The sequence below is a fragment of the Mus musculus genome, chromosome 2, assembly GCF_000001635.26.
Source record: "Mus musculus strain C57BL/6J chromosome 2, GRCm38.p6 C57BL/6J".
Lineage (NCBI taxonomy): Eukaryota > Metazoa > Chordata > Mammalia > Rodentia > Muridae > Mus > Mus musculus.
Window position 1 is genome coordinate 86,966,729 of NC_000068.7, and position 72,089 is coordinate 87,038,817.

Here is a 72,089-nt window from a genome sequence, read left to right on the forward strand (position 1 = left end):
ACTGTACCAGATAAACTCAATTATTCTATACGTATTGCATCTGCAAAGGACTTCATGTGTCTATTGATATTTGCCCAGTAAATATTATGTATTATTGACAGACAAGGTAGTTTGTATAAACCAGCAACCAACTGTTTGACAAATTGGTGACCTTGATTATTTCAGATGACTGAGAAGTTAAGATTGGCTTTCCATATGCATCTCAGCTCAGTACACATATTATTGCCAGATCACCTTGGACATATTTTACTTAGACATTTTTATTAACATTTATGACAGTGATAATTTAATATAGTCCAGGTCATGAGAGCAAGGCCAATATCATGTCAATGTGGTCAGAGCTTATGCAGTTTCAGTGTACATAATAATACCATTTGCTAAGCCCCATGTCTACCACTTTCTTTTTCCTTGAATTATTTTACTATGAATATTACCTTTATATTTAATTCATCAGAGGACAAGCTTTATTTTTTACTTTTTACTTACTTTTTGATTTAATTGCATTAGTGTATATTATATAAACAATGCTTTGCATTATGTGATGGTTTGTATATAATGTGATGATCTCAGCTTTTTCTTCTTATATATTTTGTGCTTATCCCTACTCTCCCTGTTGTTGGTTATGGTATTCTTATCCCAGAGTCTTCTTGTGCTTGTTTTTCTCTCAATTTTGCATATGTGTGTAAAAATGATATTTTACTTTCTGTTTTTTTTTTCTAAGACAGGGTTTCTCTGTGTAGCCCTGGCTGTCCTGGAACTCACTCTGTAGACCAGGCTGGCCTCGAACTCAGAAATCTGCCTGCCTCTGCCCCCTGAGTGCTGGGATATTTTACTTTCTGAATTTGGCTTATTTCATTTGACTTGATGGTCTTCATTAACATTCACTTCATATCAGTAACAAACAAGATATCTGGGTCTGTCTAATATCTGTAGAATACCATTTTGTGCATCAATTCTAGACTTTCTCTTCCAGCTTATCTGTTGTTGAGAGCCAGCATGATGCAAGGCTTACTATAATGTAAGTGTTAGAGCGTAAGTGTTTAGCTATTTCTTATGGACAGTGCCTGTGATTCTCACAAGTGTATATTTGGGATGGTATAGCTGAATAATATTGTAATTCTTTGTTTATTATTTATACATCATTATTACTTTTTAAATTATTCTCTTACATTTTTATTATATACCCACAATATACTTTGATTGTATTATTCTTTATTATGCTCTCTGTTCTCACTAAGAAGCTTTTGTTCTTAGCATATCTATCTCCTTTTTGCATATCTATCTGATTTATTTTGTTGTGATCCAGCATATTCAATTAGAATTACATTCATGAGAATGGCTGGGGCTTATTTATTTGAAAAAAGGGCAATTTCTTGAGAAATATGATTTCCCTAGCTCAATCAAATATAAATTTTCTATAGATCCTCAGTGAAGGATGGTGTCTCAAGGACACTTCCTAACCTCCATGATGAGATTTTGATGGGCCTACTCTTGTGAAGATAGTCACTGTTGGAGTGAGTTTATGAGTGCAATAGCCACGTCCTGTTAAAATTTTTGGAGGAGTCCTTCCCATTCTCTGGCCATTATATGCTCCATTCTCATTCAAAACATTCCCTGAATCTTAGAGGAGATATTATAGAAATCCCATTTATCTCAAAGGCCTGAAAACTTGCTTATTCTCAACATTTTACTTGCCAAGACTCTCAAATTTAATAAGTTACTGCTTTAAGGAAAGACTTTTGTAAAGAAGATTGAGAGTAAGACAGATCTATTTTTATAAAAATAAACATTTATAGCTACATCATTTGTTCTTGGAACTGTATTTATTGTATTCTAAAGATCCTGCCAAGCTATATTTTTATTTTCATTTATTCTGGGAATTTTTGTACTATTGCCTATTTATTCCATTGTCCAGTCATAAAGTGTTTTGCTGAATCACCATACTTTTACATATTTTCTTTAGTTTCTTTGGCTGATTTAGGCTTCTCTTCTGTATCATCTGTTAAGAAACAATCAGTTCTTATATATTTTTATATCTGTTAAAAGTTTTTCCATAGTAATAAATATGATAACATTTAGATAATTGTTCATATACAATAAAATTTAGATAAAGTATTTACTAACTAATAGAATGAATATACTCTAGATAGTGTTACTTTCTTTTTTTAATAAATGATATCCCACTTCCTGGTTTCCCCTCTACAAGCCCCCTATCCCACAACCTTCTTCCCCTGCCTCTCCTTTGTATGAGGGTGCTCTCCCACCCTTCCTCCCTTTTCTGCTCCACCCCTCCAGCATCCCCTACACTGGGGCATCAAACCTCCACAGGACCAAGGGTCTATCCTTGGTCAGAAAAGGCTATCCTTAACTACTTATGTATCTGGAGCCATGGATCCATCCCTGTACATTCCTTGGTTGGTGGGCTAGTCTGTGGGAGCACTGGGTGGTCTGTCCAGCAGATGTTCTTCCTATGCCCTCTCAGCTCCTTCAGTCCTCCTACCAGATCCCCCACCAGGGTTCCTGAGCTCAGTCTGGTGGTTGGTTCCAAGATCCACATCTGCCTTGGTCAGTTGCTGGTTGAGCCTCCCAAGGAGCAGCCACACCAGATTCTTGTCAGCAAGTGCGTCTTGGCAATGGCAACAGTGTTGGATTTGGTGTAGGCAAACAGGATAGATCCTCAGGTGGGGCGGTCCTACAGGATAGATCTAGCCCGCGACCAGAAGTGGGGGCAAGGGGAGCTCCAGCTGGTCTCTGAAGACAGGTCTTGGATTGATAGGCAGCAGTAGGCAAATGGATGTATCATGATTGGAGGATATTATCATAGTAAGGTAACCCAATCACAAAAGAAGTCACTAGATATGCACTCTCTGATAAGTGGATATTAGCCCAGAAATTTAGAATACCCAAGATACAATTTGCAAAACACAAGAAAATTAAGAAGAGGGAAGACCAGTTGGCGGATATTCATTCCTCCTTAGAATAGGGAACAGAATACCCATGAAAGGAGGTACAGAGACAAAGTTTGGAGCTAAGATGAAAGGATGGACTATCCAGAGACTACCCCACCAGGGATCCATCCCATAAACAGCAACTAAACCCAGACACTATTGCATATGCCAGCAAGATTTTGCTGAAGGGACCCGGATATAGCTGTCTCTTGTGAAGCTATGCCAGTGCCTGGCAAACACAGAAGTGAATACTCACACTCATATATAGGATGGAACACAGGGCCCCCAATGGAGGAGCTAGAGAAAGTACCCAAGGAGCTAAAGGGGTCTGCAACCCTATAGGTGGAACAACAATGTGAACTAACCAATACCCCCAGAGCTTGTGTCTCTAGCTGCATATGTAGCAGAAGATGGCCTAGTCAGCCATCATTGAGGAGAGAGGCCCCTAGGACTTCCTGAAATTTAATGAAAATGTTGATACATATCGAAACTAATGGGATACCATGAAAGCAGTTCTAAGAGGAAAGTTCATAGCACTAAGTGCCCTGGTAAAGAAATTAGAGAAATCATACACTAACTATTTAACAATACAACTGAAAGCTCTATAACAAAAAGAAACAATCTTACCCAAAAGTAGTAGAGGGCAGGAAATATTCAAACTCAGGGTTGAAATCAACCAAACAGAAACAAAGAAACCAATACCAAAAGCTGGTTCTTTGAGTGAATCAACAAGATAGATAAACCCCTACAAAACTAACCAAAGGGCCAACAGGCAGTATCCACACTAACAAAATCAGTAAAGGAAAGGGAGACAAAAGAACAGAAACAGAGGAAAATAAAAAAAATCATCAGATCCTACTATAAAAGTCTATACTCCAAAATATTGGAAAACCTTGATGAAATGGATGGTTTCCTAGACAGATGCCACATACCAAAGTTAAATCATGAGCAGGCACACTACCTAAACAGGCCTAAATCACACAAGGAAATAGAACAAGTCCTTAAAAACCTCCCAACCAAAAAAAGTGCAGAGCCAGATGGATTCATTGAAGAATTCTACCAGATCTTCAAAGAAGACCTGATACCAATTTTCCTCAAACTATTCCGTAAAAAAGAAACAAAAGGAACACTATCCAACTCTATTCTATGAAGCAATTACTCTGACACCTAAACCACATAAGAACCCAACCAAAAAAGAGAACTACAGAACAATCTTGCTTATGAATATTGATGCAAAAATATGCAATAAAATTCTTGCAAACAGAATCCAAGAAGACATCAAACCATCATTCACCATGATCAAGTAGGCTTCATCCCAGAGATGCAAGACTGGTTTACTATATTAAAACCCACTAATGTAATCCACTATATGAATAAACTCAAAGAAAAAATCATTTGATCATCACCTTAAATGGAGAAAAAGCATTTGACAAAATACACCACAACTTCAAGTTAAAAGTTTTGGGGAGATCAGGAATTCAAGACCCATACATAAATACAATAAAAGCAATTTACAGGAAACCAACAACTAATATCAAATTAAATAGAGACATACTTGAAGCAATCTCACTGAAATCAGTGACAAGACAAGGATGCTCACTCTCTCCATATCTATTCAATATAGTACTAGAAGTGTTAGCTAGAACAATAAGACAACAACAACAACAACAAAACAAAAAAGATCAAGGGCATACAAATTGGTAGAGAAGAAATAAAGGTATCAGTATTTGCAAATAATATGATAGTATACAGAGATGACCCCAAAAATTCTACTAGAGAAATTGTCCAGCTGATAAACAACTTCAGCAAAGTGGTCAGACATAAAATTAACTCAAACAAATCAGCAGCCTTCCTTTATATAAAGAAGAAACAGGCTGAGAAAGAAATTAGGGCAACAACTCCCTTCACAATAGTCAGTGATACTATAAAATATCTTGGAGTAACTCTAATCAAACAATTGAAAGAACTGTATGACAATAACTTCAATTATTTCAAGAAAGAAATCGATGAAGATCTCAGAAACTGGAGAGATCTCTCATGCTCATGGATTGGCAGAATTAACATAGTAAAAATGGCCATCCTATCAAAGGAAATCTATAGATTCAGTGCAATCCCCTTTAAAATCCCAACACAATCTAGGGTAGGAAAAACAATTCTTAACAATAAAAGAACATCTGGGGGAATCACCATCCCTGACCTCAAGCTTTACTACAGAGGAACAGTAATAAAAACTGCATGGTATTGGTATAGAGACAGGCACATTGATCAATGGAATAGAATTGAAGACCCAGAAATAAAACGACACTTACAGCCTCTTGATCTTTGGCAAAGATACCAAAAATATACAATGGAAAACAGAAAGTATCTTTAATAAATGGTGCTGGTCTAATTGACTGTCTGTATGAATGAAAATAGATTGATATTTGTCACCTTGTATAAACTCAAGTCCAAATGGATCAAGGACCTGAACATAAAGTCAGATATACTGAATCTAATAGAAGAGAAAGTGGACAAGGACCATCAAGAGACTGCCCCACCTGGGGATCCAACCCATAAACAACCACCAAACCAAGACACTATTGCATATGCCAGAAGATTTTGCTGACAGGACCCTGATATAGCTGCCTTTTGTGAGGCTATGCCAGTGCCTGACAAATACAGAAGTGGACACGCACAGTCATCTATTGGAAGGAACACAGGGCCCTCAATGAAGAAGCTAGAGAAAGTACCCAAGGAGCTAAAGGGGTCTGCAACCCTATAGGAAGAACAACAATATGAACTAACCAGTACATCCCAGAGCTTGTGTCTCTAGTTGCATATGAAGCAAAGGATGGCCTAGCAGGCCATCAATGGGAAGAGAGGCCCTTGGTCTTGTGAAGATTATATGCCCCAGTACCGGGGAATGCCAGGGCCAGGAAGCAGAAGTGCGTAGGTTGGGGAGCAGTACAGGGGGAAGTTATAGGGGACCTTGGGAATAGCATTTGAAATATTTAAAATGTAAATGAAGAAAATATCTAATAAAAAAAAAGAGCCAGAAAAAAGGGGGGAGGCTTTGAACTCATTGGCGCAGGGAGAAATTTCCTTAGTAGAATTCCAATGACTCATGCTCTAAGATCAAGAATTGATAAATGGGACGTCATGAAACTGGAAAGCTTTTGTAAGGGAAAGGACATAGTCAATAAGACAAACCAGCAACATCCAGATTTGGAAAATATCTTCACTAACCCCACATCCAATAGAGGGCTAATACTCAAAATATATAAAGCACTCAAGAAATTAATCACCAAAAAATCCAAACAACCCAATCAAAAAATGAGGTATAGAGCTTCTTTTTTTTAATATTTTTCATTATTACGTATTTTCCTCAATTACATTTAGAATGCTATCCCAAAAGTCCCCCATACCCTCCCCCCCACTTCCCTACCCACCCATTCCCATTTTTTTGGCCCTGGCATTCCCCTGTACTGGGGCATATAAAGTTTGCGTGTTCAATGGGCCTCTCTTTCCAGTGATGGTCGACTAGGCCATCTTTTGATACATATGCAGCTAGAGTCAAGAGCTCCGGGGTACTGGTTAGTTCATAATGTTGTTACACCTACAGGGTTGCAGATCTCTTTAGCTCCTTGGATAATTTCTCTAGCTCCTCCATTGGGGGCCCTGTGCTCCATCCAATAGCTGACTGTGAGCATCCACTTATGTGTTTGCTAGGCCCCGGCCTAGTCTCACAAGAGACAGCTATATCAGGGTCCTTTCAGCAAACGCTTGCTAGTGTATGCAATGGTGTCATCGTTTGGAGGCTAATTATGGGATGGATTCCTGGATATGGCAGTCTCTAGATGGTCCATCATTTTGTCTCAGCTCCAAACTTTGTCTCTGTAACTCCTTCCATGGTTGATTGTTTCCAATTCTAAGAAGGGGCAAAGTGTCCACACTTTGGTCTTCGTTCTTCTTCAGTTTCATGTGTTTTACAAATTGTCTCTTATATCTCGGGTATACTAAGTTTCTGGGATAATATCCACTTATCAGTGAGTACATATCATTTGAGTTCTTTTGTGATTGTGTTACCTCACTCAGGATGATGCCCTCCAGGTCCAACCATTTGCCTAGGAATTTCATAAATTCATTCTTTTTAATAGCTGAGTAGTACTCCATTGTGTAAATGTACCACATTTTTTGTATCCATTCCTCTGTTGAGGGGCATCTGGGTTCTTTCCAGCTTCTGGCTATTATAAATAAGGCTGCTATGAGCGTAGTGGAGCATGTGTCCTTCTTACCGGTTGGAACATCTTCTGGATATATGTCCAGGAGAAGTATTGCTGGATCTTCCAGTAGTACTATGTCCAATTTTCTGAGGAACTGCCAGACTGATTTCCAGAGAGGTTGTACAAGCTTGCAATCCCACCAACAATGGAGGAGTGTTCCTCTTTCTCCACATCCTCACCAGCATCTGCTGTCAACTGAATTTTTGAACTTAGCCAACAGAGAATTCACAACTGAGGAATTGAGAATGGCTGAGAAGCACCTAAAGAAATGTACGAAGTCCTTAGTGATCAGAGAAATGCAAATCAAAACGACCCTGAGATTCCACCTCCTACCAATCAGAATGGCAAAGATCAAAACCTCAGATGACAACACATGTTGGAGAGGATGTGGAGAAAGAGGAACAGTTCACCATTGCTGTTGGGACTGGAAACTGGGACAACGACTCTGGACATCACTCTGGAGATTCCTCAGAAAATTAGAAATAGATCAACCTGAACATCCAACTATATCCAACTCTTGGGAATATAGACAAAAGGTGCCCCATCATGCCACAGGGGCACGTGTTCCACTATGTTCATTGCAGCTTTGATTGTGATAGCCAGAAGCTGGAATCAAACCAGATGTCCCACAACAGATGAATGAATACAGAAAATGTGGTTTATTTACACAATGAAATGCTACTCAGCTATTAAGAACGAGGACATCTTGACTGTTGCAGGCAAATGAATGGAACTAGAAAATATCATCCTGAGTGAGGGACCCGAAATGACGTGCATGGTATGTACTCACTAATAAGTGGGTATTAACAAAAACAAAAATTAAAACAAAAAAGTACAGATTACAGAATACCTAAAATACAGTCCACAGAAATCAAAAAGGTCAAGAGCTGAAGTGCCCAAGTGAGGACACATCAGTAGTCCCACTTGGGCGAGAGAAGAAAGCAACCACAAATAGCAAGGGAGGAATGAGGGCCGGGGGAATGGACAGCAGGGTGGGTGAGTGTGAGAGAAAGAGGAACCTGATCTGGTATTGGATGAAGGAAAAGGAGGGCACTGAGGGCCAGCAGAAAGAATGGAAATAGGCAACCTCAGTAAAGAGGAGGTTGGGGGCCCCTTCAGAATACAAGAGAGACCTGTATGGTAAGAGACTCTCAGGAATCAAAGGGACGGACCTTAGTTGCAATGCCTGATGGTAGGGAGAGAGAGCTGACCTCCAGCAAGAAGACAGGGCATCAAGTGTGGGGTGGGGTTGCCATCCCACAGTCACATCTCTGACCCATAATTATTTCTGACTGAAAGAATTACAGGGATGGAAATGGAGAGGAGCCTGAGGAAAAGATAGTCAAGTGACAGGCCCAAAGTAGGATCCAACTCAAGGGGAGGTCCCAAGGTCTGACACTATTACTGAGGCTATGGAGCACTCACAAAAAGGGACCTAGTATTTCTGCACTCTGAAAGAACCAACAAGCAGCTGAAAGTATCAGATGCATATATTTGCACCCAATCAATGGACAGAAGCAGCTGTGTCCTGTTGTTGAGTTAGAGAAGCATGGAAGAAGCTGAGTAGAAGGGTTATACAGTAGGAGGACCAGCAGTCTCAATTAATCTGGCCCCGAGATCTCTCAAACACTGGACCACCAACCAGGTACCTTATACCAGCTAATATGAGGCCCCCAACACACATACAGTAGAAGACTTCCAGGTCTGTGTTCATTCAGAAATGATGCACCTAAACCTCAAGAGACTGGAGGCCCCAGGGAATTTAGAGGTCAGCTGGGGTGGTGAGTCGGGGCATCCAGGTGGCATGGGATGCGGGGAGTAGGTATGGGATGTGGAGCATTGGGAGGGTGGATCAAAGGCAGGGAATGGAATATAGAGTGTAAAAAATGAATTAATTTAATAAAAGAGGAAGAACGTGAAAAAAACTAAATGAAAAGGGAGACATAAGAACAAAATATATCTTAAAATAATTATTGTTTGTTGAGTATTATTAGTTGAAAATATTAAAATCATATTCTACAAACACAAAAGAAGAAGGGAGCCAATTCAAACTGTAGGTACAGAACAGATATGTAAAATTTTAAAAATAAAATCAATTTTATTATAACAAAAAATTGAGATGCACAACAAAGTATCTATTTGTCAACTATTTGATTTTCATGTGTTTCTTTTGTAAAATGTGAAAGTAAAAAGCATGTCAACTTTTTAAATGATAATTTAATTTTAAACCATCAAAATACCCTAAGGTACTGTATATGTCTCAGAATTAAATATTTTTCAAATGTACAGTGTATTATTGTGTAAATGGTACATTTTCAATGTATTAATGTAATAACAGTGTAAGAATAGAAACCTAATTTTGTTTTTCTCATACACTTAGAAAACTTTCATCTTACAGAATGCAATGGCAATTTGAGGGCTTTTCATGAATGAAAAATGCATCAAAGGAAGTATAAAGGGAATGACAGAATTTTGTTTTTACATGTGTAACACAGACATGTTTCCACCATTATTGATTCAGTACAGCTTGCACAAGGTTAACTATAATTGTTACAATGTTTCTATTCCTTTAAAAATCTTTGTTTCCAAACTGTCACAAAAACTAGCAGATAATACTTTTGTTAACATAAGTCACTTTAATAGCTTATTCCAAATTTTGCTGTACATTCCGGAGAATATTCTATGATAGACATTAGTTTTTGTTTGAAGTGAGTGTCTTTATTTAGTAATATACTAAGCCGGTCATCCTATGTTCCCAGTTGAGCTCTCTTTCCATGGAGCAGCTTTCAGTTTCATTTTTCCAGTGGCGAACACTTTTATTTCATAGTATAAACTGCAGTAATGTCTTTTGGAAATGGTTAAAGTTCTATTCGTTCCCAAAGGCACATTTTGACTATTTTCTATCTCTCATATCCCTATTACAGTGTTATGAGAACAAGACTGTCTTTAGAGGCTTTGGCAGATACTTTGAAACAAACATCCATGACTCTGAAATGAAATAGGGCAATACCTCTTACAAAGTCAACTTCAGTGATCACAAACAACACATGCCAATTTACTAATAAAACGTATATTACAAGTCATATTTGAGAATTACAGCTTATAGCTTTTCTAGTATTTTCCTGAGCTAACTAAATGTATTTGCAAATCACAGTAGGTATCCTTAAAGAAAAGACATAATGAATATTAATTATTAAAATTAAATCTTAGTTACAATTAATAGCAATGTGTTTACTGTTATTATGTTGGAATATATTTAATTTATTGTTGCTTCACATGCTCCTATTGTTACTATTTATATTATGAATCTAGGAAAATGAGGCTTAAACAGTCAGAGAATCATTAATCATTTCACAGCTATCTCATTAATTCATACACTGTAAAATAATGATTCTGAGGATATTGGTATTGTGTCAAAGTTATCTCTTCATGTTTTAAGTAACATATACTTATTTAAACCATCACGAATGTGTTTCCTGATTTCCAAAAATGAGAAATTTTAGAAATCATTCCTATAAATGGCCAAGGTAGCATTTGAGTAAAAGAAGCTCTTCAGAGATAGAAATCATGTTGCCTGGTACATTTAGAGTGACAAAAAAGTATGTATAAAAGTATACATAGTATATATATGTATACTTTTATACATATATGTGTGTGTGTGTATATGTATATATATGTATGTATATATACATATATATATATGTATATACACATATGCAATGAAACTCAAATATATTTGAAGATTACACCACCACTCATACATATATATGTGTATATATGTGTACATATATTCATATATTTTCAATATATATTCATATATATTTCAATATATATTCATACACACACACACACACACACACATATATATATATATGAAAGAAAACAATAGCTTAATCACTTAGTGCCACTCTGAATTTAAGTCTTGAGCCTTTCTGCTTTTTGATAACTCTATGGATAGCACTTTTCACTTCTTTGTTTCTGAGACTATAAATGAGTGGGTTCAGCATGGGGATCACTATAGTATAGAAAACAGAAGCCACTTGTTCCTTTCCTGAGTAGTAGGAATTACTTGGTTTCAAGTAAGTAAAAATCAAAGTACCATAAAAGACAGTGACTCCTAGGAGATGAGAAGCACAAGTGGAGAAGGCTTTGTGCTTTCCTGAAGTGGAATTGATTTTCAAAATAGTAGAGAGAATAGACACATAGGATGCAGATATTGTGATAAGAGACACCACTAGAGTGGAACCAGCAAAGATGAATATAATGATTTGAATGTTACGTGTATCACTGCAAGACAGTGCTAAAATTGGGGATGTGTCACAAAAAAAGTGATGAATTACCTTGGTTCTGCAGAAATATAAGGTGTTCATACAAAATATATTAACAGTGGAATCCATAGTTCCAATCATATAGGAACCAGTGAGAAGGGTACTACAGAATCTTGTGGACATGATAACTGGGTATTGTAAGGGGTTGCAAATAGCCACATATCTATCATAGGCCATTGAAGCAAGAAGAAAACATTCAGCAGCAGCCAAGAGGACAAAAGCATACATCTGAGTGAAACAACCAATAAAGGAAATGACTTTTGTGGAAGTCAGCAGATTCTGTAAAGTTTTAGGTGTGATGACAGTTGAGTAACTGAGATCGAGGAATGACAAATGACTTAGGAAGAAGTACATTGGAGTGTGAAGCTGAGCATCTAGACGAATGATCAGCATCATGCCTGCGTTCCCCAGCACAGTGACCAGGTATATCAGGACAAACAGCACAGTAAGGACTAGTTGTATCTCTTTGGAATCAGTCAGTCCCATGAGGATGAAGTCTGACTCTTTTGTGTAATTCCAGGTGTTCATTGTGAACGAACTTAAAACTGAAAAGAAATCAAAGGTGATACTCTGATTAATTAAACTTAAAAAGAAGTTTTCTTTAAATGTATATTCTGGTATGTTTTTATTTTTGTTCACTCAATATTGATATTCTTTTTATACTATGAGGATGAACAAATATTGAAGGTAGATAGAGGTAAAAAATTCATATTTGACCAGGATACAATAGAGGTGGTATAATTTATGTTTTTATTTACCATAGTATTAATATAAACTATTTCCTTTAATAGCACCTTAATTAGTATTGGATATTTGTCTATAGGTACTACTGACACACATGCCAGTAAATGAAGAAGCTAGAAAGGTCAAATAACTTGTCAGAACTGAGTTCAAATGAATGCTGCCTCTGTAGTTTTCTGTGCAGTTTTGCTCAAAGGAACATGAATATGAGTTTGTGTCCTGTATATGACTAGTTTTCTAATCCTAATTTCTTACCTATATATATAATGAGAAGAGAAAGCTTCCTTACAGATAATTTTTCATTAATTTTTGATATCAGTAAACATTAACAACAAATAGATTTTAGTTTTAATAGTTTAATAGAGTAGTCGATGACATATAAATATTAACAGAGATGTATGCATTCTCTTCCTGTAAATGAAACCTCAAATATATTTGAAGATTACACCACCACTCATAGACTCTTAATCAATATTGCATATTGATATTGATATTTACTTAGTTAAAGCACAAATGCTAAGTGCTTACTTGTTTCTAAAGTAAAGCCCTTATATCAACCAAACAGATCCAAACCTTGCCAATTTTAACAATACTTATTGTGAGTCAGGGCTTGTGAATGGAAAACATACACAAAAGTAAATAATGAATCAATAAAAGTAAATGAATGAATCTTTCAATGTCACATATCCACAATTATGCTAATTCCTAATTTTTCTTAAGAATAATATGTAAACTATGATTAAAGACACAAACATTTATGTACTGCAGCATATACATTGTATGTGATCAATACCTTTGTATACTTGTCCATTCATTTTTTTTTTTAATTCAGAGTTATGTCACCCTGGAAATTATTCTTGAGTATCGCCAGAATGGAAAATTTCTTACGCAGATATAATTCAGAAGCATGCTAAAGCTTATGATGGACTTGAGCTGAGGAGTTACAGAACTTTTATCTCTGCCACTGTCTAAGGAAAACAGGTGTCACCAATATGTGGACTTCTTCAGGGACCAATTTTCCAAAAAGATTATTTGGCATGCTTTCATAAACCAAAGTTCAAGGCCTAATTCAGTAAAGCTTCTGGGTTTTCCCAAGAAGCCTGATGAAACAATGAGTATGTTCAATGTATTTCTTTTTTGTTTTTGTTTGTTTGTTTGTTTTTGTTTTTGTTTTTTCGAGACAAAAACCCTGGCTGTGTAACCCTGTGTAACCCTGGCTGTCCTGGAACTCACTATTTTTTTATGACTACACTTAAAATGTATTTTAAGTAAACAGTTAAAAGCTGCAATATAGTATGTATTTATGGACTATAGTTGTAAGAATTACAATGTCCATACTAGATAATTTCTTAGAGCTCTGGAAAAATTATTCAAATATACGTAAATATATTTTATACCTTTATCAAGGATGAAGTGGCAAAATTTTTTATGAGAGATATTTTAAATTTAAAAAGGTGAGTCTTTTCTGAGTCAAATGTATGCAATAAAAGCAGTAGATGCTAATGAACTTGGCACTAGTCAGTAGAGGCAATATCCACTTAACAGGTTTTTCAAAATATAAATATCATTTTTCTCAATTATATTATTTTTATACAAGAGCAGATTTTGGTATCAGTTGAATATTTTCAAAATTATTTAATTGTTCACACAATATTTTACCATTAGAATTTTATGTACAATGACCTAACTTGTGGGACACTTGACAAAGAACTTAGTTTAGTGTATTATGTATTGGGTGTGCATCAGTCTTCACTAAGTGCACTGGACGTTCTTAACCTGAGAATCAAGTAGCATCACAGGGATGGCTGAGGCTCTGTTTTCCTGTGAGATTTCATTGTTATTAGCAAAATATGACACCTGAACAATTTGCATCATTTTTCTGTGAATATTAACTTTATTTATATTTAAAACATACTATGAGAATATAAAGATGGAATATGCTTTGAATATAATAATAATCCTAAAACTAGGTGAAATAATGTTAATTTTATATAATCATAGTAGAGTCAAATGTGCTCTTAAGTAAGAATGAAAACATCCCATTCCAACGCCCAGACCAGCAACTGCAGCAAAGAAGTTTGCAATTATACTTGAATAAGTGCCAAACAATAAAATAAAATTTCTTTTCAAGTATTTTACAGCTGGCAATGCAAAGTACTGTCACATAATAATAAAAAAAAAAGAATGAAAACATGGGAATATAATTTTAAAATAGCTAAATGTTTATTTTGCTGGGAAATAAATTGTTACAGGTATGGTCAAAGTGAGATTCTTGTGAGATTTTATTCTTGATTTATAATGAAATTAATATCAATAAACAGGTAGAAATGACTCCTTCTTTGGTTTATACCTCAAGGGATGGTGGATGGACAACACAGGTTGGTATAAAATTGGACATAGTACTACCAGAAGATCCAGCAATACCTCTCCTGGGCATATACCCAGAAGATGTTCCAACTTGTAATAAGGACACATGCTCCACTATGTTCATAGCAGCCTTATTTAAAATAGCCAGAAGCTGGAAAGAACCCAGATGTCCCTCAACAGAAGAATGGATATATGCCCAAATACAGGGGAATGACCAGGGCCAGGAAGCAGGAATGGGTAGGTTGGAGAGCAGGGTGGGGGGAGGGTATAAGGGACTTTTGAGATAGCATTTGAATTGTAAATGAAGAAAATATCTAATAAAAAAACTGAAAAAAAAAAGAGAAACAACAATATGAACTAACCAACCTCCAGAGCTCACAGGGACTAAACCACCAACCAAAGAGTACACATGGGGGGACTCAGGGCTCCAGCTGCATATGTAGCAAAGGATGGCCTTGTCAGACATCAATGGGAGGAGAAGCCCTTGGTCCTGTGAGGGCTCTATGCCCCAGTGCGGAGGAATGCCAGGGCCAGGAAGCAAGAATGGGTGGGTTGGTGAGCAGGGAAAGCAGGGAGGAGATAGGGGGTTTTCTGAGCGGAAACCAGGAAAGGGAATAACATTTGAAATGTAAATAAAGAAAATATCTAATAAAAAAAAAGAATGGATACAGAAAATGTGGTGCATTTACACAACGGAGTACTACTCAGCTATTAAAAACAATGAATTTATAAAATTCTTAGGGAAATGAATGGATCTGGAGGATATCATTCTGAGTGAGGTAACCCAATCAAAAAAGAACACACATGATATACACTCACTGATGAGGGGATATTAGCCCAGAAACTTAGAATACCCAAGATACAATTTGCAAAACACATGAAACTCAAGAAGGAAGACCAAAGTGTGGATACTTTGTTCCTTCTTAAAATGGGGAATAAAATACCCATGGAAGGAGTTACAGAGACAAAGTTCAGAGCAGAGCCTGAAGGAATGACCAACCAGAGACTGCCCCACTTGGAGATCCATCCCATAAAAAACCACCAAAACCAGACACTAAGAAGATGCCGACAAGAGCCTGCTGACAGGATCCTGATATAGCTGTCTTCTGCAAGGCTCTCCCAGTGCCTGGCAAATACAGAAGTGGATGCTCACAGGCATCCATTGGATGGAGCACAAGGTCCCCAATGAAGGAGCCAGAGAAATAAACTGAAGCAGACTGAAGCCCCATAGAAGAAACATCAATATGAACTAACAAGTACCCCCAGAGCTCCTTGGAACTATACCACCAATCAAAGAAAACACATGGTGGAACTTGTGGCTCTAGCTATATTTGTAACAGAGGATGGCCTAGCTGGTCATCAATGGCAGGAGAGGCCCTTGGTCCTGTGAAGGCTCTATGGCCCATTATAGGGGAATGCCAGGACCTGGAATGGGAGTGAGTGGTTCGGGGAACAGGGGAAGTGGGGAGGGGATAAGAGATTTTCAGAGGGGAAACTAGGAAAGGGGATAACATTTGAAATGTAAATAAAGAAAATATCTAATAAAAAAAGAAAAGAAAAAAAAGTAGAACCTAAGGCTGTGTAATGAATATGATCCGAACTCTTTGTAGAATCTCCTAAAGATTAAAGGAGCCTCACCTAAGAAGGAACTGTAACTTCAAGAGAACAGCTTCTGATAACTAGATCTCTCTCTCTCTCTCCTTCTATGATTTACATACAAACATTTGTAAAAATCACTACTTTCTATGCATAATTGAAGACTTTTATTTTATTTACTTTCATAAAACATGTCTTATATTAAACCATCCCTGCTTTTTCTGCATCTCGTTAGATGCAGAAAAAGCATTTGACAAGATCCAACAACCATTCATGATAAAAGTTTTGGAAAGATCAGGAATTCAAGGCCCATACCTAAACATGATAAAAGCAATCTACAGCAAACCAGTAGCCAACATCAAAGTAAATGGAGAGAAGCTGGAAGCAATCCCACTAAAATCAGGGACTAGACAAGGCTGCCCACTTTCTCCCTACCTTTTCAACATAGTACTTGAAGTATTAGCCAGAGCAATTCGACAACAAAAGGAGATCAAGGGGATACAAATTGGAAACGAGGAAGTCAAAATATCACTTTTTGCAGATGATATGATAGTATATATAAGTGACTCTAAAAATTCTACCAGAGAACTCCTAAACCTGATAAACAGCTTCGGTGAAGTAGCTGGATATAAAATAAACTCAAACAAGTCAATGGCCTTTCTCTATACAAAGAATAAACAGGCTGAGAAAGAAATTAGGGAAACAACACCCTTCTCAATAGTCACAAATAATATAAAATATCTTGGCGTGACTCTAACTAAGGAAGTGAAAGATCTGTATGATAAAAACTTCAAATCTCTGAAGAAAGAAATTAAGGAAGATCTCAGAAGATGGAAAGATCTCCCATGCTCATGGATTGGCAGGATCAATATTGTAAAAATGGCTATCTTGCCAAAAGCAATCTACAGATTCAATGCAATCCCCATCAAAATTCCAACTCAATTCTTCAACGAATTGGAAGGAGCAATTTGCAAATTTGTCTGGAATAACAAAAAACCTAGGATAGCAAAAAGTCTTCTCAAGGATAAAAGAACTTCTGGCGGAATCACCATGCCAGACCTAAAGCTTTACTACAGAGCAATTGTGATAAAAACTGCATGGTACTGGTATAGAGACAGACAAGTAGACCAATGGAATAGAATTGAAGACCCAGAAATGAACCCACACACCTATGGTCACTTGATCTTCGACAAGGGAGCTAAAACCATCCAGTGGAAGAAAGACAGCATTTTCAACAATTGGTGCTGGCACAACTGGTTGTTATCATGTAGAAGAATGCGAATCGATCCATACTTATCTCCTTGTACTAAGGTCAAATCTAAGTGGATCAAGGAACTTCACATAAAACCAGAGACACTGAAACTTATAGAGGAGAAAGTGGGGAAAAGCCTTGAAGATATGGGCACAGGGGAAAAATTCCTGAACAGAACAGCAATGGCTTGTGCTGTAAGATCGAGAATCGACAAATGGGACCTAATGAAACTCCAAAGTTTCTGCAAGGCAAAAGACACCGTCAATAAGAAAAAAAGACCACCAACAGATTGGGAAAGGACCTTTACCTATCCTAAATCAGATAGGGGACTAATATCCAACATATATAAAGAACTCAAGAAGGTGGACTTCAGAAAATCAAATAACCCCATTAAAAAATGGGGCTCAGAACTGAACAAAGAATTCTCACCTGAGGAATACTGAATGGCAGAGAAGCACCTGAAAAAATGTTCAACATCCTTAATCATCAGGGAAATGCAAATCAAAACAACCCTGAGATTCCACCTCACACCAGTCAGAATGGCTAAGATCAAAAATTCAGGTGACAGCAGATGCTGGCGTGGATGTGGAGAAAGAGGAACACTCCTCCATTGTTGGTGGGAGTGCAGGCTTGTACAACCACTCTGGAAATCAGTCTGGCGGTTCCTCAGAAAACTGGACATAGTACTACCGGAGGATCCAGCAATACCTCTCCTGGGCATATATCCAGAAGATGCCCCAACTGGTAAGAAGGACACATGCTCCACTATGTTCATAGCAGCCTTATTTATAATAGCCAGAAGCTGGAAAGAACCTAGATGCCCCTCAACAGAGGAATGGATACAGAAAATGTGGTACATCTACACAATGGAGTACTACTCAGCTATTAAAAAGAATGAATTTATGAAATTCCTAGGCAAATGGTTGGACCTGGAGGGCATCATCCTGAGTGAAGTAACACATTCACAAAGAAACTCACACAATATGTACTCACTGATAAGTGGATATTAGCTCTAAACCTAGGATACCCAAGATATAAGATATAATTTGCTAAACACATGAAACTCAAGAAGAATGAAGACTGAAGTGTGGACACTATGCCCCTCCTTAGATTTGGGAACAAAACACCCATGGAAGGAGTTACAGAGACAAAGTTTGGAGCTGAGATGAAAGGATGGACCATGTAGAGACTGCCATATCCAGGGACCCACCCTATAATCAGCATCCAAACGCTGACACCATTGCATACACTAGCAAGATTTTATTTAAAGGACCCAGATGTAGCTGTCTCTTGTGAGACTATGCCGGGGCCTAGCAAACACAGAAGTGGATGCTCACAGTCAGCTAATGGATGGATCATGGGGCTCCCAATGGAGGAGCTAGAGAAAGTAGCCAAGGAGCTAAAGGGATCTGCAACCCTATAGGTGGAACAGCATTATGAACTAACCAGTACCCCGGAGCTCTTGACTCTAGCTGCATATATATCAGAAGATGGCCTGGTCGGCCATCACTGGAAAGAGAGGCCCATTGGACTTGCAAACTTTATATGCCCCAGTACAGGGGAACACCAGGGCCAAAAAGGGGGAGTGGGTGGGCAGGGGAGTGGGAGTGGGTGGATATGGGGGACTTTTTGTATAGCATTGGAAATGTAAATGAGTTAAATACCTAATAAAAAATGGAAAAAAAATAAAACATGTCTTTACATGTAGGCCAGATTGGCCTCAGACTATTCCATTCTCTTGATACATCCTCTAGGTGATGATAATAGACACCTGTGCCACAGTCTAGCTCAGCAATGTTACTCATTTCAATGCAACGGATGATGTAGTAAACCATGAAGATATACATGTTCCAAAATTAGCACAGTGATGATAAAACCCAGGGATTTGAGCACCTAATCTGAGGTATCAGAATCATAGCCTGCTTCAAATTCATAGAGAGAATGAAGTAGGCAATGGCTTTCAAGTGAATTTGAACAATATTGATTAACAAAAAATGCACTAAGATTAGGTTTTTATATATTTTATTATAGATTGATATTTTATTAGTAGGATAAAATATGATAATGTAGCATATATTATAACTATGTGTTTTACACACTTTGAATTTTATGGGTATACAGGGTTATAGATCTCTAAAGTTACACTAAATGTGTTGATTTCAATGTGCACTTGTGTGTACAAATTATACACATACATTCATATTTATATAATCACTGGAGTTCCTAAGAATGTAAGTGGATTCTGAATCATTTGACTCATAGAATCAATGAAATGAAATGAGAATATATGGAGACAATGAGACTAATTTGGCATTGAAAACCATGGCGAAAATACTCAGATGAAATCAACTCACAACACATAATTTTGCATGTCCAGTCTGTAAAAGACTGTCGGACATATTTTCATTGATTAATATGAATAACATAAATATCCATTTTCTCAAGCATATTATTTTGTGTAGAAGCACAGACTTTGGTCTCCCTTGAACATTTTCATAATTGAAATATATACTCAATATTTTACCATTAGAATTTTATGTAGCGTGGCCTGTCTTCTGAGGACATTTTACAAAGGCCTTTCTTTCATATACTTTGTACCAGATTAAGTCATTTTTATATTTCATATTGTATTACTTTAAGCAAATAAAATAAGTTCAATTAATAACAGTTTTGCATGAATATGGGTGCATGGGTGTATATGAGTGCATGAACTAAACAAGATATAAATAGTGGATGAATTTTCCCTTGTAAAAAATGAAATAAGTTGAGTGATAATTATGATGAATACTTATTTGTATTTAAAATAATTTTTTCTGTCATGTCTTAACTTCAGCTCCCCTTTCTACCATTACTCTGAGCTCATATTCACCTCTCCTCTCTCCCAGATCCACTCCCCCTCTGTTAACATTCAGAAAAGAAGGTAAAAGAAACAAAAGCAAACAAACTAAAACAAGATACAATAAAACAAGGCAAAAGGCCTTGTACATAGGCTGTACAAGGCAAGCCAACAGGAGGGAAAGTGTCCTAAGATCAGGCTAAAAAGGCAAAGACACTCCTCCTTCTGTTGTTAAGAGTCTCAAAGAAACACCAAGCTAACAACAATAAGATATATGGTGCAGACCCCTGCAGACAGGATACTTTCTGCTTTACCCTCTGTGGGCAAGCCCATGTTGAGCCTTGCTTAGTAGAATCAGTGGGCCGTGTTCTGCTAGAGTCCTTTATCTCTTCTGACTCCTACATTCTTTCCTGTTCCTCCTCCCTGGGGTTCCCCAGTCTCTGTTGGGGGGGGGGGTGAACCAGTAGAGACCTCAAATTTTGACTGTCTCTCCACATGATGCAGAGGAGCCACTCTAGTAGTGACTGACAAGAAATCAATCTCTGAGTATACCAGAATATTAGCAGGGATCATTCACTTTTTTTTCCTAGTCATGTTTGGTTCTAGTCTAGGTGTCTGAGGTATCTTGTCTCCTGTTGCTTGCCATCCAGGCATGCACTTTCTCTTTTGGTGGGCCTCAAGTTAAATCAGACATTGGTTAGCCAAACCCACAATTCTGTGCCAAAATTGCCCCACCACACCTTCTAGCTAGGAGAGATTATAGGTTGAAAGTTATATTACTGGGATTGTGTCTAGGTTTCTTATTCCATAGCATTCAAAGTACCAAAGAGACTAGAAAGTAAAGACACTGCTTCTTACATTTCATGGTGCCCTTTGTCTTACAGAATCTTTTCAGTTTCATGAGGTCACATGTATTATTTGTTGACATTAGTACCTGCTCTTCTGATATTTGTGTATCCACAATGTTGTCTCCTATGCCAATGGGCATATAACTGTTCCCCCTTTCTCTTATATCCAGTTCAATGTGTGTGGTTTTATTTTGAGGTGTTTGATCCATTTAGACTTGATTTTGATCTTTAAAATCTTAACAGAAAAAAATTCAATTGAACTTCAATAAGAAATTTTAATCATAATTGGTGATAAAAAGACACTAAAATCTTTGTTTTATTGAGGGATTAAAGTTTTATCGTATGGACATAAACACTTTTGCTAAAAGTCTTTTCATTGCCTTTTTTACGTCTTTGTTCCTGAGACTGTAGATGATGGGATTCAGCATGGGGATGACAACGGCATAAAATGTAGATACTATCATGTCATGCTCTAATGTGTAGCTGGAACTTGGTCTCATATACATGAAAAAGATTGTTCCATAATATATGGACACGCCAGTGAGGTGAGAGCCACATGTAGAGAACACTTTTTGCCTCCCCTCAGCAGAATGCATCTTCAAGATAGCAAACAGGATAAAACTATAAGAGACGATGATGATTAAGATAGTGACTACCTCAATGGAGCTCACAAAGATGAAGAGTAGAAGCTCATTCATTTTAGTATCAGAGCAAGAAATAGCCAGTAAAGGGGGAATATCACAGAAAAAATGCTTAATTTCATTAGAGTCACAAAACGACAAGCTAGCAGTGGCTGCTGTATGGATAGATGCATGCAAAATACCACCAACATTGGAGGCAATGATGAGTGACATGTAGACTCTGGGTGACATGTTCACTGCATACAGAAGTGGGTTGTAAATAGCTACATAGCGGTCATAAGCCATTGCAGCCAAGAGAAAACACTCTGTGGTTCCACAGCTAACAGCAAGAAACATCTGTGCTACACATCCAAGGAATGAAATGACTTTTCTCTTTGACATAAAATCTATTAGCATTTTGGGGGTGATAATGGTAGAAAAACAAGTATCTATGAATGATAAAACACCTAGAAAATAGTACATTGGGTTGTGGAGCTGAGAATCCCCAATGACTACTGAGATCAGTCCTATGTTTCCCATGAGTGTGAAAAGATAAATCATTAGAAATAAGAAAAAAAGACTGATCTGAAGTTCAGCATTGTCTGTGAGGCCCCTCAGGATGAAAAGAGACACAGTGACATTCTCCATGCTGAAGTCTCAGACAGCTATTTTAAAATCATTCAGAGTACCTTCCCCCTTTCAGTTATCAACTGATGGTATAAATGCCCAGGTGCAAATACTGAATGTACTGGAAGGTATGTGTTCATGCTCTGGTGAACTCTTGTTGTGCTTAAAGCCATCAGTTCTAACAGTCATTTTATCCCTGCATTCAATTACTTATTTTCATTTTAAATTCAATGAAAATCAAAGTTGAGGATCAAGAGTAGTAGTATAAGCTGGAAACTTGGTAGACTGTCGGAACCTGAAAGTCATCCTCACAATTATGAGAATAGTTTGAAGCACACGAGACTGTTAAAACAAAAAAAGGAAACAAATTGAGAAGGTAAAATTTTCTCTTACATTCAAGATAATAAAACATTCTGTTAGTAACAGTGCACAGGAATCAAGTGTAGATATCTAGGTCTTTCAGCTATTTTGTAAAATTATTTGCTATAATCTTCTCTCCTATAGAATGTGAAGTGGATTTCACAACATATGTATAAACATTGAAGAAAAAAAACATGTTAAGAGCATTGTTGTAGAAAGCTATTTTAGTTGTACAACATGATGGATTAAGATGATATAGAAAAAGAATCATACATCATATTGTACACAGTATTTTAAAATCTCTTTTAGATATTATTTAATATGTTAATAAAATTGGTAGCTGGTGAGATGGCTCACAGAATAAAGTCCTAAATGCCAAACTGGAAATCTAAATAAAATTCCTGAAAATTCACATGCTGCAAGGAACCAAAGACTCCAAGGTTTCCTCTGATGTCCACATACATGCCTTGCGACATTCATAACACATTCCCCTAAAAATGTAACAAAATATATGCATTTTACATAAATGACTAGATTAACAAAACTGATAAATAATTGAAGAAGAAAATGGGACACGACCATTACATGACAATATATCAAACCTCTTAAATTCTTTTCACACTATCTGTTACCAGCCATAATCAATAAATTAGTTAGACTTACCCAAGGCCTGCCTCAAGCTATTGGTGTCATCTATGTTAGAAGAGGCTTTTGATTTTAATTAGTAAAAAAAGAATGAAGTCACATATTAACAAGCTCTGGGGCAGAATTCCAGGTTGCCTTAAAGAACTGTCAATATACTGAAAAATATCGTGGTAGTATTTTTTAAAATGTCAAAGAAATTGTTGTAAAATGAAGTACTTATCTCCATTCTCTCTGTTCCTCCCTTCTTCCCCATCTTCCTCCCTCCTTCTCTTTTATTCTCCTCTACTCTCTTTCTAATCTTGTTTTTTTTTTTTCTTTCCTTTACATCCCAATTTTTCTTCCATTACTCATTCTTTTCATTTAAAATATTGGAACAACTACAGTAGAAGATTTTAAATGGATACATATGTATGTAATTAAATGACAAATCCCATGTCAGTAGTGACTTGGAGACAAGGATACCTAACGTTAAAAAACAGAATTGATAAGAAGAACAAGGGTCAAATAAGTTTCAGTTACATAAATTGTGAATTTCTGTGGCAAATAAAAATTAAGTATGAAATAATGCAAGCAGGGAAAATCCGTTATACTTTTATGTATTATTCTTTGTGAAAACAAAATAAAAGAAACCAAAAAAAATTGGTTTTTACATTATATCAAATGCTGTTTCCAAAAATATCTTCAGGTGAATCTGTTTTCTCTTCTTGTGCAAGTTCCTCACTGACTATGCTTCAACATGGCATTCTGCTTCATCAGAAAAATAAAGAACATATCCTATTTACCACTCTAAGCATAAATTACACATTTAAAAATATTCCTTGTTGGTTTTCCACATGTGCTCACATTGACTTAGGCAGAGTTCTGCATAAACATGATTTCAGTAAATATGTCATAGTCACCATTTTAATAGGTGTTAATTTACATTTATTCTTGATATTTAATAATAAAACAGTTCAGTACACAATACCATGTTTTATATTGAATTGTAGATTTCCTAAAATGTTCTAAGTGTAGGCTTAAAAATGTATCCTACCTGTGGAAGATCAAATACAGATTTAATTACAGGGCAAATATGGTTCTCTGAGATTGTTTATATTTGCTGACTTTGTATGAAACCCAAAGGAAATTCTCCTGGGAACGAATAATTCTAATTATATTCCATTTCAGTATGCAATGTGGTAATTTAGCGATAGAAAAAGATAAGTGGTTAGAAAATAGTATAGCACATGCAGACAGTTATAGATCATAAAAAGAAAACAATTGTCAAAATTATGAATTAGGAAAATAAGTATTTTTAGTATTTAATAGGAAATCTTAAAATACAAGCCGAAAATTTTACCACATAGCTTTAATAGTGAGTCATAATTTGTTTCATGGTGCATGTGCATGGTCTAGGCTGTTTATACAGCAATAGGTTAGCGATTATGATGAGTTTTAACATGCAATCATAACATTCCTTGCAAGGTACAGCACAGATAATTGGAGTTATTTTCTATTATTCAGAGCCTTTGTAGTCTACCCAATTAAAATTCCTATTAAAAATTAAAGTTTGAGAATATTAGAGTATTATTCCTCCCCAGTGAAAGACAAATATAAATGCTACTTCCCATATTGTATGGCACAATATTTTAATCACAGTACTTAAGAGACAGAGGCAGGCAGATCTCTGTTTACTTCAAGTCCAATTTAGCTTTTAGAGAAACTTCTATGACAGCCAAGACTACACAAACAAATCCTGTCTCATAAAACAAAGACAAAAAAATTATAATGCTAGAAATATGAGTAGAAAAAAAGCAATCGAATACTTCTTAAGATGTTGTAAAGCTTGATATGTCAAAGATTAGGATTCTAAAGTTTAATCTAATCACTTGAAGTATTATGCATAGTTGCAAACATACCTATATTGTTCCTCATACACATATATGTATGTGCTCCCATGAAAGTGAACCATATGTACTCAGCAAGTGTTTAGCCACTAAGCCAGGTCCCATCACAGCTGTTAGTAAATGTAAATAAAGATACTGTAGTAACTGTGACCATGGTTTATGTGGAATATAAACTGTACTGACTAGTTTTGCTTTTTGTTTTTTATCTTTTTTATTATTTTTTTAATGTTAACTTGACACTCTATAATCATCTGAGAGGAGAAAAGCCTCAACTGAAAAGATGCCTTCATAAGATCAGGCTGTAAGAAGACTATCATGTAACACATTTTCTTTTTAAGATATGATGAAGGTTTATTTATATTTTTTGGTTGTTTTTTCCCCCCTAAGGTCAACATTTTTCCCCCTGATCTTTATTTTTATTAAACTATTTTATTTTCTTCATTCCAAATGTTGCCCCCCCCTGGTCCTCCCTCCCAGAATTCTGGTCTTCACACAAACCCCCCATTGACTCTGAAAAGATCCTTCACCCTCTCATCTGACCATTCCCACTTCACCCCCACCCAGCACTCCTCTTCCCTGGGGCATCAAGTTTCTACAGAATTAGAAGCATCGTCCATCACTGAAGCCAGACAAGGCAGTTCTCTGCTACAAATGTTTCAGGGACCATGGGCCAGCCCATTAATTCTCTTTGGTTGGTGGCTTAATCTCTGGGAGTTTGAGGAGTCTGGCTTAGTTTATATTGTTGTTATTCCTTTGGGGTTGCAATCCCCTTCAGCTTCTTCAATCCTTCCCCTAACACTTCCATAGGAGTCTGCAACCTCAGTCTAATGGTTGGCTGGAAATATCTGCATCTGTGTCAGTTAGCTGCTGTAAAGCCCCTCAGCGGACAACCATGCTAGGCTCTTGTCTGCAAGCACAAGGGTCAGTAATAGTGTCAGTGTTTGGTGCCTGCCAATGTAATGGATCCCAAGTTGGGACAGTTACTGGATGAGTTTTCCTTCTCTGCTTCATTTTACATGCAGCCCCAGAGGGTAGGGATGGGATGAACCTCTAGAAAGTCCCTGAGATGTGGAAAATGAGAGGCTTCCAGGACTCAGTGGGGATGACCTTAGTAGAAATGCCCAACTGTGGGGAGATGGAACCTGAAGAGACCACTTCCAGTATATAGGGCCACCAGTGGAAGAATGGGACCACCCTCATATATTCAATTTTTTCCCAATTCTAAGAAGGGGAAAAGTATCCACACTTTGGTCTTTGTTCTTCTTGAGTTTCATGTGTTTCACAAATTGTATCTTATATCGTGGGTATTCTACGTTTCTGTGCTAATATCCACTTATCAGTGAGGATATATCATGTGAGTTCTTTTGTGATTGGGTAACCTCACTCAGGATGATGCCCTCTAGGTCCATCCATTTGCCTAGGAATTTCATAAATTCATTCTTTTTTTTTATTACGTATTTTCCTCAATTACATTTCCAATGCTATCCCAAAAGTCCCCCCACACCCTCCCTTCCCACTCCCCTACCCACCCATTCCCATTTTTTGGCACTGGCATTCCCCTGTACTGGGGCATATAAAGTTTGCCTGTCCAATGGGCCTCTCTTTCCAGTGATGGCCGACTAGGCCATATTTTGATACATATGCAGCTAGAGTCAAGAGCTCTGGGGTACTGGTTAGTTCATAATGTTGTTCCATCTACAGGGTTACAGAACTCTTTAGCTCCTTGGATACTTTCTCTAGCTCCTCCATTGGGGGCTCTGTGATCCATCCAATAGCTGACTGTGAGCATCCACTTCTGTGTTTGCTAGGCCCCGGCCTAGTCTCACAAGAGACGACTATATCACGGTCCTTGCAACAAACACTTGCTATTCTTTTTAATAGCTGAGTAGGACTCCATTGTGTAAATGTACCACATTTTGTGTATCCATTCCTCTGTTGAGGGGCATCTGGGTTCTTTCCAGCTTCTGGCTATTATAAATAAGGCTGCTATGAACATAGTGGAGCATGTGTTCTTCGTACCAGTTGGAACATCTTCTGGATATATGCCCAGGAGAGGTATTGTGGGATCCTCCGGTAGTACTATGTCCAATTTTCTGAGGAACCACCAGACTGACTTCCAGAGTGGTTATACATGCTTGCAATCCCACCAACAATGGAGGAGTGTTCCTCTTTCTCCACATCCTCGCCAGCATCTGCTGTCACCTGAATTTTTTATCTTAGCCATTCTGACTGGTATGAGGTGGACTCACAGTGTTGTTTTACTTTGCATTTTCCTGACGATTAAGGATGCTGAACATTTTTCAGGTGCTTCTCAGCCATTCGGTATTCCTCAGGTGAGAATTCTTTTTTTTTTCATTTTTTATTATGTATTTAGCCCATTTACATTTCCAATGCTATACCAAAAGTCCCCCATACCCACCCACCCCCACTCCCCTACCCACCCACTCCCCCTTTTTGGCCCTGGCATTTCCCTGTACTGGGGCATATAAAGTTTGCATGTCCAATGGGCCTCTCTTTCCAGTGTTGGCCGACTAGGCCATCTTTTGATACATATGCAGCTAGAGTCAAGAGCTCCGGGGTACTGGTTAGTTCATAATGTTGTTCCACCTATAGGGTTGCAGATCCCTTTAGCTCCTTGGGTTCTTTCTCTAGCTCCTCCATTGGGAGCCCTGTGATCCACCCATTAGCTGACTGTGAGCATCCACTTCTGTGTTTGCTAGGCCCCGGCATATTCTCACAAGAGACAGCTACATCTGGGTCCTTTCGATAAAATCTTGCTAGTGTATGCAATGGTGTCAGCGTTTGGATGCTGATTATGGGGTGGATCCCTGGATATGGCAGTCTCTACATGGTCCATCCTTTCATCTCAGCTCCAAACTTTGTCTCTGTAACTCCTTCCAAGGGTGTTTTGTTCCCACTTCTAAGGAGGGGCATAGTATCCACACTTCAGTCTTCATTTTTCTTGAGTTTCATGTGTTTAGGAAATTGTATCTTATATCTTGGGTATCCTAGGTTTTGGGCTAATATCCACTTATCAGTGAGTACATATTGTGTGAGTTCCTTTGTGAATGTGTTACCTCACTCAGGATGATGCCCTCCAGGTCCATCCATTTGGCTAGGAATTTCATAAATTCATTCTTTTAAATAGCTGAGTAGTACTCCATTGTGTAGATGTACCACATTTTCTTTGTTTAGCTCTGAGCCCCATTTTTTAATAGGGTTATTTGTTTTTCTGGAGTCCACCTTCTTGAGTTCTTTATATATATTGGATATTAGTCCCCTATCTGATTTAGGATAGGTAAAGATCCTTTCCCAATCTGTTGGTGGCCTTTTTGTCTTATTGACAGCATCTTTGCCTTACAGAATCTTTGGAATTTTATGAGGTCCCATTTGTCGATTCTCGATCTTACAACACAACCCATTGCTGTTCTATTCAGGAATTTTTCCCCTGTGCCCATATCTTCTAGGCTTTCCCCCACTTTCTCCTTTATAAGTTTTAGTGTCTTGGTTTTATGTGGAGTTCCTTAATCTACTTAGATTTGACCTTAGTACAAGGAGATAGGAATGGATCAATTCACATTCTTCTATATGATAACCGCCAGTTGTGCCAGCACCATTTGTTGAAAATGCTGTCTTTTTTCCACTGGATGGTTTTAGCTCCCTTGTCAAAGATCAAATCAGAATAGTTTCTGTCCAAAAGAAATGTAAGGCTCTTTTTTTTTTTTTTTTTTTTTTTGGCATTGATCTGAGAGGAGGGCCACGTCCACTGTGGTTGGTGCCACCACCTGGGGTCATGATCCTGGGTTCTATAACAAAGCAGGCTAAGCAAGCCATGAGGAGCAAGCAAGTAAGCAGCACTGCTCCTTGGCCCCTGCATCTGCTCCTCCAACCAGGTTCCAGCCTAATTCCTCCTCAAGTTGCCTTTTGTCATGGTTTTTTATCACAGTAGAAACAACTAGTGCATAAACGTATTAGTCATTTCCATAAATGGTAAGCAGTGTTATTATGGAACCACAAGGAAAACTGTGCTGAAAGTTTTATCTTTTCCAATCTTTTTTTTAATTTTGTTTTTTTATTTGTTTTTGTTTTGTTTCAGTTTTTTTGTTTTTTGTTTTTGTTTGTTTGTTTGTTTTTTGTTTGGGTTTTTTTTTTTTTTTTTTTTTTTTTTTTTTTTTTTTTTTTTTTTGAGACAGGCTTTCTCTGTATAGCCCTGGCTGTCCTGGAACTCACTTTGTAGACCAAGCTGGCCTTGAACTCAGAAATCTGCCTGCCTCTGCTTCCTAAATGCTGGGATAAAAGTCTTGCACCACCACACCCAGCTTCTTCTTTTCCAATCTTTACATAACTTTGAATTTTCATAAACTACACATGAAAGTCCTACTGTTTTACAACAGCAACATCAGCACGCTGCAGGTAGCTTGGCAGGTTCATTCAATTTTGCTTGGGTGTTTCTGTTATTTTAATTTGCATTTACTGACCAATGAGGTCTGAAGAATATTTTCAAACATTTCTCAATTTGTATGTGTTACTTTGCTTGTTTGTGACAGGATTCCTCTATGGGACCATTATGGCCCTGATCTCTGTGTTCTCATGTTTTTATTTTAAATGCTGTAAAGATGGGTTCTCATGTCTAGCTTCATGTGACTTTTCGTCTTCTGTACATCTTCTCTCTTAAGATGCTCCCTCCACATTAGATGGCTCTATTCATATTTTATTAATGGTTTGTTTTGCTACTGGTGAATTTCAAATGTTAATCCTATATTTTGGGGAATCAGTCTTTAATTAATATGTCTTTTCCTAATAGTACTTTTCTTGTCTATGTGTTGTTTGTAGTCAATTTGTATAAATTCGTAAAAATTTATTTTGTTTCATTAGTTTTGGATGTCATTCAGAGTGGTTATGAGATACACTAAGGAAATACTATTTCCTCTGGGTCAGAGAATAGAAACAATTTTTTGCTCTAGGTGAAGACATCACATTTTGGACTAGTTCAAAGATTAGAATAGTGTCTATTATTTTTCCCTCTAAAACTTAATCCAACTTAGCCTACCAATCATCTTGTCAAGAGATATGGATGTCTGATTTACATAGCACTGTGTTAAGGGGGTGGGAAAAACAAATAGTCTCATATATTAATCCTGTGTTTGTTCTTCTAGAAACATTTCCATCAGGATAGTTGTTTGTGGAGCCACTATTATGTAACTGATAAATCTGGCTAGCTACTTTCCAAGTTAAGAAAAGCCTAAACACACCACACTTTTTTTTTTGTTTTGTTTTTGTTTTTGTTTTTGTTTTTGTTTTATCTCTTGTTTGTTTTAAAGCTTGATATCCCTTTTCTGGCTTTTCATCCTTTCTCTGATTCTGTCCTTTAGTAACCACCATTCATTGCTTACAAATGATGTGCCATTTGTTCTCCCTTCATTCTCACCTTTCTCCAGATAGCTCCCAGAGTTGATAACTTGCTAGTTAAGTTTAATATAGAATCTCTCTCTCTGAAGCTTTAACAATAATGCCTTTGAGCTTCCTCTGTTCTTTATTCCCAGGAATAATCAAGAAAGAGGTAGCCAGAATTTCCTAATAATATTTTTAAAAATAGCTGTTGTATGTTAAGATGCATACATGGAGAAATTAGCATTTGGAACACCCAAAACAAATTAGCCTCCTAAGCCATAAAACATACCCTTAACTGCCAATACTCTAAGATAATAAAACAATGTTCTATTCAAATAATTTTAGTTATTTATATGTTTCCATAATTATCATAATGTTTCTTTCTCAGAAGAATACAGCTTAATTATGTACACTTGTATATTATCTAATCCAATACATTTTTATACTTTAAATCTATCTCTCATATGAACTGAAAGTATAATGTTTTAAATTTATATATTAGTTAGTAATCTTTATTGAAAGATTACATATATTCTAATAAACTGTGTTTATATAATAGCTTTATTTGTGTATGTTTTAGTAGTAAGTATTATATTTCAAGAGAGGAAGCTGGATTTTTTGGATTTATTAGGTCTGTGACACAGAATTAGAGCTAGAATTGTGTTTTTAACCATTAAATTTGTTTTTCAGGCACAAGCATATGCTTTTTCTATTGAGTGTTAATTGGTTGCAATATCTAACTTTTCTTCCAACCATTTGTATTGTTTTATAAAGAAATTGCATTTTTGAAAGTTATTCACTTGCTTACTGTGGGGAAACAAAGGCACATGGGTACTGTTCTTTCCCTAATGAGTTTCAGTGTGTTCTTCCTTGGGATGTCCCTGAGGACTTCTAGGGTGCTCAAGGGAATAAGGATATAAGGAAGGAGGGGATATGTAATGTTTAGACTTTGCCTCCCTTGACTGAAACATATTTTCTAAAGGTAAGAAGAAATATTTCCTATTGCATATGAAATAGTTCAAAGATATAACCTTTCTTTTAAAATTGAAATGTCTGTGTACTATTATTAAAATATTGATAGAAGGCTGCATTGAGGATACATTGTATCCTTTGTATGGCTGCATTGGCCATACAAAGGGGTAGAATGTTCCACACATGTTGCTCATACATACCTGTTAAGGATTTTCTTTAACACACTTGATAAAGCATAGTACAAGAAAAGGAAACTATTCAAGAACATATGCATAATTTAGAAAAACCACAAACCAGCCTTTGGTTACTTACCATTTAAATATTTACTATAATTTTCCTTATTAAGGTTTTAAATATTATGGATTTATTGTTCTACATGAAAATTAGTCAAATCAAAGACTGATTTGTGAAATAATTTGAAAAAGTGGAAGAATTATTTTATGTTGTTTCTAGAGAAATAATATTTCCATGTTATGATATGTCAAGAGTTTTTACCAAAAAAAAGAAAAAAAAAAAAAAAAGGACATGAATCCTAACTTTGTTGTGAACTATATGAGCACACCAGGTTCTTAAACTAGACCACTGAAACTTTTCTCATCAATTAAACAGTATTGAATCATTTCTTTAGCACGTTTTAATATAAATTTTAAGTATACAAAAGACAACAAACTTTACATGCCGTTTCCCTAGCAATAGCTAATTATATAAAAGTCATCACCGTGGCTTTTCTCCTCATGCTCTCTGTCTTAGGAATACAGTTCTTGCTTATGTCCAGGGTTTCTGTTTCGTAATTTATTATATTTTGTAAAAATAAATAAATAAAAATCTCTAAATTCTTCATCATCCTACTACAGGTCAAATATGTCAAACACCTGCTCATGCACACACACACATGTGCAAGCAAGTGCACACACACAATTTGCTCTAGCTTCCTAAAATATTTAGTGGAAACTTTTGTGTTTGTGTTTGAAGATCCTTAGAGAAAGTGTCTGAATTTCCCAATTAATATCAGCCACACCTCCTCCTGTGTCTCACAGTGAATGACACAGTTGCTATAGTGAGGCACTTTCCAAAATAATTAGTTCTGTATCAGGTAAAGAAATTAAAGACTGTTACTATATTAGAAAATGTTGCTCTGAGTATCAATCAACATGTCCAAGATATTTTATAAAGATTCCCACCCATTTCGACACTGATCAGATGAAGGACACTTAAAAATTGCATGCATAATTTCTACTTGCTCATGGTTTTATTCACCCAATTCATATTGTGTTCTAGGTTTTACCCCCAAAATTATATATTTCATGATGTTTTAAAACTGTAGTTTGAACAAGTATGATTTTTTAGTAACAAGTACAATTTTTATCATGTTCCTTTAATATGCATGCTTATTTGTTTGTAATCATATAAATACTTTTACAGTAATTCAGGGACTAGAGAGATGATCACATCTTTAAGATTGCTTACTGAGAGGATTCAAATTCAATTTATAGCACCAACATCAGTTATCTCAGAACCTCCTATAACTCCAGCTCCAAGAGTTATAATTTTTTGACACTCTGATTATCTGTCTACATGTGATACATACTCACAGAGATACATATATTAAAATTATATATACATATACATTTATATACATATATATGTATATATACTTTATAAATAAAATTTTATACATATATTAAAACATAATTTATATATTATATATATTATATATGCTATATATAATATATCTATATGTCTGTGTCTATCACATAAGTTAAGTTAATTTACCATGACAGTGTCAATAACCTTACATTTTAAAGTTAAAAACCTGGAACATTAGGAAAAATGATGTTTTATTTGTTCATTTATAATTCTACCGCTTGCAAGTCTATTCTTTCTGTGTATTAGAAAAATCTTCTACTAAAAGACAGAACATTCTTTAGAAAAAAAAAGAATTCTCAATGGCTCTATTAACTGTCTTCTTCTCCATTTGAAGCTTCCATATGACAAAATACACTGTGTTTAGTACCAAATGAAAATTAATTAATTGACACACTAGATATTTCCCTCTGATAAATATAGTTTGGTACAAGTCTTTCTGAAAAAAAAAATAGGCTTTCAATACAAAACATTCCATTTTCATTCTTGATTGTTTTTTCCTTTAGAAAACTAGTATTACCAAATTTGCTATTTGAATAAGTAAAGTGCATCCACCAATTCTAAATAGCCAAATTAATAGCAAAGAGAAAAAAAAGTGCTTTGAATAAGATCACATTGGGTTAAAGGGCAAAGAGATCCTGTAACCTCTGCGACACACTTCTGTCCATCTTCAGAATTCTGACATAAGTTGAACAGAGAACCAGAGGATCATTCACATCTAAGTGGTCCCTGTAAGTTGTGGTTCCATCATTACCAGGGCTCTATGTTTATCCTATACAATGGACTGAAAAATTGTTGAAATTGTGGGAAATTGATTTCATGGTGACAGCTCTTCCTTTTGGTTGGTAAATTTTCCCTCTCCCAGCACCAATCTCATGAGACATTCACATTTCTCTGAGGTCCATATTTTCAGTAGACTGAAAATAGATTGAGAAACACACACATGTTGGAATATCTTCTCTTTGCCAGTCGTTGCATCAGGAACTGCATCTGGGCCCCTTGAATACAGACTGAGCACAATACTGACATGTCTTATCATTCTTCATTTGGAAATCTTGTTGGAAATAACATGGCATTTACTATTTTCATTTCAACAAAGCAAGTACTCTTCCATAGCATAATGATTAGTGAACATTTTGGTTGTAACAAGTTTGTGCTATGTATTGTGGTTTTGTTACTTAAGGAACAAATCACTGTGTGGAAGTAATTGTTGGTATTTATTGGGTCATGAATTTTTCTCCGTATTTTCAGATATTTCATTAGAGCCATATAACTTTCGTGATGTGTCTGTGAATAATTTTCACCCAAATTCTTTCAATGACTTTTTATTAATAATTAGTGTATTATCCAATTAATCTCACACTAGTATTAACTTGAAAGCCAGAAAAAAATAAAGTGGAAAATTAAGAGTTTACAAATTAACAATTGATGATGGTTGCACTTAAAATTAAAAAGTAATAAGCAACAAGAACAAAAATAGGTCATAGCAAAGAAACCCTTTTTCTTTTAAAGATTTTAAAGAATATTCAAACTCTGCAGAAATATATCTCTGTCTAACACTTCCATGAGTGTGGAAAGGAAAAAGTGTCTGAAAACTGTATGAAGATGCTTTTGTGACAAAAGTATGGCATAAATTACTTATGGAAACATGAACACACACTATCTCAATTCTTTTTAATTGTGAACAGTTATGTTTGAATTGTGGGGAAAACTCGAGTTAACGTAACTGCATTGGCTATTTTTAACCTGACAATCAATCTTTCTTCACTGTATTTAAACAGAGTAATGCATCTACTCAGACTCACTTTACCAACATTCTCACCAATGACAATGATCTTTCAAAATATGATGCAGATATGAATGAGTTTATTTTAAGTCTACAAAGCCGTCGTTTATAGAATCTGTAAGTAAAACAAGAAATGCCAAGGACTCCGTCATATACGAATACAAAAACTACACAGGTGAACAATGTGACTGAAATCACTGTCTTTATACTACTGGGATTCACAGATGATGTTGACATGAACATATTTTTATTTATCTTGTTTCTTGCAATATATGTTGTAACTCTGATTGGAAATCTAGGTTTGGTTGTATTGGTCATCGAGGATTCACGGCTCCACAACCCCATGTACTATTTTCTGACTGTTTTGTCATCCTTGGATGCCTGCTTTTCTTCAGTACTAACTCCCAAAATGTTGGTCAATTTCCTTTCAAAAAACAAATCCATTTCATTTGCTGGATGTGCAACACAGATGCTTCTCTTTGTAACATTTGGAACCACAGAATGCTTCCTTTTAGCAGCAATGGCTTATGACCGTTATTTGGCAATCTACAGCCCACTTCTGTATGCAGTAAGAATGTCTCCAAGGGTCTATGTACCACTCATTATTGCTTCCTATACTGGTGGAATTTTACATGCTACGATACACACAGTGGCTACTTTTAGCCTTTCTTTCTGTGGATCCAATGAAATTAGACATGTCTTTTGTGATATTCCTCCATTGCTTGCACTTTCTTGTTCTGACACCCACTTAAATCAACTTCTGCTCTTCTACTGTGCAGGCTCCATTGAACTAATCACCATCCTCATTGTCCTGGTCTCTTATGGATTTGTCCTGTTGGCCATTCTGAAGATTAATTCAGCTGAAGGAAGGAGAAAAATATTTTCTACATGTGGAGCTCACCTAACAGGTGTGTCTATTTTTCATGGGACAATCCTTTTCATGTATGTGAGACCAAGTTCCAACTACACACTTGAACAAGACATGGTAGTGTCAACATTTTATACCATTGTGATTCCCATGCTGAATCCCATCATCTACAGTTTGAGAAACAAAGATGTAAAAGAGGCAATGAGAAAGTTACTCAAGAGAAAATTGGTTCATGAATGAAACACGTTTTAAAAATTGATTAGAGTAAATCTAAAACTCAGGTTAGCTTATATGTACATCTTATATGAATCTCATACACCTTATATATCTAACATTTTCCAAAGTATTAATTAATCTTGAATAAAGTGTGTAGGATTATGAATATATGATTTAAAGAGATACATTTTATTTAAATCAAATATGTCAGTTAATTATTGGTGTATATATGATCCTACTGTTATTCTTCAAATTTTGCTGAAACATCATAATTTTATATATATTACAAACCCTTTATACATTATTTGGTACTATTGACTTTAATCATAGGCTTGTTTCCATTAAAGTCTTTCCTTTCAACTATAAAATTAGAGACATGGAATAGAAACTCCAAAACTGATGCAGAGAATATTTAGTGACATTATTAGGAAGATTTCCATATTTTAGCCATGCATATGAAATTATAGATTAAACATATCATCTTAAATTGGCTTCTATAAGTGTCTATTTGTTTATTACTACAGCTGGCCTGATTTAATGAAATAATAGTTTAACACTCAAAGTCCTTGATTAGTTCTCAAACATATCTTCCACTATGTATATAAGAAATTATCTTTCATTTGTTATAATTCCATAAAGCATACTCATGTCCAATAAAGTCCCATAATATGGAGAAACATTCACTTTAATTCAAGAATACATGTGTCATATTCATTTCTTTAGATTTATTTATATTACAAAATTGGTTTACATAAAAGTATTAATAATGGCATGTAATTTTATTTCATTTTATAAGATTTAGCTTATTCCCAGAGAGATCACTTTACTGTGTTTATGCTGGAAGTGGCAACATATTTAACCAAATAATGTTTTGAATTTGTAGAAAAATTCTCATGCCTCCATCAGAAAATCTCTTCCTCTGATAAAGATAGATAGTAGCATACAAAATCAGTGGCATAATCAATAACAATGGTTACAGTAATGATTTTATAATTTAATGACAAATTTGCTCAGAATTAAATCAAGAAAACGATCACTTAAACATTTAAGATGAGTAGGACTGCCGGGCTTATTATAATAGCATATTTTGGTTTTATTTTGTTTTTTGTTTTGTTTGGGGTTTTTTAACTTTCTTTTTTATTTTTATTTTTTAATTGGGTATTTATTTCATTTACATTTCCAATGCTATCCCAAAAGTCACCCACCTGCTCCTCCACCCACCCACTCCTACTTCTTTGCTCTGGCGTTCCCCTGTACTGAGGCAGATAAAGTTTGCAGGACCAAAGGGCCTCTCTTTCCACTGATGGCTGACTAGACCATCTTCTGATACATATGCAGCTAGAGACATGAGCTCTGGGGGGGGGGGGGGTACTGGGTAGTTCATATTGTTGTTCTACCTATAGGGTTGCAGATCCCTTTAGCTCCTTGGTTACTTTCTCTAGCTCCTCCTTTGGGGTCCCTGTGTTCCATCCAATAGCTGACTGTGAGCATCCACTTCTGTGTTTGCCAGGCACTGGCAGAGCCTCACAAGAGACAGCTATATCTGGGTCCTTTCAGCAAAATCTTGCTAGTGTATGCAATGGTGTCAGTGTTTGGAGGCTGATTATGGGATGGATCCCCGGATATGGCAGTCTCTAGATGGTCCATCCTTTCGTCTCAGCTCCAAACTGTGTCTCTGTAACTCCTTCCATGGGTGTTTTGTTCCCAATTCTAAGAAGGGGCAAAATACCCACACTTTGTTCTTCTGGAGTTTCATATGTTTAGCAAATTGTATCTTATATCTTGGGTATTCTAAGTATCTGGGCTAATATCCACTTATCAGTGAGTACATATTGTGTGAGTTCTTTTGTGATTGGGTTACCTCACTCAGAATAATGTCCTCCAAGTCCACCCATTTGCCTAGGAATTTCATAAATTCATTCTTTTAAATAGCTGAGTAGTACTCCATTGTGTAAACGTACCACATTTTCTGTATCAATTCCTCTGTTGAGGGGCATCTGGGTTCTTTCCAGCTTCTGGCTATTATAAATAAGGCTGCTATGAACATAGTGGAGCATGTGTCCTTCTTACTGGTTTGAACATCTTCTGGATATATGCCCAGGAGAGGTAGGTATTGTGGGATTCTTTTTGTATAAGAATGATATTACTTGAATAGTGATAGACAATGATATAGGTATAGACTCAAACAGTGGGGCACTCTTGAATATGAAGAAGAGATGCTACAGTAAATAATATAGTGACTTTGAATAAAGTATGTACCTCCTTTTGCTCCAGCTTCACCACTCTTCAATGTTAGTCTCTAAGTACATAATTGAGACCCTGCTATCAGTGGCTAGGACCAATCTAGTTGTCATACACAATAAACAGGCAGAGAAATATTGAGAATTTAGGGTTGTAATGAATGCCAAAGAATAAAAAATTAAATATAAAAATTGTATTTTGTTTATTTTTATTGTTTATTGTTATTTTTATTTTTATAAAAATACAATTTTATTGTGTTTTTATAATACAACACAAGGAAGAAAAATGCAATTTTAAATAGGTTAGTGAGGAAAAAATCATTAAAAATATAAGCAAACATGCCATAAAAATTGCAGTTGTGTTCAAGTAGAAAAAATAAATAAGAAAAATAGAAATATTCATAACAATACAAGGACAGTCTTCAGGGCAAAGAGGGATGACTTAGCATTTGAAAAGATGAGAATCAATGTTTTCTACCAGGAAATAAATTGAATTTTTTTTCCTTTTACTATTCACTTGATGAAAATTTTAATAAGTCTGTGAAAGTAAACAAAAACAACCAAAAACCTTACAATTTAGCAGTATAGTTCTGCTAAACAGTAGAAATCTGCATCTAAAATTATGTTTTAGGGAATGAACTGAGATGCTTCATCAATAATTTTCCAAAAGGAAATGTAGGTCCTCTGTCTAATACAGTAACAGAAAATGTTGAGTAGAATCTACATGCAGTCACACTTTCCTAATGTTTGGAAGGGAAACCATTAGAGTTTAAGAATATTCTAGCATGAATCTTAAATTTCTATTTGAACCATAAAAAAAAAAAAACAAAAAAAACAAAACAAAAAAAAAACAACAAAAAAAAAACACTAAAGACTGAAGGACATCTTTCTTTTGAGATGTTTTTGATTTAGTGTAATTTAACTATACACAACTTTTTGAGATTATAATATAATTATATTTCTCAATTTCCTTTTGTCCCTGCAAACTCTTTCCTATATTTCTTCCCACATTTTCAAATGTATTGCCTTTTAAAATTATTTTCATTACATGAATATATGGATATGTACATACATATATATTCCTCAATATAAACTGTTCATCTACTTAATACTACTTACATATATATCTTAAGGAATAACAATTTGGTATTGAATAGACAATTGGTGTGATTTTTTTTTCTCAAGACGACTTTTTTTTCCCACTGTTTTTAGCATGCCCATTAGCATCTTCCTTGTTTGGTCATGTTTCGAGAGTTTTGTTGGTGATCCTATTGGGGTAAAGAATCTTACTATGAGACACACTCTCACAACAAACTTATTGATCTCTGGCTCTTACTCTTTTCTGCCTCTTCTTGTACAATGTTCCCTGAGTTTGGGTTTGGCAAGGTTTTGTAGACATATCCATTAGTACTGGACTTTCACAATTATGTATATTGATTTGTTGTAGTTTTCTGTAGTGGTCTTTGCTGATGCAAAAAGAAGCTTCCTTGACGAGGTATGAAGATTGCACTTATCTATGGATAAAAGAGCAAATATTTATAGGTTGTTGTTAAGGATTATTTTTGTTCACTAAAATAGTTTACTAGATTCTTCTCCAATAATCACTGATACTTAGTACTTAGGCAGGTTATTTCCCACTTATTGAATGGGTCCTAAATCCAATTAGAGAGCAGTGGATTAGCACCAAGCTTTGTATGCTGTTTCTATAGCCATAGGTTCCTCTTGGGATGCTGGTCATTAATGTGCGTCATAGGCATTATAGCTGTCTAGAATTCTTGGCTGCCTCTCACCTTTTTAAGCTTATGTGGCAATTTTCAGTGCCATGAAAACTAGGACTCAAAAGATGAAGAATCAGTTCACTTCCAGCTTACGGAACTATGAATCTTGCTTCAGAAGTTCATAATGCCTTTGCCAAGGACTTAGTTTATATCCCTGGGGACAATTGTAATAGATTGTGTGTTTTAGGAGTCCCTTGGGCAACCCAGACTCAAAAGAGGGCTTGTCATGTCTCTTATTGAATCTTTTATTATGTGGTTTTGAATTTGTGTAGGAGCATTGATAACCCAATTCGAAAAAAGTATATAGATGTATGTATATGTATATAAATAAACTTTTTTTGCAATTGTATGTATACACCACACACACACACACACACACACACACGTATATTGATATCCAGATTTTGGTGAGGAAAACAGGAAGGGTGGCATTTTGTGAAGTGGAAAGGAGATAAATACTGAAGGGAAGTAGTAGGATACAAATGGGTGGGGAAATGGGAAAAAGTGGGCTTTTGGGGGAGGGTGAAGATAAGTAAATAAAGAAGAATGAGGGAGAATAGTACAATAATAATGATGAATCTAAGAGACTCATGAGGATTAATACTATAATCTATCTAAAATAATTCCTTTTTACTTAATGAAAATAAAATTTATGTTTTGCTGGTGCCTACTAGAAAAATAATTTGTAGAAATAATCTTTGTTTCTATTAAATTTATTCAATACTATTTTACAAAATAATTATAGGCATCATATATTCATTAGTTATTGAGAAGCAGATTATTGATTTAGTATTTTTCTATGCTGTATTATAATCTCCCATCTCTACTTGCCTCCTCACACACATGTATGAGTTTGTGTGTGTACATGTGTGGGTGCATGTATGCATGTTTGTATGTTTGTATGTGTGTTTGTCTTCCTGTCTATCTGTTTTTATTCTCTCTGTCTCCAATTCTTTTACTCTCCTTTTCTTCATATTTTGGATAGTATGGCTGAGGTTTAGTGAACCAATAAACAAGAGTACTCAGTGTGTAGAATGATAGTTTATGTGGGTAAACAAACTGCTGGGGTATCTTATTAGGGTAGGTTGGGGGGGAGCAGCTAGTAGCAGTAAGAGTCAGTTTTAAAGGGACAGGTAAGTAGGGGAGAAAAAGTTAGAGCCAGAAATGCCTAGAAGTTTCTGCAGTCTATTTGGATTATTCAGGAATTATATGTCCTTGACCAAGGTAGCTGACCATTTGTGGTAGTAGTAGGTGATATAATGACTTTCCCTCAGTTTTTATTTACTTAATAAAGTTATTTTATTTACTAGAATCCTTCTTCTTAGGACACTGCTCTGTCACTAGCATTGCCATTTGGGGGACACTCTATTAGTATGCAGCAGAGGACTGCCTAATCTGGCCTCAGTGAAGAAGTTGTACCTAATCTTTGAGAGACTTGAGGCCCCAGGGAGCTGGGAGGCCTGTCAGGGGCAGGGAGGGGAACATCCTCTTGGAGACAGGGGAAGAGGAATGGGATGAGGAACAGTGGAAGGGCAGAGCAAGAGGGTGGAAACTACTGGCCTCTTAAAAAGGATTAAAGGGTAATAATTTTTTTAAAAAGTAAAGATAATTTATCAACCAATCAATCAATAAATAAAGGCTGTATAAAACCTAAGAGCAACTGAAATAGTTTTTTCCAAAAACATGTATAGACATAGGTGACATAGTAAAACATATACAAAATTGCCAAAGCTTATAAAATGATTTCTTTTTAATAATGTTTAATTTTTTTCACTTAGGTTCCAAAATTAACATATACAATTTCTTACAATTTAATTATATTTGGTAAATGTAAATTGAAATTAGTTTTATTTTTATTTTTGGTTCTTTATGCATTCTTTATGCATATTATCATATATAAAATAAATTCAAGATGCAAGAAAATATTCCTTAACAAATGCAATGCACATTGAAAATATTGTAGGATTATGAAGCCTGTAATGACACTGTTGTGTTTCATGATTACTATCTTACATCACAACCTAATCACGTGAACTTAAAGTTTTTATGTAACTTGCACAAATGAGATCATAGTCTCTTTAAAATTTAATTTACGTGTGTGTGTGTGTGTTTGTGTGTGTGTGTGTGTCTGGTATAGCTAAGTGCATATAATATCAAGAGCCTCTAAGAGGGCCTTGACTCCTCTGGAGCTGAAGTTACAGGAAATTAGGTTGTGAGCTACCTGATGTCAGTGCTGGAAACTGCTCCTGAGTCCTTTACCATAGCAATTGTGTTTCTAATTGCTAAGCCTTCAATCCCAGAGGAAATAGCCTTAAACATTAGTACACTAATAATCTAAATCTAAAACATACTAAATCTAGAGTTCAAAACTCACAATCCCTATTTCAAAAACAAGACCACTTAATCATTTAGCAGATTCTTCTTGATATCACACTCTAAATGCGCTTATTCTCATTACACAAATGTTATTGCTTTGTAATTCTCAAACATTACAGCATGTATACAATATTTTTTTTGATTTTTGTTTGTTTTTGTTTCGTTTTGTTTTGTTGTTGTTTTTTTTTTTTTAAGACAGGGTTTCTCTGTGTAGTCCTGACTATCCTGGAACTCACTCTGTAGACCAGGCTGGCCTCAAACGAAGAAATCTACCTGCCTCTGCCTCCCATGTGCTAGAATTAAAGGCGTGCACCATCAGTGCCCAGCTACAATATAATTTTAAGCCTGAAGATCATTGTTTCTCATTTTCCATATAGTTTTCTTTTAAAACAAACATATTTAGACCATAGATTTTATACATATTTTATTATTTCATATTATTATTATGTATATTTCTCAAATGTTTTCTCAGTAATATATAAAATCAAGTTATACTATGAAAAGAACAGCTCCACACATATTTAAATAAAACATACAATACATTTTTGATAGCGACCAAGGAAAGGCCTAACTGGAAAAATAGAAAGAAAATTCCAAGTGCTGAGTATCACTTCAATCTTTACTACCTGGAGTCTTCCCTTTTCTTTATAACTCTACTGACAGCATTTTCTACTTCTTTGTTTCTGAGACTGTAAATGAGTGGATTCAGCATGGGGATCACGATGGTGTAGAGAGCAGAAACCACTTGATCCTTTCCCAAGGAGTATAATCTCTTTGATTTTGAATAAGTGAAGATTGCAGTACTATAAGATATGGTGACTGCCAGGAGATGAGAGGCACAAGTGGAAAAGGCTTTTTGCTTTCCTGAAATAGAATTGATTTTCAAGATGGTAGAGAGAATGGATGCATAAGACACTGATATGGTGAGAAGGGACACCATTAGACTTGAACGAAAGACAATGATTATTATTATTTCAATGACATACGTATCACTGTAGGACAGGGCTAAAATTGTAGGTGTGTCACAAAAAAAGGTGATTGATGACATGAGAGCCACAGAAATCATCCTGTTTAGACAAAGCATATTGATAGAAGAATCTATAGCTCCCATAAGGTAGGAACCAATGAGGAAGGCATGCCATTGTCTTCTGGACATAACAGCTAGGTAGTATAGAGGGTTTCATATAGCTACATAGCAGTCATAGGCCATGGAGGAGAGAAGAAAACATTGAGCACCACCAAACAAAACAAAATGTACAGCTGGGTGATGCAACCCATGAAGGAATTATTCTTGATGGAAGTGAAGAGGTTTTCAAAGGTTTTAGGTGTGATGACAGTTGAATAAATGAGGTCAAGGAATGACAGATGTGTTAGAAAGAAATTCATTGGAGTGTGAAGATGAGCATCTAGACAAATGATCAGCATCATGCCTGTGTTGCCCAGCACAGTGACCAAGTATATCACGAGAAACACTATAGCAAGGACAAGTTGTATCTCTTTGGATCTGTCAGTCCCATGAGGATGAAGTCAAATTCTTTTGTGTAATTCCAAGTGTCCATAGTGAATCACCCTAAAACAGAAAAGAAATTGATGGTAATACTCAGTTTGATTAACTTTCGAAAAGAGATTTCTTTAAATGTACATCATGCTGGTATATTTATTGTTTTGGTTGGCTCAATATTGATATTTCTTTACAGTATAAAGATGAATAAATATTAAGGACAGATTGAGGTAAAAACTCATATTTATCTAGGATACAGTAAGAGGTGGTATAATTCATGTTTTTAATTACAATGGTAGTGCTCTTAATGGTTTCCTTTAATAACACCATAATTAGTATCAAATCTTTGTCCATAAGAACTATTGGCATGCATGTATTTAAAATGAAGAATCTAAAAATGTCAAAAAAAACTTTATAGAACTGAATTCAACTCTTTGATGTTTTCTGTATAGTTTTGCTCAAAGGAGCATGGATTTAGATTTGTATTCCCAAGAAATGCATAATTTATAGAAAATAAAAGATAAATTGTCAGATACTGTTGTATATAAGAATTAGTATTTTCAAATGTTAAAAAAAAAAGTCATTCAGGGTCACAAAAAAAAGAAATTTTACTCCAAATGAGATTTCTGAACATGCTAGAATTTTTCTCTTAATCAAGAGGCTTGGAAAAACAAACCACCTCAAAGCAGAAACTGCAGTAAGGCAGAGGGCTTCTGATCTACTTCCTATTGGCAAAGGTCTATGTTCACAGTCTTTCAATACTGGCTAGCTTAAAATGATCATTGCAAAGGAAATGAAGGAAAGCAAAGAGTGCACAGCTACTTAAAATTACTAGAAGGTATTGGGCCTTTGTGTACATAAAATATTTACAATGAGTGTGTTGAGATGAGGGGTTAGAACATTTGAATTATTGTCTTACACTTTACAATGTGAGGAAAAAGATTTTAACACTAATTTGATAATGTTTCAAAATGAACATTTAATATTCATTTTAGACATGGCATCATAAAATATGACATTTCACTTCATCATCCTTCTGCTCCCTTTTAACTAAAAGTAGATTTAAAGTTGAAATGAAATTGAAGTTATTACAACATATAATGTCTACCTAGTAAATTTATAACTCATAGTTGCTGTTATTATTATTATTATTATTATTATTATTATTATTATTATTATTATTAATTTCTCTTTCATGACTATAGGGGAAAACTTAATTTTCACATTACAAAGCTGAGAAATGTGGTTTTAAAATAAAATCAATTGCAAAGGACAATGACAGTCTATATATATTTAACATAGGCCATATTAATTCTTTGTCAATGTAATAAATTAACTGAGTGATTGTTTTTACTTTATGTTTATGAGTGTTTTGGCTGCATGCATGTCTGTGCATTATATACTTGAAGGGTGTATTTAAGCTCAGACAGAGGTAGGAGTCAGATTTCTGGTTATTTTAGTAACCGTCATTATGAGCTGCCAGATATGTACTCTGAATTGAACACATATCCTCTAGAAGAATAGTCAGTGTCCTTAACCTCCGAGCTATGTCTTTATCACCTTAATTAAAATCTAAATAAGAACTTAAATGGAGCTAAAGCTAAGAGTTTGAATGAAGCATTTTTAGTGTAAACATGATGGCACTCAGTATTAGATTAAGAAATTTTTTTCACAGTTCTTTGCTTCTTGAACACCTTTAATACTTATGAGTACATAAAGCTATAGGCATTGCAGTGACCTATGTATTTAATGAATAAATAAAAGAAGCTAAGAAAGTTAAGAAAACTTTTATGAAGAAAGAACAATTAAAGCACTATGATTCTTCCCATATCTCAATCCAAGAATTTATAGCATTTTAAACAAATCAAAGCCAGGGTATATAATTCATCAACAATACTGGAAAATATAGACAACATAATATTTAGTTCCTCTTTAATCTCAAGATAATTTAAATCTTTAGTCACTTTGTTGTGATAATTAGAATTATAGATGTTACAATAATTGACCATATTAAACCTAATGTAAAAAGGACTTCAGTAGACTTATATTGAATGTAGACCCTGACTATTGCTACATTACATTTCTATTTCTGTGAATATTAACACTGATCATGTTAAGACACAAACAAAATGGTCTAAAACAATCCAAATAAAGTTGAGGATACTTACTGTGAAACAAGGACTATGAGGATGTTTCTTCCAGAGCTATAGTTTATTAATGTTCTAACATTAAAATTTTCTAGTGTATAAAGTATGAAAGCTTTTAAATAACTTTTATGTTTCTATAACAATGTTTTCCTTGAAGTGGTTATTTTTAGATTTTTGTACATTCATTTTATTTTAATTCTCAATGAAAGCAATCCACCACAGAAATTTTTTTTCTAGGCTAAATTAAATTTCAATAAGAAATCTTTTCCCCAAAGTATGTCAAATATTTAAAAATCTTCAGAGTAGTAAATTCCATTGCCTTTCGTCTTGATGAAGCAGGTATTTCATATAACCAAAACTGACCACCTTGTTTATAAGGACTGAGTTCCATGGGAGTATGCTTGACCCACGTTCAAGGTGAAATATTCAAGGGCAAATGAGCAATGACTTATTCTCTCAGAATCTCTACCATGAATCACACATGCACTGGTGCTTTGTTACTGATGCTTCATATTAAAAGAAACTATTTGCTTTTGAATTGACCTAACTATGGTATTATATTGCATAGTGATCACAGCAGTAATTTTCTAGGGTAAATAGTAATGTTCAGAGAAATATTTAGGTATTTTAAATCTCATCTTATTAAGATGAAAAATAATTTCATTAGTGTCAACATTTGAAAATATCTCCTTGTACAAAGCTCATGTCTAAGTGGACCAAGGACCTCCACATAAAATCAGATACACTGAAACTAACAGAAGACCAAGTGGTGAAGAGCCTAAAATACATGGGCACAGAGGATAATTTTCTGAAGGGAAAAACAACGGTATATGCTCTAAGATCAAGAATTGACAAACTGGACCTAATAAAATTGCAAAGGTCCTGTAAGACAAAGAACACTTTGTCAATAGGACAAAACAGAAATCAACAGACTGGGAAATGATCTTTACCAATCCCACATCCAATAGAGGGCTAATATCCAATATATACAAAGAACTAAAAAAATTAGACTGCAGACAATCAAATAACCCCATTTAAAAATGGGGTACAGAGATAAACAAAGAAGTCTTAACAGAGGAAACTTGAATGGTTGAGAAGCACCTAAAGAAATGTTCAACACCCTCAGTCATAAGGGAAATGCAAATCAAAACATTTCACCTCACACCTGTCAGAATGGCTAAGATCAAAAACTCAGGTTACAGCAGGCACAGGCAATGATTTGGAAAAAGAGGAACACTCCTCCATTGTTGGTGGGACTGAATCTCCTACAACCACTCTGGAATTTCAGTCTGGAAAACTGGACTTAGTATTACCTGAGGAACCAGCAATACAACTCCTGGGCATATACCCAAAAGATGCTCCAACATATAACATGGACACATGCTCCACTATGTTCATAGCAGCCTTATTTTTAATAGCCAGGAGATAGAAAGAACCCAGATGTCCTTCAACAGAGGAATGGATACAGTAAATGTGGTACATTGTACATTTACACCATGGAGTACTACTCAGCTATTAAAAACAATGAACTAATGAAATTCTTAGGCAAATGAATAGAAATATAAAATATCATCCCGAGTGAGGTAACACAATCACAAAAGAACACACATGTTGGGAGCCATTAAGACAACACAATTATCCTGATCTGTGAATTGGGCCTCTCCCCCCAAGAAGAAAAGGGGGTCAAAAGCGGGCCACCGACACACCGCTCCGAGAACAACCACAGATTGTTCCAGCCCTAAGTCAGCGCCAGATGTCCTGACCATACCCTGATTCCACCAAGTTCCTGCTTCCCCGTGTAACTGCTAAAGAATGTGCAATTCTATTGCCCCACCCCTCCTGCTGATAAGTACCTGTACTTCCCCTTTTGCTTGTGCATTTAAACCTTGGGCCTGGCTAATACATTGTAACCTTGATGTTACTCAGAATGTTTCCCTGTCATTCTTTATACAAGGTTCTTGTCTCTCTCTCCCCCCATTTGGTTCTTAGGAGACGGTCCCCTCGAGACCCTCGAATGACTGGACCTGCTGGACGGGTCACACACATGGTATGAACTCACTGATAAGTGGATATTAGATCAAAAGTTCGGAATATCCAAGATACAATTTACAGACCACATTAAGCTCAAGAAGAAGAAAGATCAAAATGTGGGTGCTTCGGGGTCCTTCTTAGAAAGTATAACATAATACTTAGGGGAGCAAACTGTACCACCTGGGAATTCATACCATTTACAATCATTTATCTCATAGGAAAAGATATTCTAATCAAAGTAAACATTGAAGTGTAACAGATTTTAAAAAGTAAATAAAATACATTTAAACTCGTTCTTGATATTTTGCTAACTCAATTTATTTTTTTCTCAATTCTTATCTCTTTGTGTGTACATAACACTTACTTGAGTACATATATGTCTCTAGTATTATTGACTGTAACCAATATTATATCCTTAATTTATACTTAAAATTGTAAAAGGAAGTTAGTAAATGTGTTGAGTTTTGATTAGTATGGAATATTTATGTGTATAGATAATTTTTATTGTGAAATATAAATTTACTTACAGTTGCCATCTGCTATAGGAAGCTAAGGTCCTGTGTTCTACAATCCGCTGTGCAAGTATCTCGCCAGGGGAGAACTGGTCTCCCAAGAGTGCTCTAACTCCTGCGCTCAGAAGTGAGATAGCCACTTTCTCTCTAATAACTGTCCAAAGCAGGACTGGCCAGGAGAACACAGGGCACAGTAATAGTGGAGCAGCTGGGACAGGATCCTTCCAGTCACCATCTGTACCCAGGAGCGATGGTTGTTCCACAGCCCTCTGAACATAGGTCCCACAAAAAGAGAGCTGGTCTCCCAGGAGTGCTGACACAGTCTTACGGGCCCATAGGAAGAACAAGCTCCATACAGAGACAGCTAGAACATCTAACACCAGAGATTACCAGGTGACAAAAGGCAAGCACAAGAACCTTACCAACAGAAACCAAGGCAACTTGGCATAATCAGAACCCAGTTCTCCCACAACAGCAAGTCCTGGATACCCCAACACACCGGAATAGCAAGATTTGGATTTAAAATCACATCTCATGATGCTGATAGAGGACTTTAAGAAGGACATAAATAACTCTCTTAAAGAAATACAGGAGAACACAGGTAAACAGGTAGAAGACCTTAAAGAAGAAACACAAAAATTCTTTAAAGAATTACAGGAAAATACAACCAAACAAGTGAAGGAATTGAAATATAAATTTATTTATATATTAGAGAATAATTAACTCTGGATCGATACGCTTATATTTTTATTTTCAGTGTCTTCAAGTTACATTTAAAATTTTTGCAAATATGTTGTTATTATATAGATATGTACAGTACAAAGGTTAATCATAATATATATTATCAAAAGAATTTTCTTTCAATTTCTTTTCATTTCAATCATATTTGTTTCTTCTGCAATGCCTGAAATATTTCCTTGAATTAAAGTAGATTTAAAAGTTATTACTTTTTTCACTTTTTGAAAGGATTTATTTTTATTAATTTTAGTTATGTTTATGTGTGGCTGTGTATGAATAGGAGTATGTGGACACGGGTATAGGTTTCCGTGAAGGCCAGAGGTATCATATTCCCTGGATTTCGAGTAGCAGATGTCTCTGAACTACCTAATCTGGGTACTATGAACCAAACTCAGGTCCTCTGAAATTTCAATTTACACTCTTAAATGTTGTGGCATCTTTCAGCTCCTTAAATAACTTTGTAAAAATATGGATCTAGGTTAAAAGGACACCTGATATCAGATTTATGTTTCCTAAGACAGAAGACTGCACTAGAGACACTTGGATTTGAAATATAGATACAACTGTTTTATTTATTTTTGTTTGTTTGTTTTTTGTTTTGTTTTGTTTTTTGTTCTTTTTTTTTTAAGTACTCCTGAGAATAGGTGTGAACTGAGGGTGAAAGCCCCAAAAGCAATGGACCATGAGGTTCACAGTACATTCACAAAGCATTAGCATTCATTACCATTTCTGTTTATGTAGCAGATGTTCTTTTTGAGCATGAACTCTTCTTACATGAAGCCCAGATGAAGAAGGGCTTCAGGTCTTCCTCTAGCAAGTGGCTTCTTTCATATGTAACTCTGGATATTTTACTCCCCAGTCCCTACTATACCCTCCAGGTTTCATGTCTATTGCTACTGTACTTGTTCAAGTCTTGTTTAGGTACCCATAACACTGAGGTATATGGGAGAAGCTTTCCAGTCATTTCTAGGAGAAACAATCTCAGACTTCCTTGTCCACTGGCTCTTACAATCCTTCTACCTCTACCTTGCTGATGTTCCCTGAGTTTTAGGTGTAGGTGTTGTATTGTAAATGTGTCATTTGGGACTAGGCATCTCATGCACTCAATGATAAGTGGATATTAGCCCAAAAGCTTGGAATACCCAAGATACAGTTCACAGACCACATAAAGCTCAAAAAAAAGGAAAAGCAAAGTGTGGGTGCTTTGGACCTTCTTAGAAAGGGGAACAAAATACTCACAGAAGCAAATATGGAAACAAAGTATGGAACAGAAACTGAAGGAAAGGTCATTCAGAGACTACCCCACCTGGAGATCCATCCCATATACAGTCACCAAGCCCAAACACAATTGTAGATGCCAAAAAGTGCATGCTGACAGAAGTCTGATACATTATTTTTCTGAGAGGCTCTTCCAGAGCCTGATAAATACAGAGATTGATGCTTGCAGCCAACCATTGAACAGAGAATGGGGTCTCCAATGGAGGAGTTAGAGAAAGGACTGAAAGAACTGAAGTGGTTTGCAACCCTATAGGAAGAACAACAATATCAACCAACCAGAAGTCCCAGTGCACCCAGGGACTAAACCACCAACCTAAGAGTACAAATGGAGGGACCCATGGCTCCAGCTGCATATGTAGCAGAGGATGCCCTTGTTAGGCATCAATGGGAGGAGAGGCCCTTGATCCTGTGAAGGCTCAATGGATGCCCCAGTATAGGGGAATTCAAGAGTGGGGAGGAGGGAGTGTGTGAGAGTGTGGGGGAACACCCTCATAGAAGCAGTGGGATGGAGATGGGATAGGGGATTTCTGGGGTGAAACCAGGAAGAGAGATAACATTTGAATGTAAATAAAGAAAATATCAAAAAAAAAAAAAAAGACAGTTACAGGAAACCAGAACTGGTCAAAATACAGAAGTTACTACTTTTTATTTTATATAAATATATACTTTAAAAATCATGAAAAAGAATGCAAACTCCAAGAAAACTGAAAAGATGTTTCAAAGGTACTCAACATCTAGCACACTGAGTGGAAAAGACACATTGTTTTAAAGGGTGATGTAATGCATATTAATCGAGTGTCTTTTTTCACTTTACAACAACTGGAAGAGATCTAACACCCTACTGGTGGAGCATACAGTATGAAGATTGTGTCCTTAATCATTTAGTATGAGAATGAATATAAAATCTTGAGTGGTAAAGCAAAAGAAATGACTAAAGAATAGAAACAAAGATTCTACTGAGTAGAGAGGTAAAAGAAAAATGCAAGAAAAATGAGTAGAAAGTGAATAAAGGTAAGTATCTTAAAGTAGCATATATGGATACTTACATATTACTTTGGTAAATAGAATCTATCACTCTCATGAAAAGAAATAAAAACACTGTCACCTTTTCTGCTAGGTACATATAGGTAATCAATCACAAGAAGCAAGATAATCAGATGTGAAATTTTACTAATACTAATTAGTACTAGTAGTTGAAAGCATTTATGGAATAAGGCAAGAATTCACACATGGATACCTGCATCTCCTTTCATAAGAATGAAGACTGAGAAAGCATCTTTGCAGCATGTACACCTGCAGGTGAGAAGAGTGCATCATATCCCTATAGATAGTTGTGAGATGTGATGTGGTTGCTGGAAATTGAACTCAGAACCTTTGGAATGGGGTCAGGAAGTTGAACAGAGGTATATAGCATGGGGCATGGGGAACTGGAGTTAGCCACCCAAAGTCCCAAATGCCAAGAAAGAAAGTGGTTCCTAGTACCCAACAGGGATGATGCCACAGACTGGGCCCAGTAGGCCCCCCTCTATCTGTGGGAATCAGAGTCTCAGACAGATGGGCATAGAGTTGGCAAAAATGGGATGACAAACAGACAGGACACAAGGGAATGTGCTGGATCTGAGTGTATTGTCCAAACGAACACCAGACATTTTTTTATACAGAAGAAAAACAAAAAACCAGGCAAACACATCTGCCAAGTTACAGTGACACAAATAAAAGGAATGCATACATCAAACGATGGCAGGGACCAGGCCAAGTTTACCACTTAGAATGGAGCCAGGTAAATGCTCTGATGCAATGCTAGTCTATTGTTAAACTCACCACCAGGGCTTCTTTAGTAAATACCTGATTATGCTATTCTTCTGTGCCTAGTGAAGAAACCTGCACCAGGGGAATTCCCTTTTACTAACTCTTTCATGGACAACCCACCTATTTGCTAAGACAGTGTGTATTCCTGTGTTTGGGTGTGACTCAGCTATTGTCCTAAGTAATTACTATATAGACTAGCCCTGAGCTTTTCTAGCTCTGTTCTTTGTAATGCCTGATTATTTTCACTGTCTCTACTAGAAGCGAATTTGAATGTTACTGAATAAGTAACATTCTTACTGAATTCCAAGCTCACCGTGGGCTTCAAGGATTTTCTAGGAACCATTGGAACACTGGTGGAGGCTTAGCTATATGTCAAAATCAATCCTTAAAGGCACTTATAATAAAACAATACTGAAAGAGAGCACATGGATTCATACACCAGACTAAAGCGAGGACAGGGTTTGAGTATATGGGCTAAGGGAATGCCAAGGTTCCAGGAGGCCTAGTTTCCTTGAAACTCCTCACCTCGTGACTGCCTTCAGGCCTTTAGGCTTGTCAGGCAGACTTCACTGGAGTGGGTATAGCAGGATGACATTAGCTGAAATATCCAATAAAGGGAAGTGAGAACCTGTAGAGACTATATATAGGGGTGACGCACAGCCTCCGTTTGAGGGATGGACCACCCTCTCATCTCAAAAATTTTAACCCAGAATTGCTCCTCTCTAAAGGAAATACAGGACAAAAAGTAGAGCAGAGACTGAGGAAAGACCATCCAGAGATTACCCCACCTGGGGATCCATCCCATATGCACCTACCAAACCCAGATACTATTGCTCACTCCAAGAAATGTTTGCTGACAGGAGCCTGATATAGCTGTCTCCTGAGAAGCTCTGCCAGAGCCTGACCAAATACAGATGTAGATTCTTGTAGCCAACCATCGAGCTGGGCACAGGAAACACAATGGAGGAGTTAGGGGGGAGGATTGAAGGAGCTGAATGGGTCTGCAATCCATAGGAAGAACAACAATATCAACCAAGCAGACCTCTCCAAGCTACCAAGGACTAAACCACCAAACAAAGAGTACACATGGAGAGACCCATGGCACCTGCTGAGTATGTAGCAGAGGATTATCTTTTCTGTCATCAGTGGAAGGAGAGATCCTTGGTCCTGTGAAGGCTCAATGCAGTGTAGGAGAATGCTAGGGCAATGAGGCAGAAGAGAGTGGCTGGGTGGGAGAGCACCCTCATAGAAGCAAGGTGGAGGAAGGATGGATTAGAGGGTTTGTAGAGGGGAAACCAGGAAGGGGGGATAACATTTGAAATGTAGATTAAATAAAATAACCAATGAAAATAAAAAAGAATGAAGATTGATTCTTTTTATGAGATATTTATTTAAAATGTAAAGACATAATAACTCCAAACAGGTGACTTTAATTAGCAATGTCTAAAACAGAATCTATAAGTCTTTGGGCACTCATTTCCTTATCCTAAACATTCACAAAGGAAAAATAATAGAAGTAGTATGTTTATATACAGTTATGCCAAATTCAAACAGTGAATAAAATATTTCAACAGTATCGTAGAAACAAATTTTTAACACACTTAAACAATGCTGCAGAACTTTATAACCATGACTTTTGTAACATCAAATAAATATAAAAGTAAATATAGTTAAAATTTTACTGATTGTATATCACACTAGACTAAAATAACAGACATTTTATAAGTCAACTGAGCATTAGTCTGTAAATCTAGACCACAAAGCATGTGTTACATGTAAGTCGCATGAAACTGGAACTATTGTGGTTAAGATCAACAGCCTGCTCCTGCAAGAACTAAACTGCCTCTAGCACCCAAGTGGTAGCCAACAACCATTTGTAACTCCAGTGTCAGAAGGTGCGATGTCCATTTCTGGTCTTAATGTGCACCAGTCACACATGAGTTTTGGACATATATACAATTATGCAAAACAATGACATAGAAAAGAATCTGTACAAAAGAATGTTTATGCCTCAGTGTCATGATATGTTCATTGAAATGTTCACAGACTTATTTTAATTGCCTTATATATTTTTATTGTATGAACAATATATGAGCTGAAATGACCTCTTAATGAATTTAGTATATCTCATAAACAAATAATAATACATTTCAAGTTCTAAGACACTATAGTATCAATAAGTTTGTATTACATTTTTTGAAGTTACTTTCTTTCCTAACCATTAAAGCGACTATTTAAAATTATCTAGGTCTTTTTAAATTGCAAAGGACACGATTTGTTACAGAAGGTGTTTTCTGTGGATGACTCTCAGAAGAGCATTTTTCACATCTTTGTTTCTCAGACTGTAGATCAGTGGGTTCAGCATGGGAATAACAATGGTGTAGAACACAGAGGCTACCTGTGCTTGGGTGAGGGATGATGTGTTATCAGGTTGCAAATAGGTGAAAATCAAAGAGCCATAGAAGACAGTGACCCCTGTGAGGTGAGAGGCGCATGTAGAAAAAGCCTTCCACCTGCCAGCTGCTGACTGTATCCTAAGGATGGCTGAGATGATGGTCACATAAGTGAAAGTGATAATGAGAAGAGAACTGAGGAGTGTGAACCCAGCTAGAACAAAGATCACCAATTCCGTGCTGAAGGCATCTACACAGGACAGGGCTAAAAGAGCTGTGGTGTCACAAAAGAAATGATTGATGTAGGGATCACAGAGAGGCAAACTGCTTATCACACAGATGGATATCAGAGAATTTGTGAAGCCTATCATGTATGGTATTACTGCCAGCCAGTTGCACACCTTCTGGGACATAATCACAGAATATAGTAAGGGATTGCAGATTGCTACATAGCGATCATAAGCCATGGATCCCAGAAGGAAACACTCACTGCACACCAAACCAACAAAGAAATACATCTGAACAAAGCAGCCTACAAAGGATATTGATTTCTGTGTGGACTGGAAATCAACTACTGCCTTGGGTGTTACAGTGGAGGAATAAAATATGTCAATGAATGCTAAATTGCTGAGGAAAAAATACATAGGTGTGTGAAGCTGAGAGTCAATTCTAATTAACAAGATTAACCCAATGTTGCCCCACACAGTGAATAAATAGATGAAAAGGAATATTAAGAACAGACTGACTTGTAATTCTGGGTGATCTGAAAATCCACTGAACATGAAGACTGTCACTTTTGTGAAATTATTCTCTGTCATTTTTAGTGATGTAACCACTGACTTAAACTTGAATATACACTGAGAAAGTTAAATACTAAAGTCAAAAGATTTGACAACCAGGGACTGCTTGTCCTCCAGCATTAAGAGCAAAATGGATAGGTAGTAAAAGTTGAAAGATGATGTTATGTAGTTTTTATTAATTTTAATTTAGTATTTTTTTATTTGTGTGTGTGTGTATGTGTGTGTGTGTGTGTGTGTGTGTGTGTGTGTGTGTGTGTACCTGAATGAAGATCCCTGGAAAAGCCAGATAGGGTTGTTGGAAATCTGGATGGTGAACTTTCATGTTGTGGGGAGCTGCCTGATGTGGGTGGTGTTCACCAAACTCTGGTCCTCTGAAGAAGTGTTAGGTGCATTAATCTCTGAGCCACATCTCCAGCTTCTGACTTACTTTAAAGAAAATGAAAGATGATATTAGATATTGAAATGAATGGTTATTTAGAATTTTAATGTGCTAAAACATCAAAACATTGTGTCTGTAATACTTACAAGACACTTCTGCTAAGTTTTACTATATTCTACCCAACTCTATCATTGTGACAAACGTTTATTCCTATCGATATATTTATTGGAATCAATTATATTATAGCCTTAGGGAATATAATGCTTTTAAAATGAACATGAAGAAAGAAACTATGCCATGCTTTTAAGTATAACATCTTATCATATTCTTAAATTAAGTTGTAGACAAAATGAAAACATCCAATATTGTCTTGGAATCAGTACATTTCAATTAGTTTTTAATTTAGAAAACTATAAACATCTAGCTCAAATTGTATTTATAAAAAAAATTTCTTCATACTTCTCTATTCTCTGCCACTTGTAATTTCTGTCCATTGATGACCTGTTGCAGATTTTAATTTAAAACATTGTTCCAATTCTTTCACCTGTGAAGGTAGAAGACATGACTATATCCAATAACACATGTACAAATGACATCAGGAAGCAAGTTCATTGTTCAAGAGTATTTTCCAATGCAATGAGGAAAATGCTGAAAACAAATATTTAAACCAAAGAGTTAAAGGGTAATCTCATGAAAATGTGAGAAGATATGTTTTAATGCACTGACAAATACATAAAAATAAGTCAAAGTAGCATGCGCATAAAGCAAATTTATTTTTATATTTAACACATCATGCCAAAGGTACTTGAGTCATGTTTATTCTACATTATCATTTAATATGCCTCATGCCCCAAAATGCTCCTATTATTTATTTATTTATTTATTTATTTATTTATTTATTTATTTATTCATTTATTTATTGTAAAGACGTTGATTGTCCTTGAGCCTGTTAAGGCTTGATGCCCCGTGTTGGTGATTACTAGTGTGGTGAGGCAAGAATAGGTGGGTGGCTTAGGGAACACCTTCATTGAAGCAGGGGGACATAAGATGGGATAGGGAGTTTGCTCACGGAGTGGAAACTGGGAAAGGGAATAACATTTGAAATGTAAGTAAATAAAATACCTAATAAAAAAATAAAATCAGAAGTTGATCAGTGACAGTGTATTCACTTGTTTATCACTGAACTAAATTTTTTTGTTAGAAACAATGTTATTAATATACATTTTGTTAACATCAAATTGTTGTAATTATATATATATTTTATATTTTCAAAATGTGTGAAGAGAAAATTTAGTTCTAACTTATATTTCTCTAAAGGAAATTATTTGTAATTTAAGCCTCCAAATACTGCACCATTGCATACACTAGCAAGATTTTGCTGAAAGGACCCTGATATAGCTGTCTCTTGTGAGACTAGGCCAGGGCCTAGCAAACACAGAAGTGGATGCTCACAGTCAGCTATTGGATGGATCACAGGGCCCCCAATGGAGGAGCTAGAGAAAGTACCCAAGGAGCTAAAGGGATCTGCAACCCTATAGGTGGAACAACAATATGAACTTACCAGTACCACCAGAGCGCATGTCTCTAGCTGCTTATGTATCAGAAGATGGCCTAGTTGGCCATCAGTGGAAAGAGGCCCATTGGTCTTGCAAATGCCTCAGTATAGGAGAACGCTAGGGCAAAGAAGTGGGAGTGGCTGGGTAGAGAAGTGGGGGGCTAGGTTATGGGGGACTTGAAATGTAAATGAAGAAAATACCTAATTAAAATAAATAAATAAATAAATAAATAAATAAATAAGTAAATAAATGAATAAATACTCTCAGAGACAGAGTCTGCCTTGTTTTCTTCTCAACGGGAACCTTTCTGTAATACTCTGTGATTCCCTAAGTTACTACTGGAGTCAGTGACTACCATGTCAAAAGTAAATGATTCACTTTACAAAGTTTACACTGAACAACCAGAAAGATTTTCTAAAATTTGCTCTAATATCCAACCTTAAAAAAATCTCTACATTCACATTCCGTAGACTCCATCAACAGATGAAAGATGAAAGTTGTCAGTCATGCTAGATCTGTAATAATTTACATATCAATTGTTACATAAAGGACTGAATTAGCAAAGAAAGGTAAAGCCAACTCTTTAGTGTTTTCATCAGTGGAAAGATCTCTAGGCCACCACTTAGTGACAGCTGTGAACACATTACTTAATATCATTCTATATAAAAATAGATATATTGTTTAGAAACAATTTGCTTTACAAACTGTTTCTGAACAATATATAACCCAATTACGTGAACTTAAACAAATACTGGCTTTGGAATTTCTCCCAAGTATCACCTCCAAAATCTGTGTGCTCTTTGTAGGCTTCAAGGTAAGAGTATATTTGCTGTTCCTGAAGTTCTCTGTCTGGTCAAAGGCTAGAATACATTAACAAAGCATCATAGGTGATTCCAGGTTAATAAGAAGCGCCTTCATTTAAGTCATTCCTCTTGAAGAATATGAGGACTTAGCTATTTGGTAAACCCGAATTGTATTAAAAAAAATGATGTTTCATAAAACAATAGTATAAAAGTATCAGGAAAATGAGGTTCCCAGTCACTGTCCACTGTATTTATGGTATAAAGTTTATTTTGACACTAAAGGATCTTTAATTCAAGTACTTTCTGTAAGGATAAAACTTAATAGGGATAAGATTACAAAACTCTAATCATACAAAAGATATCAACTTGTTATAACATGTTAAAAGTAATTAAGATATACAACTTAAAGGACGGTCATTATCAGTACAGATGTATTTTTTTTTTCAGAGAAAAGCTTTGAGGTATAAAGTAGGTTTTATCTAACATCATACAGTACTCTGTACATGTTGTTAAAATTAAGCCTAAAGCAAGTAAAACAAAACAAAGTTAATTTAAGGGATGTTTAAAGTAAAGTAATATTCAAATTGGTTATATAAAAATGACTCTGAAAGTCTGATTAGAATGTTAAATTTACAATACATTTATATAGCAGGAGCCTCAGACTTAAGTCATTCCTTTAAATGAAGCACTGCTTCACCAAAATAAGTTGCAGGACAAGGATGTTTGGGAAATAAGTCCTGCCAGCAATCTGCTGCTTTTGCCTCCAGCTGCATAGACCTGATCACTTCTTTTAGTATATGTCAACCTGTTCTGGTAATATAGGCCTGGCTCCACCCCCATAAAAATATAGCCATCTTATCTAAAAATGAGTTAATCCTCATGTCTCACATGACAGGGGGATAGATTCCCTTGTCTAGTAAATGACCTCAGAGCATATATCCATATTCTAAATGTCTCAAACACCTGAGAGGCAAATAAAAATCACTCTATCCTCAATAACACCAAAATTGACATTTATAAATGTTGTTAACAGGAAGCCTATACATATGCCTGCCAGCCAACTACTATAAAACCTGTATGCCAGTTAAATTAGACATAACCTTCACACTGGTATTCCTTCTTAGCAAAAGTTAATTTCAGAGTCACCCATGTAGCCTGACTGAAGGAGGCTGCCATTAACTAATAGTTTTGAGAAGTGATTCAGAATATCCAAGTGTTGTGTTTAATGGTTGGCTTTATAGTGATATAGTCAATTAACAATTCTGTAAAGTGATAAGCTTTCTTAGCAACCTACTGGAACATGCATATTTGTGAAAGGAAAAAGTCACCTCGTATGAAAAACATAAACAAAATGTTTATATAGACATATCTACAGACACTTGCCCAAGAGTTATGAATAGATTATGGTGCTTAGATGACTTGCATAGAACCAATTACATCTATATCAATTACTTTTACCTCCTGTGAAGCTCTGAGTTCCATGACTCATTGACACAGTAAATTGGATCCATGGTTATCAATCTTGCAGGTGATGGTGTTATTTAGCACATTTTCCTCTACTGCATACAATTGCACAAATCTTGATATTAACAACTGTTAGTGCCTTTGGTAATATTTAATAATTTGCTTTTCTGTGATGAATTAGAAATAAAAGGTGAATTAACTCAGCCAATTATTTCATGTCTTTCTTCAAATTAAAACTCCTATTTTCCCTCAATCCTGTATCCATGTTCAAAATGATTTATTGGCAGCATACTCATAAAAAGGCTACACAAACAAAGGATTGTCTCCAGCAATCTGTGCTATGCAAACTCTGATACTTAGACATCTCCAAACTCTTAAATTCACCTATATAAAGGAGTTTGATTTTGATCTCTTGAGTTTTGTGTTTAATTATACTCTAAGGACTGTACCTAAATTGCAAGGAAATGTCTCCAATGAAGACATTATTACTGCATGAGATTTTGGTACTACGAGTCCATTGGCATATATTAGCTTTGTGCTCATGTGTCTTCCCTAGTGAAAATATTTACACTAATCAGGGAAAAAATTACAGATTCTGTCAACTATAAAATGAAGCATTGTAAAGATCTAAAAACTATTTACTTCTTAGCTAAATAAAAAGCAATGTTCTAATATCCTAAGCTATGATATTCTACTCTATGTCACTATAAGTAGGGGAGCTTTTTAATCTTAACAACAATGCTCCAAGTAGTTTCCCTAAAACTATGACTGCATTTACCACCTCTAATAAATAAAGCCTCAAATTTCAGAGTTCAGAGTCACTATGATCTAAAACCTTTCACTTCTGTTTCTGAAGCAAATAGAGCCTTCAGCAATACAAAAATGCTTTTCAGTTTTGGAGGTCAACCAAGTGTAATAGCAATAGCCAATACTGATTTGGGAGTCTGTATTCAAATATTTTAGGGTACATACACACAAATAACAACAATTTAACAAATAAGCATTTGAAGGAGAGCAATGTATATACGGTAGAGGTTTTTAGTGAGGGAAAGGAAGGAGAAAATTGTGTGATTATATTTTAATTTAAAAATAAAAGTAACAATTTAAGAGAAGATGCAAAACTATTATGTATTATCAATTTTTCAATAAAAATATTAAATTTCTTGGATATAATAGAGATTTTCTTAGATATGCATGGATACTAGAAGTAACCATGTTATAGTCCTTTTCTCACAAGAGTATCTGAAACTGGTGAGAGAATTGAAAACAAAGTTTCACACCTACTAAAAGGTTGAAGGAACACCAGAGAAGTTGGAATAAAAACTACAAAAGGAAAAAGATGGTGAGAAGTACTATGTGTTACTCTTATTTGGCATGACATGAAATTGCAATCATGCACACACAGTAGAGTGACCCTCTGCTCTAAACTTTCATAAAATAATAAGACAAGAAATCTGTGAGTATTGGGGAACAGATATGGGACTTTTTGAGCATAGAGTAAGTAATTGTAGAAATAGAATTCAAAAGGTAATGAAATATTGAATAATATTACAGTGAACTGCATACTTGCATGAAACTGTTAAAATTGAAAAACATAGAAATTTATATGATTGAAGATACGCTACAAGCAATCCAAGATTTTCAGGAACATTAACAAGAATATTATTAGAGAAACAAAAATCTTTGAAGTTTGCCATTGAGAACAATAACTACATAGGCAAGAAAAAATATCAAGTGATCAAGTACATTGAAATCTATAATAACTGGATACAGAAGAGTAACAATAACAGAATATAGAAATTTTAAGAAAAACATAATTAGAAAAATCTTTATTAAATATGAGGCAAGGTACAGCATGTATCCTAGGAATTTGACTCTGAGGTAAAACTATAGAGGCAAAATACAAGGGTTAGGCAGCTGAAAGGACAAAGACAGAGCTCTCTCAGTGATTAATGACTTTCAGATCTTGTTGATTTCAACAGAAAGGAGGGAGATAAATAATGAACAAGAAGCCCATGGAAAGAGAAACTGGGAGAGAGACTCACTAGTGAGTGTTCAGGGACAGTTGAGCTTAGGCTGACTTTGTTCATGGCACAATTTTTGTGAAACTGTTTCATTATACATATACATATAATAGAGAATGGCTAAAAGCTGTCAATGTTTTTTGTTTGGTTGGTTTTGGTTTTTGGTTTTTAATTATCCTTTTTTGGTTTTCTCTCTGTAATAGCTCTGGCTGTCCTGGAATTCATTTCATAGATCAGGCTCACCTTCAACTCACCGAAATCTGCCTGCCTCTACTTCTCTAGTGGTGAGATTAAAGTTATGTTGAAATTTTCTACAGGCATTGAGCAAAGGTACTTTGGCATTGTACAGGAAATAGACAGGGTAACAGAACCAAAGGGCCAGTGAAAATGTGAATGTGGCCCAGAAACTTAGAATACCCAAGATATAATATACAATTTGCAAAACACATGAAACTCAAGAAGAATGAAGACCAAAGTGTGGACACTTTGTCCCTTCTTAGAATTGGGAACAAAACACCCATGGAAGGAGTTACAGAGACAAAGTTTGGAGCTGAGACGAAACGATGAACCATCTAGAGACTGCAGTACCCGGGGATCTATCCCATAATCAGCCTCCAAACGCTGACACCATTGCATACACTAGCAAGATTTTGCTGAAAGGACCTTGATATAGCTGTCTCTTGTGAGGCTATGCCGGGTCCTAGCAAACACAGAAGTGGATGCTCACAGTTAGCTAATGGATGGATCACAGGGCTCCCAATGGAGGAGCTAGAGAAAGTACCCAAGGAGCTAAAGGGATCTTCACCCTTATAGGTGGAATAACAATATGAACTAACCAGTACCCCCTGGAGCTCGTGTCTCTAGCTGCATATGTATCAGAAGATGGCCTAGTCGGCCATCAGTAGAAAGAGAGGCCCATTGGTCTTGCAAACTTTATATGCCTCAGTACAGTGGAATGCCAGGGCCAAGAAGTGGGAGTGGGTGTGTAGGGGAGTGAGGAGCGGGAGGTATGGGGGACTTTTGTGATAGCATTGGAAATGTAAATGAGGAAAATACCTATTTAAAAGAAATTAAAAAATAAAGAAAATGTGAATGTGTCCTTACTCAGGCATTTTTGGATGTATTTGTTATACTAAGAAACAAAATATTGTTTCACCCCATGTTTAAAACATAAACTTAAAAATGGTCTAGAACTTGAAATTTCTAATGGGTAATGAAACTTAATGAAAATATAAATATTTTCTCTAAAACTTCTATGATTCACAGGGGATAGATCCTAAGGTGCATCATAGATTCTAAAATGCATGGTATTTGAGACCTCACATAAAGTGGTACTTCTATATAATGGCTGTATTATATGCCCCCACCAACTTCATGTTGCCCTTAATATTTCAAACCTAATTCTATGTTCATTGTTGTTATCCTGTAATTTATTTGTATGTTCATTATTACTATTACTTCATTTTCCTTGAATGCAATCTCTTGTTGGTTGATGTGGACTAGATATAAGGAGGGCTGACCTTTCCTTGCATGGATATCTGTTATAAAATTAAACTAGTATACTCTTCTTCTCAAATAGAATATAATTCCTTCTCAAAATGTTTTATTCTGTTATATGTCTTCTTGTTCACTATGAGTAACTAATTACACAGAGAAAAAAATGTATGTAAAAACTAGAGTAATATCTTAGTTTGAATTACTATTGTGGCAATGAAATACTATGATCAATGCAACACTGGGAAAAATCAGCTTATTGGGCTTACATTTCCATATCATCATTCTTCATCAAAGGAAGTCAGGACTGGAACTCAAATGGGGAAGGAACCTGGAGTCAGTGGCTGCTGCAGAGGCCATGAATGATGCTGCTTACTTAAGACTTTCACACCATTGAATGTTCATCCTGTTTCTGTAGAACCAAGGACCACCAGCCTAGAGACTGCCCATTCCATAATGGGCCGGGGCTTTCTCTTATCTATCGAATTAAGAAAATGCCCGACAAGTTGCCTATACCACAATCTCACAGAGGCATTTTTTCAATTAACGCACTTCTCTGATGACTCTGGCTGTGTCAAGTTAACTGAAAACTAACCAGGACAGATATATCATCATATGCAAACTTTCATTATCATTTGAATATCATTATGAAGGTTAAAATTCCTATCTATTCAATATTTAAAATGGACTGTATGAGTCAACTCAAGATGTGCTGTGATGAACTGTCATTCAGAAGGGTCTTTTGGTAACCTGAGAACTATTATAATTTGTTTATTACAGTGCAAACTTATAAACATGAATTTTGGTGAGATGTGATGCAAATATTTTCTATGTAATTATTCAGAAATAAACCGTGGTATATGTAGAAACAATAAAGTAAAGGTTATTTTAAGTAGTCATATTACATTAGAATCTATACTTGTCAGTGTGTAAAAAATGAAAATTCATAGGTATAGTTGAAGTTTGATGTTTATTTATCTGTATATCACTAGTATTTGAGCTATTTATTATTATAGAGACATTAACACAACTTGTATAAGCTTGCAATCATGTTACTAATATTACAAATATGTCTGATGGCACGTTTAGCCTGTGCTTCCTTGTCATCTCTAGACAAAGCAACTATGAGGAACATAGATTTTAATGCACTCTGCAACAGGTTAAGGAACATCTCCTATGAATATAAGTAACACATGGTTCTGAGTGTCATTTTGATTTTTAAATAAAATGGCACTTCAGAAGACTACATTATTTTGAGGAAGTGCTTAAGTTCTGATTTTTGATGAGTTTCAATATACTCTGGGGTAATCAATCAATTATATCTGTATTGGTGTTGCCGTAATTCTATTCAACTGCAAGATGTAAAACTTACAAGAGAGAAAAAAAAGACTATGGTTGCTGACTAAATATTCCAATTTCTGTAGTTCTAGATGAATGATGGTAGAGGAAATATAATAAATAAGTGATGTTTATTAATGTGGATTGGGTGAAGGCTTATCTATAAGCATTAATTGACGTGTTTTTGTTATCTCTCAGAATTGGATCATGAGTGACTGGTGGTGCACGCTCAGGCCCTTTTACCCGAGTTGTAGCATCCATAAATTTGTTTAGGCTTGGGAAACAGTAAAGAACAAACAAATGTAGATACAGTATTTCTTCTGTAATCAGTTCTCCTCCCTAATTATGAATATTTATGAGATTTTTCTTCTCCTTTCCCCCCTCTCTTTTCGGAAAATTATGACAATCCTATTTTGAAATAGCCAATGACAGAAAATGGAAACAATCTATGATAAACGGCATTATATTTTTCAGAATCATAATTTGAGAATTACAAAAATAAAAGGCAGATATGAGTGATACGAAATTAGTTAGGAAAAGAATTATGAGATTCTGCAAGGCAAACAACAACAACAACAAAAAAATCAAAACAAAATAAAAAACCTGTCAGCGTGCCCTTATCTGTACCTAACTCAGAAGTCTGTGAAAACAGAGATGGCAATAATACACTCTTTATGGCATCTTCACACCTGGAAGGAGAGAAAATACCATGATTCTTCCCTTGTGGGGTTTTACTGTTGTTAGAGAACAAGACAGAAATGCTCACTTGCTGTAGCATGAAGCAGACACTCTGTGTGCTTCCTGTCTACTTAGTATTTTCACTAAAACTCATTGGTTTTTCATACAATTTTATCCTGCTTCCCATCTACTATTAAACTAAATATACAAGTGTATATAATTGTGTCTGTGATTATTGAGAAAGTGGATCCTTTATGTGATCCCAGTGAATATGAATAAACTTTGCTTACTATTCCATCAATATTCTTTTGACATATTTAAGTGCTCATGTATGTTCTATCAGTAACCTCAATGCAATTCTTGGAGCGACTTGAACTTGCCCTTAAAAGAACTTCCAAACTGAGGGATCTAGCTAGGAAAACAATGATTCCTGTTGTATTGGGAAATGATAATCATATAATATTATATATAATATCCTCATATTATATATAATATGTAATGGCATATATATCACATATTTATGGAATAATGAAAATTATAATGAATGATTAATGTTAATAACATCAAAATTAAAATTCTCACATGAATGTGTGTTTGAACCATCATATTATATATAATATGTAATGGCATATATGTCACATATTTATGGAATTATGAAAATTATAATGAATAATTAATGTTAATAACATCAAAATTAAAATTCTCACATGAATGTGTGTTTGAACATAAAGACCTTTAAAAATATGTTAATTGCCAATACTTGAAACACTGCAGGTATTTAACCACATAGTCTATAGAATTAATAAATGTTTCTTGCTGGGCGTGGCAGCTTATGCCTTTAATCCCAGCACTTGGGAGGTAGAGGCAGGAGAATTTCTGAGTTTGAAGCCAGCCTGGTGTACAGAGTGAGTTCCAGGACAGCCAGGGCTACACAGAAAAACCCTGTCTCAAAAAAACCCTCAAATAATAAATAAACAAACAAACAACTAAACAAATAAATGTAACATCTAAGCTATTTTTTTACTGAGCAAATATTTTTCTTTTAATCATTCTTCTCATGGCTTCTTTGGCCTCTTTGTTTCTCACACTGTATATAAAAAGATTCAGTACTGGCAGCAAAAGTGTGTAAAACACGGATAAGATTTTTTCTGTATCCTGTGGAAAGCTTGAGCTGGTTCCCAGGTAAGTTGATATCACTGTTCCATAGAAGAGAGTTACTACAGTTAGGTGGGACGCACAAGTGGATAAAGCCTTATAACTTCCCCTGGCAGAATGTATTTTCAGGACAGTGATAAGAATTCCTAGATAGGAACTAACTACTATCAGAAAAGTAGTTATGGATGTAGCACCAGAAAGAACAATGAATAAAACCTCACTGTCATGAGTATCAGAGCAGGAGAGCTGAAAAAGCAATGGAATGTCACAGAAATAATGATCAATGACATTGGGCCCACAGAAAGTCAAATTGAGAAGACTCCTCAAGTGGGTAAGTGAGTTGGCACAGCCCAGCAAGTAAGAGGCTGACACAAGGTAGATGCAAAACGTGGGAGTCATAAGACATCTGTAGTAAAGCGGACTGCAGATGGCAAGATACCGATCATAGGCCATTGCAGCCAAGAGGAAGCATTCTGCAGTCAGGAACATGTTGACAAAGGAATACTGTAGAAGGCAGCCATGGTACGAGATGCTGTTTTGTCCTACTAAGTAGTTTATCAGCATTTTGGGAAGAAAGACTGACGAATAGCAGAAATCCAAAAAAGCCAAGTGGGTAAGAAAAAAGTACTTGGGGGAATGAAGCTGGTCAGTAGCTAAAATTATCACAATAATCCACAAATTGCCTGCTACAGTAATGACATAAATTAAGAGACACAGCACGGAGAGTACAGTATTCAGTACAGGGTCCTCGGTCAGACCCAGGAGGATAAACTCAGTTATCACAGTCAGATTTCTGTCAGCCATTGATGTGACTCCTTTATAGGAGATCTGTAAGGAACCAAAAAACAGAAATGTCCAGAGATTACAGCTTGTAGACATAAAATCACTCTATTAGCATCTTTTAAATCTGCAGTTTTCATCATTAAGTAGAAATAATCTGAATTATATTTAAATTAGCCAAGTGTGAAAATTTATTTTTTAAAAACCTTTTTTCTTGGCTCTCATCAAGGAATTAAAATTAGGATTATGTGTTAGAAGGAAAATTCTTGCAGAAACTTCAACACTCTGTTAGACACACTAATAATTAAGTCCTTTTTTTTTTCTGGTAGAGTTCAGTTAATGGGTCTTGGTAACAGAATATTTTAAATTACCAGAATGAAGTAGAAGAACTTCACCTTTCAGTAGTGAACATTTACTGTGAAGAATAAAACAAGCAAGCAAACAAAGATTCTCTTGACATTTACCAATTTCGGAGGGGTGGAGGGAAGAGAGATGTGATCTGGATGTAATGTATAAAAAAGAAGAAAAAAAATGTTCTCTTGGACAGGTGTCTCCTCACAGCAATAGAAAAATAACTAAGATAATATTTTTGAATATAATTGTATTTCTTTCCTTTATATTTATAAAATTATAAAATATTAAATATAAAAATCATCTAAACATTCTGTATTATGCATATTTAGGTAAGTTAAAGAGAAAACATATTATAAATGCATTAAGTATATTGTAAGCACATGTATGTTTTTATAAACATATACAGACACATAGAAAACATGTGATTTAACTTATAGCATATAATAAAAGAAAATGAGACTCAGGGAACCTACACTCTGAAATGAAAAGGAATTTTCATGAAGTTTATCTCTTGCTCCAGTGCTCAACAAAATTAGCCTTTCATGTAGCGAACAGCACTTACCATAAAGGCTCTAATTAGCTACAGTGTTTGCTGTTTATGTATGGATTAGCCTACATCAGATGATTTTTTCATAATGTTTTGATTTTTTTTTGTCCTTTGATCTCTAAAATCATTGGCACAAATCCACTTTAATCAGGAATGTGCATTGTTATGACTTACTTGATTAATTCACAAAAGATTGAATATTAAACTAACTTTACTTTAGAATATTACCTCAAATATATAATGTTAGTTTGTTGTTTTATATCATTTTGTGAAATTATGTGAGAAATGAATGTTCACAAAATATTCTTAAAGAAATAATTATTTAAATATAATATGTGCTGACCTACAAGAGTTTTAGTAAGACAAATTCAGAGAATATTTCACATACTTTTGATGGAAAACTTCATTTTAGCTAAAAAGCCATAAATATGAAATTTCACAACCAGTGTACCTAAATCATTCTGAGGAAGACATATCAATGACATTTTTAGTAAAGAATGATAAAGTAGAGGCTGACATTTCTCTGTAGCTATTAAATAACTAGTAAAATACTGCAAAATAGTATTGACTTTCTGTACTTTGCTGAAAACACAAGTCTCAAAAGAGGGATTATTTTCTACCAAAGCACTCCATATCTTTAATAACCAAGTAGCTTTCTGTACAAACAAGGGGAACTTGTGGATTTTACCTGGAAGCATCTTGAAAAACTGTCACATGTAACATAGGGTGCCCAGAAATTCATTGCTGATACAAGGGTAAAAATGATTTAAAATAAATCCAAACTAAATTTGTGATAAGCAACTTCACAATCACATTTTGGATTAATTTATTTAAAAATAATTTTTGGTTTAATGGTATTCAGCATTTGTACTTGTTTAGTTTTAATTTAAGGAAACTGAATTTGTGATATTTTCTGGTTTTCTTCAATTTCAATAATTTCATAATTACATAATTGCTATTTTTTCTGGTACTATGTCATCTCTTTTCTTTTGCTTAAAGTTATATTTCAACAAATGAGTATTAGTCTAATACTTAGCTGATATAATGAAGCTGAATTTTAATGTATGGTTGCTTTATTCAAATTAAGAAAAAGTAGTTTATAGGAATCTTCCTTCTTTGAAAAGATATCTTCAGCTAAATTCTCTTTTCAACTTACAAAAAATAAAGATTATACCACTAAAAACAGCTAAGGAAATGTAGACTAAACTTCCAATATGCCACAGAAGTGACCACTGACTGTGGCATTTGTCTGAATCTGTTTCCTGAACTGCATGGTCAGAAAGACAAGACTCCTGGGACTTTGCACAACATTATATAACTACTTGGGGCCCTTGCTCTGTTTGAAGACCTGGGAAAGCAATTTATATTTATAAATGCTGTGTTGCAGTATCCAAGCAGGACACCTACCTGGTGTGAAGAATCAGACTTGGCCTGTGTCTAAATTTCCTTACTGTTGAGTTTATATTTGGCTTTTTGCCTTTGGGGGATGGAATCCCCAAGGCACTGTAAACACTGGGATTCATTATAAATGCTACAGGTAGCCCTAAGGAAGTTAAGGACCTTGGTGTATTTCCAAAATGAAGTACTATAATGGAAAGAAAATTTATTTTCTTTCTAAACAAGAAAAATTATTTTCCATTTTAACATTATGATTTATTTACTTGTTTTACATGTGCTATTCATGATTTTAATATATATATATCACTTCTATTGACAATCCTTTCTAAAACTATAATGGTATTTGTAATAACTATGGATATATATGTGAAAATGCAAAAAGACTTTGAGATGATTTAATTTGAAATGTATATCTGTAGTTATGTTCATCTTCATATATACTATGTGATTTTGGTAATATAGCCAATTGGGTTACTTGTATATATTTCCATTTTAAAAAAAATAATTCACTTTATATCCCACTCATTGCCCTCCTCCTAGTCCCCCTCTCCCACAATCCTTCCCACTCCCCACTCCCCTTCTCCTCTGAGCAAGTAGGGGTCCCAGGGTATTCTCCCACCCTAGTACTTCAAGTCTTTCCAAGGCTAGGTGCATCCCTTCAAGTCTCTGTGAGGCTAGGCACATCCACTCCCACTGCAGCCAGACAAAGGAGCTTAGCTAGAACATATCCCACATGCAGCCAACAGCTTTATGGATAACCATCTGTCTTAGTCAGGGTTTCTATTCCTGCACAAACATCATGAACAAGAAGCAAGTTGGGGAGGAAAGGGTTTATTTGGCTTACACTTCCATGCTGCAGTTCATCACCAAAGGAAGTCAGGACTGGAACTCAAGCAGGTCAGGGAGCAGGAGCTGATGCAGAAGCCATGGAGGGATGTTCTTTACAAGCCTCACCTGGCTTGCTCAGCCTGCTCTCTTATAGAACTAAGACTACCAGCCCAGAGATGGTCCCACCCACAAGGGGCCTTTCCCCTTGATCACTAATTGAGAAAATGCCTTACATTTGGATCTCATGGAGGCATTTCCTCAACTGAAGCTCCTTTCTCGTGATAACTCCAGCTGTGTCAAGTTGACACAAAACTAGCCATTACACCGTCATTCCAGTTGCTCTGGATCGACATGGAGACCAAGCTGTACATCTGAGGCATTGGTCCACTCTGTGTATGTTCTTTAGTTGGTGGTTCAGTCTCTGAAAGCCCCAAGGGTCCAAGTTCATTGACTCTGTAGGTCTTCATGTGGAGTTCCTATCTCCGCCGTGGCCTCAAATCCTTATTCCTATTCTTCCAAATTCCCTCTACTGTTTAACTGTGGGTATCTGCATCTGTCTGAGTTAGCTGCTGGGTAGAGCTTCTCAGAAGTCAGCCATGCTAGACTCCTATTTGCAAGTGTAACAGAGTACCATAAATAGGGTCAGGGATTGGTGCTTGCCCCGTGGGATAGGTCTCAAGTTATGAGAGTTATTGATTGGCTATTCCTTTAGTTCTGCTCCATCTTCCATCCTTACTTTTCTTTTAGACAGAATAAATTTTGGGTCAAAACTTTTGTGGGAGGATTGGTGTCCCTAATGCTCCCCTGGGGTGCCTGCCTGGCTTTAGGATGTTGCCTCTTCAGGTTCCATATCCCCAGTACCATATACCTTAGCCACAGCTAAAATCACTGATTTGGCAGTGCCTTCCTTTTTCTAGGTTTCTGTCTGGTCCTGGAGATGCTCCTGTCACCTCCCACCCCAGGCAGTTGCAGATTTTCATTCATTCTCATGGCCATCTAGCCATTTCTTCTGTCCCTTCCCACACCCGATCCTGAAGCCCCATTTTCTCCTACCCATGCCCCCTTCCACTCAATTCCCTCTCATCTGCTGCTTATGGTTATTTTATTCCCCCTTATAAGCAAGATTCAAGCATCCTGCCATGCCTTCCTTTTTGTTTATCTTCTTTGGGTCTATAGAGTGTAACATGGATATACTGTGTTTTGTGGCTAAGGTCCACTTATTAGTCGGTACATACTATGCATGTCCTCTTGGGATTAGGTTGCCTCACTTAGGGTGGCATTCTCTAGTTATATCCATTTGCCTGCTAATTTTATGATGTTCTTGTTTTTAATAGGCACGCAGTATTTTGTTGTGTAAATTAACCAGTGATTCTTTAATCCATTCTGTGGTTTAGGGACATCTGAGTTGTTTGCAGTTTGTGGCTAATGTGAATAAAGCTGCTACAAATATGGTGGAGCAAATGTCTTGTGGTATCATAGACATCTTTTTCTTATA

At 35.8% G+C, this 72,089-nt stretch overlaps 5 protein-coding genes and 1 pseudogene across 5 annotated transcripts; 1 reads left to right on the forward strand and 5 right to left on the reverse strand.

Moving 5' to 3' along the window:
* Positions 1–11,100: 11,100 nt before the first annotated feature.
* Positions 11,101–12,066, reverse strand: Olfr1100 (olfactory receptor 1100). The gene has a single exon (NM_146594.1). It carries the CDS (start codon positions 12,064–12,066, stop codon positions 11,101–11,103), a length of 966 nt encoding a protein of 321 aa, NP_666805.1.
* Positions 12,067–21,513: 9,447 nt separating this feature from the next.
* Positions 21,514–22,446, reverse strand: Olfr1101 (olfactory receptor 1101). Its single transcript, NM_146591.2, has one exon. It carries the CDS (start codon positions 22,444–22,446, stop codon positions 21,514–21,516), a length of 933 nt encoding a protein of 310 aa, NP_666802.2.
* Positions 22,447–35,203: 12,757 nt separating this feature from the next.
* Positions 35,204–36,266, forward strand: Olfr1102 (olfactory receptor 1102). The gene has a single exon (NM_207154.2). The coding sequence runs from the start codon at positions 35,243–35,245 to the stop codon at positions 36,215–36,217; it is 975 nt and encodes a 324-aa protein (NP_997037.2). The 5' UTR covers positions 35,204–35,242; the 3' UTR covers positions 36,218–36,266.
* Positions 43,210–44,146, reverse strand: Olfr1103-ps1 (olfactory receptor 1103, pseudogene 1; annotated as a pseudogene).
* Olfr1104 (olfactory receptor 1104) lies at positions 54,882–55,814 on the reverse strand. The gene has a single exon (NM_146767.2). The coding sequence runs from the start codon at positions 55,812–55,814 to the stop codon at positions 54,882–54,884; it is 933 nt and encodes a 310-aa protein (NP_666978.2).
* A 10,738-nt stretch (positions 55,815–66,552) lies between these two features.
* On the reverse strand, positions 66,553–67,491 carry Olfr1105 (olfactory receptor 1105). Its single transcript, NM_001011825.1, has one exon. The coding sequence runs from the start codon at positions 67,489–67,491 to the stop codon at positions 66,553–66,555; it is 939 nt and encodes a 312-aa protein (NP_001011825.1).
* Between the last annotated feature and the right edge of the window lie 4,598 nt (positions 67,492–72,089).

Coding starts and splice junctions, on each gene's coding strand:
- Olfr1100 (NM_146594.1), bottom strand. CDS start 12,066: ATGAACACCTGGAATTACACAAAAGAGTCAGACTTCATCCTCATGGGA.
- Olfr1101 (NM_146591.2), bottom strand. CDS start 22,446: ATGGAGAATGTCACTGTGTCTCTTTTCATCCTGAGGGGCCTCACAGAC.
- Olfr1102 (NM_207154.2), top strand. CDS start 35,243: ATGCCAAGGACTCCGTCATATACGAATACAAAAACTACACAGGTGAAC.
- Olfr1104 (NM_146767.2), bottom strand. CDS start 55,814: ATGACAGAGAATAATTTCACAAAAGTGACAGTCTTCATGTTCAGTGGA.
- Olfr1105 (NM_001011825.1), bottom strand. CDS start 67,491: ATGGCTGACAGAAATCTGACTGTGATAACTGAGTTTATCCTCCTGGGT.